This window comes from Phaenicophaeus curvirostris, chromosome 13 (assembly GCF_032191515.1).
Source record: "Phaenicophaeus curvirostris isolate KB17595 chromosome 13, BPBGC_Pcur_1.0, whole genome shotgun sequence".
NCBI classification, from domain to species: domain Eukaryota; kingdom Metazoa; phylum Chordata; class Aves; order Cuculiformes; family Cuculidae; genus Phaenicophaeus; species Phaenicophaeus curvirostris.
In genome coordinates, this window is record NC_091404.1 from 11,469,696 (window position 1) to 11,541,784 (window position 72,089).

At 40.0% G+C, this 72,089-nt stretch overlaps 2 long non-coding RNA genes across 2 annotated transcripts; both read left to right on the plus strand.

The window, feature by feature from the left end:
- The first annotated feature begins 22,052 nt into the window (after positions 1 to 22,052).
- Positions 22,053 to 34,064, plus strand: LOC138726316 (uncharacterized). Its single transcript, XR_011338414.1, has 3 exons — positions 22,053 to 22,121; positions 30,199 to 30,341; positions 33,943 to 34,064. It is a non-coding gene; the product is annotated as an uncharacterized lncRNA (long non-coding RNA).
- Positions 34,065 to 34,640: 576 nt separating this feature from the next.
- Positions 34,641 to 41,801, plus strand: LOC138726217 (uncharacterized). The gene is made up of 3 exons (XR_011338394.1): positions 34,641 to 34,770; positions 36,935 to 37,054; positions 41,687 to 41,801. It is a non-coding gene; the product is annotated as an uncharacterized lncRNA (long non-coding RNA).
- The last annotated feature ends 30,288 nt before the right edge of the window (positions 41,802 to 72,089 follow it).

Below are 72,089 nucleotides of genomic sequence, written 5' to 3' on the forward strand. Positions count from 1 at the left end.
TGCTGAGATGATATGGAACTTAATGCAAGGCAGCAAACAGTCAACAGTAATAAATAATTATGTAAGGACTGTTAAATCTTAATTTAGTATTCATACAGCCCCATTGGCAAACATTTTTTTTTTGATATATAATTGGACAATGTTCTGTGACTGTGAGGGAAAAATGATGGTCCAAACTCATACCTGTTCTGATAAATGGAGATATCATTAGCAATACGAAGTAGGTGATCACGACTTCTCTCTTTTTCATAAATTACACTAAATAACCATAATGCTGCAATTTAGCGGTCCAAAGTTCATCCTATTCAGCAGGCCATCCATAGTCAACAGTTTAAAGAAAGGGGACCTGCTGAGAAAATGGTGGTCTAATCAGATGCCATAAAATCTGGCTGATCAGATGAGTCCCATTTTCTTTTTTTGTAAGGAGATCCTAATGAAGCAGTGCATTGAGGGGATTCACAACTTTTGTTCCTCCGTTTGATTATTCAGGTTGGCTGCACCAAGTTCTAAACTAAGCAAGTGGAGTCTAATCCTCTGGGCTGTTTGCATACACGCTGTGTTTTACAGGAGACTTATTAAATCCCACTTTGCCAGCTACCAAATTGTGTGCGTCTTATCTTCAGTCGAAATGACCTAAACACTAAAAGATGCATCAAATCAAATCCAGTCATCAAATAGGATTTTACTATTATTGTCTACTCCCTGCTTGCTGGCTAATTTACCAAGCAAGGCAAAAATGAAAAGTACTTCACGCTACATGCTTCATGAATATCTAAACTGGTGCAACGCAGATAGGATGCTGTATGCACGTTTAGCCAAATGTTAAACTTGCAGACTTTTGAGCTGTTCTTAGTTATAACTAAATATTGTAGTATCATTTGAAGCAATAAAAGCCTAGCAGTCCACTCATTTCTGTCCATTTGGGCATGCTGGGTTTGATTTGGCCACTTGAAAAAAAGCATACTCTTCCTTTAGGAAAAGGTTTGGTACATTTACTTAGTCTTGCACTTAAATGGGACAGTTTTTGTTTCACTTTAGTTGAGTTTTCAGTTTTCTTTTCCTTTTAACTACTGTCTTAAAATTCTCCATATCTTCACATCCTTCTTTTGTGCTACCCACTGAGACTGCTGCACACAGCTGGGCATTGCTCCCTCACATAACATGTCTAAATGACAGCAGCCTGATCGAAAGCCCATTGAAGTCAATATTGTTTAAGTATGAGCCTGCCTAAGGTCTGCCTTTGTAAAGTGATGAGATCCTGCACTCCCTTAGTAGTGGAAACTGAAGTATCTGGCCCCCACTTGCTATCTCAGTGAATCAGCAAATAGGAAAATTGCTGAAACCCCCCAACATCACAAACAATTTGGTTCTTCATCCTTTTTCTCAGAGTGTTGCAGCAAGGAGCTTCTCAGCAAGGGCTGAGAAGTTCTCAAAAGTGATGAACACAAACAAGTCCTTACTTTGTTTTGTAACTGGGGAAAACAGTGCACCAACGTAAATAGACAAATATGCATAGGGGAGCCATCACCCGTATAGAGTTTTTTCTCTGATTACAGGTACAGTGGGTTCCCTTTGCAGCAGTAGAAATGACAGGAAACCTGCTCTCATGATGCAAGAACCCAAAATTTACTGTTGGGCTAAACAGAAAAATAACATGCTGCTGTGACGCCTTGTGCTCCAAATACATCCTTACAATGACGATAACTGTCTAAGAAAAGTTGAAGTAGATATTTTGGTGGCAAGTGCCTTGATTTGGTTTCTCCCATCAAGCAAATTTCTTTCTGTATGGGAATGTTATGGGTGCTTTACTTTGGAGACTACAGAACAAAACCTCACCATGCTTATTGCTGCCTCCTGATGCCTTTAAGGACTTTGGCATATATGCACATTATTTCACATTGAGATCACTGTGTTGGGCATAAGCATATCCTTCATAGGAACACAGTATTTTTTTTTTTTTCATTTTCTTCAGCTTTTCTTTTAATTCCAAGCTCCTGGTGAGCAGTTTCTGTTAGTACTTTCATCTTGAAACATGCATTGCTTTGATTTTCTGCATTTATTATTAGGAAGTCAAAATTATGTGTTAAGTTTGCCTTCCGTAAACACTGCCTTAATGACTTTCATCATCAGAGACCTTTCCATATCCTCCCCTGAAAGCAGTTGACCCCCTACCTTTTATCACTCTCTGTAAGTTCAACTTATCCCAATTATCTGCTATTGTCTTTCAGACAAGTCTTTATGTATGCAATGCCCCCTCCCCGTGCCAAGTTTTAGAATCATTTTGGTGGTTAGTTCCTTATAGCCACTTGTCCCAGACTGATGGCTCTAAAATTGCTGGCAGAAAATGGTCTGAGAGATAAGCAATTGGCATCTCTGATGTTTATCCTCCTCATGTATGTCTTGGTTTTCAATCCATCCAGCCCCAAATCACCTGGCTCTGTAGGTATGTGCTTGTGTTTTAGGGAAACCTACCCACATATCTCTATGGCTTTAATTAGGGTTCAAATGCGTGTGTCTCTCTCTAGGTTCAGCTGTGCTGATACTAGATGCTACCAGGTCATTATAACTTTCCAGATGTTACCACTGCTGAGATTCACCAGCCAAGCTGACTACAAGAGCACCTGGGGTTAGTTTTAAGCTAAGCAAACCTGAATAATTTTAAACTGTTCATGTTAACCAGGCTTGCTCTGATTGAAGCATCTTTGCAAGCAAATGTGACTATTGCTGCTAGGGCTGAGGAGGTGATGACCTTTGGCAGATGGTGTTGCAGAGATGCTTGGGGGCAGACCGATGAGCAGTAATCTTTTTCATATAGTTGCCTGTAGAATGCTTGTTTGTCTCATTTTACTAGTATCATTTCTTATGTGGATATGATTATACCAGAACAAGAACACTTCTTTTTTTTTTATTTTCCAGTTTAGTTTGCCACTCTTACATAAGTGAGTGTATATGCATTATATAAATCAGTATCATTCCCGTGGTAAAATTCTATTCCTAAAATTCCATCTTGAAAAATTAACCAGGCTCTTGAGATGGAAGCTATTTCCTACTCTGTAAACTGACTGGATTAGTAAACTTTTTGAAATCTATAGGTATCAATGTAATAAAAATAGCTAATAATGCTGGCTAATCAACTCTCTAGACTATCATCAACAAAAATATCCTGGAAAAAATACTTAATAACTGGGCTGTGTGCATTTGACAAAAAGTGAAACTCTTGTTTCTCTAAATTTCAGTAGTGTGATTTTTTTTTTTTCAGGGGGAAGGATAGTCAAAGGGAAATGATCAATGACTGTGTTCTGAGGGGCAAAAGAGAGCTTTGATCTCTACTGTTAATTTTTTAGATCTCTAACATACCTGGGAATTGTTAGCTCACACAGAATTTGCTTGAAATGTGCTCGGGAAAGTACTTTGTGTGCGTCTGATTTCCAAAGCCCTGAGACTAGTGGCCTGATAATCCCAGTAACACCACCCTTACACCAGTATCGAGTATTTTGGGAGAATCACATCCTTTGTGACCCTTTTTCATTTAAAAAAACCCATGAAACTGACTATTTGCAAGCAACTGAGTTGCTGCTCTTTCTCCTCTGTGCAGTTAAACTCACTGAAAGATAATGCTCAGAGGTAGTTTTAGCCCTATTTCTTTGCAATAATTGTAGTCACTTGAAATAGTTTCAAATTCCAGGGTATCACACATTGTTTTATCAGTAATCAGGACCTCAAGGGCACAGAGATTTTTCAGCCGTTTGATTTATTTTAGTCAAATGCAGCTGTTTAATGATATTAAAATATTCCTAAGTTTTATCAAGTCAAATTGCACACGCTGTGATGGGAAGGTCTGTATCATCTTCTGTTTGTTCAACACTGCTTCCCTTGAGTAAATAAAATATCCTAACAGTTCCCAGTGTCAAATGAACTTCTGATTAATGTCTTTCAGTTTGTAGTTACACTGGAAAGTGCTAAATTATCTGATTTCTCTCCCACTTCTGCTGTGTGCATGTTCAGCCCGTTAGCGTATGTATGTTGGGTATATAATTTGGGATAACCAAACACAGAGCTGTGTGAGATAGGTCAGCTAAACTGCTCATCATCTGGAGGCTAAAGATAATGTGAATGTGAGTCTGTCACAGTGCTAGCTGTCAGTGCTAAATATTCCCTAGGCTTCCTATTTCCCCTTTTGTCATAACTTAAGTGTATTAAACCAAGAAACTTAACTGACATGTAATTGCCTGCCAGTAGCACGTGGTAATGTAACGAGTCATTGAGAGAGTAAACAACAGTGATTTTTCATTTTTGTTTTTCTCTTTAGGTCAGGTGCTCCTGGGCTTGTAAATAAGCAAGTTGGTAAGACTGCTTCAAAGATTTCTATTGTGGGTTCTGCTGTTGACAAGTTGGAAAGAGGAGCTGAAGCATGAGTCTGCTTTCAAGGTAAAATGATTACCCTCCTCTGATGTTTCGTACTCAGCGTTTTGCTTCTTTTCTCTTCTTAAAAAAAAAACAAACTGCACAAAAACCACACAACAAAACAGATACGCACACATGTTCAGAATTCTGTAGGCTGAGACTGAGGTTTTACTTGAAATAACACTTTTTAGATGTTTGGGATTCCCCAATTTCCAAGGAAGAAAAGCTGATTATCTTTGGAAACAGCCTTATACAGAACAGCAGACCCCCACCAGCCTTCCGCTCCAGACTGGATCAATGCAGAGAAGTGCTCTTTGATGGACTTTCAGGCCCTGTGATCTCCCAGCCCTGGGGGTTTAAAGGATGAGCATATCAATCCAGGACCGCTGAACTGCATTTCCATTGCATGAGAGCTCCTCCTCCTGGCTTTGTCCGGACAAACTCGACTCCTCCTACTTTTGTCACTATTCTTTCATGCTTTGTTTAGCAAACACAAAAAAAGCTTTGTTTGTTGCTGGATCTTTTTTAAGCTTTGCATAAAACAATTTAAAGTGCCGTAATGCTGTATACCTGTGATCACCTTCAGGGTCAAAATCAGTTTACAACAGATTAAACTATTTATCTTTCCCCCCCCTCCTGTTTTATAATTTGCACAAATACAGATTGTTGTTCTGATGAGGATAGTCCTCCTACTTTATTCTGAATTCTGGCTTCGCAAGAATCGCTAACTGTGGATTACCCTGGGAACAGTCTTCTAGAAGGCAGCGCATATGTGCCTGCTTTTTTTTTTACTGCTGTAGTCCTGCTGTGTTTCCCCATACTGAGCAAGAAGAAACTAGCCATGTGTAATTTGTAGAAGTTTTGGTAACACTGGTGCAATTATTTTGCTTACCCTAATAGTTGGCATTAAAAATGTGTGTGTTTGGGCTTACATTTTTATTTCAGCCGTAAACCTTGTTAAAACTACAGTGTTATAGACCCTCTATTTTTGGCATTCATTTTCTTCTAAAAGAAGAAAAAAAACCCATTCTCCGTGATAGTATCCCTTCTGCCTACTGCTTTAGGGTAGATCACACCTAAGTCTTGAAGTGAGAAATGCTCATCAAATATTGTGTTTCTTTAGTAGTGAAGATGAATGAAATAACTCACCCAGAACTATAACAGTTTCTTCATTATCAGCGTTCTTTAAAACCATTTCCCATGGAAATGGTCTGAGTCCATGGGAGAGCAGAATTGTAGTTATGTGTGTTAAACTGGAAACAGCAGTATAGGCAATATTGTTCACACGCTGCCCTCCAAACCATTGTGTGCATGCATCTTAAATATCCATGGATTGAATGGCTCCCCAAAAGGCCAAGGAAGTGTAGCCCTAAGGGGAAGGTGCATTGTCAGGTGCTCTCTTGCCATATCACACCCAAAGTCACCAGAGAGTCTCATGAAAACCACATTAGATTAAATGGTGGAGTAATCCATAACCTTGGGAGACTGGAGATGATTATTTCCTATCGGGCTCATTTCTTAAGTATTCATAGGTTTCCCATAGGCTGAGTTTTCAAAATGTCAGTGTGATTGAGGATATCATAGCTGGAATCCTCATGATGAAGTCAAACCATTCCTTTTCCTGTTCCCAGAAAAAAAAATATAAAATAAAATGTTGACTCCCTTGCTCCAGAAACCGCATATATACTTCCTTTACTACAAAGGACAGAAGAATTACAGCTCTCTGCTGCTCTTTGAATATTCTTGGATTATGTTCTGCTGAAGGACACTGATCCTAAAGTATTGCCACATCCTGGTAGCAAGGGCTAAAAACTGGTGCTCTGAAGAGGCGGCCTTGGAAACTTCTGCCAAGAGCTGTATTTTCTGAAAAAGCCAGTCAAGAGCTGGGGTGGATGCCACAGATCTGTCTCAGCCAGCCCTCAGGCTACAACCAGGCATGGAAAGAGCTCTGGTAGTCCTGATGGATGGGCTGATCCTAATGGATTCACGGTAGCATTTGACTATTATTGATCCTTATGCATGTTCGTCTGTCCTATTTCCCAGAGCTGTACGAGCACAAAGGAAATATTCTGAAGTGGGTCAGTCTTTATTTCTTGGACTGAGTGAAGGAAGACCCTCTGAGCTCAAACAGCTACCTGGTGATTAGAGCTCCTGCCCTGGTCTTTGTCAGAGCTCAGGTACAGTTAAAACTCTCAGCCCTGCAGTAAGGGTAGGTCTTGATCCTTATACCCTTTTCTCCTCCTCACAGCTCTGTAGACTTGTAATTTACTGACCCAGTGAAGGTTGCTTTTGGTAGAAAAGTAACCTGCCAAAAAAAATAGTAGTTTTCTCTTGGTGTAGTGAACCAAACGGGTTTCTGAACGTGAGCATTATAACAAGCAGAGGTGATGGGAGGGTAGCTATGTGACAGAGAATGGGAACAGAGACGTTGGGACTACAGTACAGTAGGTCTGTAGGTTGGCTCAGACATCTTCTGTGTCTGTCTTCTGCAAAACTGCATTTCTCTGAAGTGTGAAGAGAGTGGGACAATTGGTGAAAAAAATTAGGACAAAGAGCCAGCAAATAATGAACAAGATCAGTTTGCTGCCTCCTCTATGTCACAGCATGATTTCTTGGCTGACCTGATGCTAAACCTAATTTGGCAGGAACGAGGTTGTATTAAGTCAAGACATCCCTTTGCTGCATACATGAAGGAGAGGTAAATGTTTAGTTTAAGGTATGGAAGCATGTGATTGGACTGTATGCAGCCTTGTGCTCCTTTTGAACTATTTGGTGCTACAGATGCCTACAACCATGACAGCAAATTTTCCCTTTCCATCTGCCATAAGAGGTGTCCCATTCAATTGGTCCTGGGTCTGACCAGGATGACCTATGCATTCCTGACCTCCCGACCATTCAGCGAGGCCACACATCCTGAAAACTTCAGTACAAAAGACAGCTATCAGCTCCCTTTGCTTAGCAACAATCATTACCGTGAGCACATCAGCCTGATGCTCTGCACTGAGGACTGACTCTTTATGCAGAGAGCAGTTCAAGGTCTCTGCCTCAACTCTCGAAGTCCTTTGCAGCATTGGCTTGATCATTCCCCCAGGACACCTCTGTTGCAAAGAGGCAGTGGTAAAATGTATGGTGGTAGGAAAACCTCTGTGAGGATTTCAGGTCTGGGGAAGCAAGACAGGTTGGGCTCCAGTCATATGTAAATTGCTCTTCCTGAGTATTTCTTCTTGGGTTCTTTCTTTTGCTCCTGTATGTATACACGCAACAAAAAAAAGCTTAAAATCTGCCTCAGATATTCCTCGTGTGAAAGGAAAAATGGCAACTGTTTCGGTTTATAGGCGTTTTTAAAGCATTTGAATGCAACTGTGATAGGGCAGTGAAAGCACCTAGGGAGATCTCAAGAGAAGCTGAGGTTAAAAGTACTGAACCTGCTAGCCTTTGAGTCAGTGAATGATGTTGCATCCATAAATCAAAATGCTCTAACCAGTCCCTTTGGAAGGAAACCATTCTATAAAGCAAAACTCAAACCTGTAGGCTGTGACAAAGCAATAAATTCAATCCTGAAGTGTTTGCTTTCAGAAGCCCCGTTGTATCTACTGTCTTGTTAATGAGTAAATCTCTAAGACTCTTAGTAATATCTAGGTAAGAAAAGACTCTTGCTTTTAATATGGTATAACTTGACAAGACTTCTATGTTCACACAGGAAGCAGGAGCTGGAGATATTCTGGACATGCAGAGGATAACTGGAATCCCCTTTGCATCCCATGTATTAATAGATAATTGTGCCTTTCAAGAAGAATAATCTGTTTAATTTGAATATAACAGATTTCTGTAATGGAATTAAAGGAAAGAAAAACTCAATCCCTTAGAAAATTAATGGAAGTGGTTCTGTAGAGACCCATCTTCCATTTCCAGCTATTCCAGATTTAGGATGTTATCCTCCCTTCTTTTCTCAACCTGCATAGTGTTTGGTAGGCCTTTCCGATCAATACTTGTATGAATATTTATTGTTATAGTCTAAGTAAGCTGAATTAACTTAAGTAATGAAATAACAGGGTTTTTTTTTTTTTTGCTGACTGATGTTATTTTCACTGAACAAGTTCAGTTAGAGGAGGCCACATGGCCTGAAATAGTTCACTCTGTGGCTTCTCGTACCATTTTCTGGGGCAGAAGTGAGTCAGCATTGTCATGTGAGAGGCACAGTGGCCCAAAGCTGATCCCCTGCTCTTTCTCTTCACTTGGTGCTAAATCCATTAGTACTGAGGCCTGACCTGCACCATCATTCATAGTAGGCAATGGCATCATTTAATACTCCTGCAAGATAAACATTTCTTCAATAACTATCTGCTAATTAGCAGGCACATCATAAAACTCCTTCCACATAGAGTCAGTGTTTGAAGAGTGGAACTTCTCCCTTGTAAATCAAAAGAGTCATACCATGGATTACCCCTGGTACGTAGTCTGCTAACTGCCAGGTAGCTCCCAACAGAACGTACTTGTCATGTGTGTGACACAGGCTGTGATTTTCTTACACAATTAAGTCTATGGATTTAGGTTTGTAATTCATTAAGGTTGTTTCCTACTCATTTTGCAGCAAGAGGAGATCCTGAAGAGCTGAGGTCCCTATTTGTGTTCCAATGTCTGGGAATTCTCACCCTTCTAGCTCTCCTCTGTCTGGTGCTGGAAACTTTTTACTCTGTATAAGGAGCTTTGGCTTTTGTGCAATACTACCATTGACTTCAGAAAATGCTACCTCAATCTGTGGCTAGCTAGGCAAAGGCAGCTTCCAGGATCATGAATACTGCTTATGGGAATACAACAACGAGTACAATTTTGAGGACAGTGTGAATTTTCCCAAAGAGAGCTGTTGTCTCAAAGGTGGGATTCATCACCCAGCTTGCAAATAGCCAATCTTACATGTCAAGTCAAAACATTTTATTTCACAGTTGCACAAGTCTGGGCTCTTGTTTCCACAAATCAAGAACACCCAACTGGAGCCTCTGTGCTCAGTTTGTCGCAAAAGTTACGGAGCACATACATGCCAAGTGCTCCCTTTGCAAATGATTGGTCAGTGACTTACATATCATTGTAATACAGTTTCATGTGATTTCATCATTCAGGTTTTCTACTGCACATATTCAGTGAGTAGGGGTCTGCTCCTGGTGGTGGGTAGCTTTCAACTTGGAGGTATGTTTTTGTATGTTTATGAACATATAATGATGTAGTTCATCTAAGGACACTTTCCTCCCATTTTTCTCTACCAAACTGGGAATCTTGACGTCAAGGGCTGATTTAATACATCCTTCTTCAGTCCAGACATCCAAGATGTTCTTTACATCAAATTATAGGTCCTTTGACTACTATTGTCCTTTGTTCTACTATTCTATTTAATATAAACAAATGTTATTCCTTTGTTATCAAGGTGCTCAGAGCAGTGCATGGTCTCTAGCAACAGAGCCACCAACATCATTATTACTGATGTTGTTGTTGCTGTTATTGTTGCAAACAGGGAATCTGTAACAATAAGCTTAGAATGCATTTCAGCATGCGCTGGTTTTGCAACATTAACAGACCGATGATGTCTTTTGCAATTTAGATGATGTCCTCAAATCAAGAGTGCAGAGGGGGTCTCTGCATGGAAGGGAAAGTGTCTTGGTTATCCATTAAAGTGAAGACAGTACCTTGCCAGAACCAAGCACTATGCAGGTGAAATTCTATATATAGAATATATATACACACTATATCTATTAAACAATTGCACAGATAGAAGCTAATTTTATTAAACAATATTTGACCATTTTATAGCACTCTTGTCACTGACTTCAAAATCATTGAGGAAAGAAACACTGTTTTAGTTTTTGCTCTTTTTTGTAAGTAGCCAACAGGGACTTGTTTACTTCTCAGGGCTGATGGGTGCTGTGTTCATACAAAGAAGAAATAATTGGGACAGATACCCAGATCAAAGGAATCATCTTAGTGTGATCTGAGTTCACTCAATCAAGTTGAAGTGCAGAACTCAGCCCTCTGCATTTCAAGTCTTGTCATTTCTTCCTCTGGGAAAAAAAAAAAAAAGGGATATATTCCTGGTATTCACCAATGTATTATTTAAATTACTCAGGCAGATGAATACAGGTTTGGGACTTTTTCCAGATCCAACTTCTGATGCTTTCTGATACCTTTCTATTTAGGATTGTATTTTAGTTTTGTAACAATTATTGGAAGTTCTGCTGCAAATCATCTCCATTGGATTAAAGGCTGGGCTTAATTGTTCATTTTTGAAAGGGCGGTTCACCACAGCTTCTTTGCACACCTTCCTGAACTGGAGCAACTTGCCTATACCAACAAAATAGGACCAGGTAATTAATCTGAGACACCCTAAACTTTCAGGCTGCTTTCCCAGTTTCTGTTATCTGGGGCTACATGTGAAGAGGGTGGATGGGAATGTGAGTTTGTGGCAGAAAGGTAAATCTTACCTTAGTGGGAACAACAGAATAATCAGACTTATCTGAGCACACTCACACATTGAGAGTTGGACACTACAGTAAACAAAAGATTAGGTCCATTTTAGACTGCTGTGTTCTAGGGAAAGAAAAATATAAAGAAAAGGAGAGAGGAGATGACAAGTAATACCTGTAATTACTCTAGTAACCTGACTCCAGTGTCGCACTCTCAGGGAGGAGAGACTGGCAGACAGTACTCATGGGTTGCTCTGTCTACCACAGAAAATGCAGACATCTCTAGGGAAAACTGGAGAATACCAGCTGATATTTAATACAGACAGCAGACCATTAGATCTGGTTTTGGCAGCTATTCAGAAAAACGATGAAAAATCCTGCCTCCAGACTAAAACTATATTCTTGGGCAATATTGTGCACTTTGGAGAGAAACATCCTTTCTGATCATATTCTTAGCCACAAACACCACTTTGATACCACCTTAATCGTAGTATTCTTCATCAGAGTACACAATATCCTTCTCCAAAAAGATAAAAATAAAGCTTTGTGTAAAGTTTTTCTTATTCTTCTGGGGTTGGATGAGAGGGGAGAAATAAAAGTGCATTTCAGTTGCATTGAGATATTATTCTGAACCGTGGTGTGATGGGGAGGTAGGAAGTGCCAGCTCAGTGCAGTCATTTGCTCCATCAGTTGAACAGTTGTCCCAAATGATGGCTAATCAGAGATAAAGCAGGCACCAGCAGTGCAGTTTCAGTATTGCAGCTCCAGCAGATTTGCAAGGGAAATTCAGACCGACAGGTGGTCCTTACCTTTGGCAGAAGGTCAAAAGAACATCACAGCTTTCTTATCTCCCTGATTTATCTGCCAAAGGTGGAGGGAACTCAGGAAAATATCTGAATTTTTGTAGTGTTAACCCATTATAAATAGAGATATGCATTTAGGGAATTTTGATGTTTCCAGGACTTTAAAGACTGAAAAATTAATATTTTTTTTTTAATGAAACAAAATTGCCGTTTAGAAGCTTGTTCTCCAAAACTCCATGACAAAGCTGAATATCTATTAAGAAGTTATTGTGGAAGTATTTTTGACATCTTATTTTGCAGAAGGAAAAGAGTTTTTGTTCTGTAACTTGTGTTGATGCTCATCTTCTGTATAAATTTTCCCTTGCTCAAGTCCTACAAAAATGCTTGTTCAGCTGAAATGAGGATTGATCAATACAACCCTCAATGTCAGGTTATTCAGCAGTTTTACTGGTTGCCAAGGTTAGGATTCAGATCCAGATTTCCCACATGCCTGCTTGGAAGTGTTGAGGCTTGGAGCATTAAAGCAGTCTGTTAGGAAGATCCCTGAATTAGATCAGATCAACTGTAGATTTTTCCAGTCTGAATGAATTGTACCAAGCTGCCTTTGGTGATGATACCCTGGTGTCATTCCCTGGTGATCTGTGAGAACCAGGGAGAAGTTTTGACCCTGCAGGCTGGGTACAGTTAGTGTTGTTAGACTTTCTGTCCTGAAAAATTTGCTGAAATTTTATCACTGGTGAAAAAGCGTGAGCGTGTACTTCTTCCCAGAGAACAGTCACATCTAGTCAGGTGTCTGATGTTTTTCTCTGCTGGAGATTGTCTCTGAAACAGGTTGACAGTTGGTACAGAAATTCCCAGCTGTTTGGTCTGCCATCTTCTGATATCGGTGATAAAGTGGTTGCAAGGACTCTTAAAAGTAGTTTATTTAAATGTAGGCAAAGGGAAAATAATTAGATTATTCCCAAGTGATGAGCCAGAACCCTTCTTTATAGAAATGAGAACTAAATGTAACAGAACTAAATAAAAACTATAAATGTTTCTTTTTTCTTTATAACTGCAATTCTGGCTCATTTGTAGCACTCCTGCACAGATGGACCAGGGGGACGCAAAAAGTAAAGGTAAATAATTAACAGAAGAAAAAGAAATAGGGGGCCAGGAGAGGCATACTGATGTGAAAGACAGGATAATTTGTACTATCTGTGGTGCCTAATTGTAATAAGTGTTACAGTTAAATTTGTTGTTAGAAAACACCTGTCCCATTTTTCTACCAGACTGCACAACTAACATTGGGGCTTAGCTGAACTCCAGCTATAGCTGCTACAGGAAAACATCCCCTTGGAACAGAAAAAGTTTTTGGCTCCTGCTGCTTTGCCTGTGCAGGATTACAGTCCAGGCCCCGGTTTAACTTAGGCTGTAACTTCTAATATTTGTAGTAAGGTGTCAGAGCTTGAAGCTGTCATGAAGATGCACTTTGTATATTTATTAAGATACAAAGTCATTGGGTGCAGATGAACAGTGATTTTCCAACATCTTGCTGAAGAATTGCTAAGTTACTTGCATTTGGTTGTGGGAGAATCCTAGACCTGCAATTGGGATGTGTCTGTAGACACGTACATCCCACAGAGTGGGATGATTTTGTTGTATTGATGGTGATGTCATGCTAACTGGCACCTTGTCACCCAAGATAGTTGTGCATCGGAGATCAACATCTAGAGTGGTTGTAGCTAACCATGGATTTTTTTGAGCTGAAGGTTAATACAGAGCCAGATCAAGGCTTTTCAGAATTATTTCATTTTTGTGCATGCATAAGAATAATGCAGTCTGCTGTGCAGGTACAGATCTTCAATAACACCATCCCTTCCTTGCTGCTCCCAGTGCACCCCACAGAGTCAGACCCAGCGTCCTTCCTTGTGCTCTTTTTCCCTTTCTTCTCCATCCAGGGCTATCCCGAGGCCAGAAGGCAACAGAGTCAAGCAACTGAATGATGATTTCTGCTGCTATGCTCTGCCTCCCAGCCAGGCCCTGTTGCTCTGCTTCTGCAGCTGAAGCACATTGATGCTCTTTCTCACCTCCTGCCCAGTAACCAAGGAAGAAGGTCACAGGCTAAGCACTTGGCAGGACAGAGTGATGAAGTAGCAAGGCCACATCTGTCCATCCATGGTGTTACATTATGCCCTGCAGGATGTCATCCTCTGCTTATGCTCAGGAAGGCAAGAGGGGCTGTGCACCCATTGTGGTGGGTGGTAAATTGGGAAGCAGGGAAGTAGCTGCACTTCTCTGACTTCGTTCCCTTAGCTTCTTGCACTGTCATGATGGCACTAGCCCCTGAGTAAATAGATTTGGGGGTTGAACACCAGGATCTATGTGCAGGTTGTGGTGGAGTTGGTCTTCAGAGGAATTGGCAAATCCTTTCAGGTGCAGGATAAAGGCTTGTATTAGGTCTTTTTAAATGCTGAGCATCTCCTGCTCCTGTGAATTTCAGAGGCTGAATTCTTGGCTGCCACCTGTACTGTATGAGCTTCAGTCTGATTTTAAATGTCATGTCCAGGTGATATTGTGGTTTCACTTGGGGAATTTTTAATAAATCCAGGTATCTTTACAAACATTTTTAGAGATAATTCTTCTTTGAAGAGCAATGTGACTTTCAAACTGCTGTTTAAAAGCAACAAGAAAGTTTATTCTAAGTGATCAATTCTGGGTGAATTTTCTTAGCTGAAGTGAAATAGCTTTTTGAGCAGATCTGCACGTGGGATCTATAAGTGGACAAGATATGCTTGAGTTCCAGTTTATCAAGTCAGAGCATAGCAGGTAAATCTTCAGTCCATATCTCTCATTCTTTTTTTCCCCCCTTTTTTAAGGAAACCTAATCAAGGTAATTGGCGTTTAACAATCAGGGTTTAGGATCTTGACAGTTCTGCAATGTGGTTTCTGTCACTGCTCTGGGAAAGCAAGACTGAGGAGGAAATGGGAGCTATCATGTCATGTGGATGAGTAACTGACTCAGACAGAGCTTCCTTTGTATCAAGGCTTGAAGCCACACTGCTGTCTTATTACAGCCTGTGGCTATTGCAGTAAAAAAGCAGGTGCAGAAGAGAAATAGGGGAAATGGGAATTTTTTTAAAAGTAGCTGATTGTAGTATGTTAACATTCATTTTTTTAAACTAGCTATAAGTCTTGGAATATATTCGAGTTCTTCAAATCTTACGACAGAACTGACAAATTAGATTTTGGTTGTAGCATGATTTTCTGTATCAGCAGTCTCAGCATGAAGTAGATTTTTAGCAGTCACTGTCAGCTCTTTGTATCACTCTTAATCACACACTGGTAAATGTTTAGCTCTTAAGAAAATGACTCACCTGTCTCAGGTGTTTTTCGCTAGATATTTGTGCCCTTTTAACTGAATAAAAATATACAATACCCAATTTAAATACTTGTCATACTTTAAAACATATTTTACTTTTTGAAGAACAGTATAAAAACTAAGCACAGAAATGAACACAGACATATATCCACCATTTCTCCTTACTATCAATTTGGTAAAGTAAAAATTATCAGGCTAGTGGCTTCATGTGTTTTTCTTCTCATTCTGTTCTTGTTTGCTGTTTGTTTTATTTAAGCTTCTTCATTTCTTTGATGGGAAAAATTCAGCATAATAACACTGGGAATTAATTACAGGTTGAGGACTGGTGTCCCTTGGATGTCTCCACAGTTTTTCAGGCACCAGAGAAGTACAAAAGATCCTTCTGCAAAGTCTGTCCTATGTTGATGTGTGTTACGGTACAGAATTCCTGGTTTTCAGGTAGTTGTGTAAGTTGCTATTTAGAGTCTCTAATTGCAGGTTGACTGATATTTTTTGGAAAATGATTTGGGAGCAGCAGCCCTTGGATGTTCACAGACAGCAATGCTAATTTCAGAGCTCTGAATAGATTTGGGTAGTTTTGTTACAATAGGTGACTGTTTAACACTAAAGCCTGTTAGTCTGCTTTAGATAGCTGATTACCAGGGTCATCTCCTCTATATTTTCTTAGTAACTCAGTGCAGCAGGCAGTGTGAACTAAAGAGGTAGTGATAATTCTGCTGTATTGTCTTCTGACACTGGTAAACATAATTCAGCTTCTCATCATTGGTCCTAAAAAGGATTAAAATGTTTTCATATGCAAACTCTTCAGTAATGGTGACTTCTGGAAGTGTAACTTAGCTGATGTGGGTTATTACTCAAACTTAACATAACCAGATTTGTAGACAATTATTGGGATGTTATCACTGAGATAACTCAAGCTACAGAGAAATACTTGTGCATGGTTTTGGCAAAGCCTCTTGTATTTCCATGTCTTAAGTTTCCACCTGTGAAACAGGTGTAAGCAACACCATCCTCTGCATTACTGGAGGGTTGGTATTGTACTTTGAAAACACTTAGCAGATGTAGTAGTGATTCTTTCACCTCTGCCTCTGAATGCCAGGATATCAGGTCTCAGTATCATTTGGAAGAGAAAAGAAAGCACTTTTTAATTATTTGCTTTCCTCCATTAATATATGAATAAGCTTAAAATTAATTAAATAATGATAAAAAAATGCAGAATTGTCTGTGCCTATAAACTGTCTCAGCTAAGCTCATGTGAAAAAAATGTCTCTGGTTCTAACACAATAAACTGAAAAATCATGAGTTCACTTGCCTTCCCTGTGGAGTATTTAAAAGTGTTTCATGCTGGCTTATACAGATAAGAAAGGTAGACAGCAGCATATTTGAAATGACTGTACTCACAGCAACTGTGTTATCTCTCCTATGTTTTCTATACACTATATAATACAAACCTTAGTTTTATTTAGAAAATGTTATTATTTTTATGTTACAAAACCTCTAGGAAATGTGTTCAGTTGCAGGAAGTTTGTTAGAGAAAAACTTGTCATCTTCTTTGTCTCTGGCATTGGTTTGAAAAATAGTACTAATAAACGCTTATTGACCGAGTTGTTAGTAATATGTACTTTGACATTAGTCTCTATGAACATGCTTTAATGGTCCCAGGTTGTCCTTCTCTAATATGAAAACTTTTTAGGTTCGTTATATCCATACCATCTCATTTACATGCCTGACATTCTTGAAATAATAGAAAGAACCCACGCAAGGAAAAAAACCTCTAAGTAAGCTCCATTTACTTGTGCTTAAATATGTCTCACAGTCTTGAAAAAGTTATTTTTGTCTCTTGGTAGGTGTGAAAATTAGAGGCATATTGCTAGTAGGTTAAGTCATGGCATGGAGTGAAGATCACTGATTTTAGTGTTTAAATATTCTCCAGTAATGCTTGGGAATAGCTGCTATATATCAATTACACACTGAGTAGGAAGTTTTAAGACAACTGGTACTGCTAGAAATTCTGCCTGTCAAATTTGTCATAGTTTATTTAATTACACATATGAAGAAGAAACAACCTAGTAGCTTTTCACAGTCTCTCCCCCCTAGGGCAGATGGGTATTAAAGCCAATTCAGTCTGTTTCCTGATTGCTTCAGGCTACAGAAAATTGTTCCCCAGGGAAGAGAAGTAAATCAGTTATGATCTTTAGACTCTCAGAGGGAGATTAGAGCCACCACACTGGTGAAACAGCAGTAGGCTTCCTCTGTGTAACTGATTTCACCTTTAATCCTACCATTGATTGAATATTGCTAAGAACGCTGTCATGCATTTTAAGGTCAAACCGATGATGAACACCCCAGGCAAAGGAAGTTATTTACACAAAAAAGGTAAAGACAAGCCTTTAGCTTTACTATTTCGAAAAAGCAGTAAAACATCTACTTTGGAAAAAAAAAATTATTCCAATTTCAGCCATCAAACTTTCCCAAGTTTTTGTAAGGCTCCTTATCACAGTGGTATCTGAGCATCTTCCAAGTAATATGGAATAGTGAAATCTTTCATGGTCTTCATTAACTCTCTCTCTCTCTTCCTTCTTTTCCAGGTGGAGGTTCTCCTTGATGTGAGGCTTTCATTCTTTATCTGTTGGTGTTAATTTCCTTTTACTATTGAGATAGGATAAAAAGTAGTATTAAAGTTGCGAGAGTAATTTTATTGCAGAAAGGGGGGTTATAGGAAAGGAAAATAGGATTCAGCTACTGCTGAATCTCCTGTCTCAGTCCGTCTTTTTGCTTTTCATACCACACCATGTGTTTTCATTAGGTTATTCTTTTTTTAATCAGTAAAAGAGAATTCTTCTGTTTCTGCTGGATTGGAAAGTTCCAGATTTGCTTTACAGGACACCTTTGTGTAGTTTTATGAAAATCTGTATCTATTACAGCTGTTGAGAATTGCTATGTCTAGCACTGTGGTAGGCCATGAAAAACAGAATGCCTTGATATAACTGCAGGTAAAGTCTGGCACAAAAATATTTGTTTTTTTAATTTTATATCACTGCTTATAATCTGTTCTGATTATTGACAGTCTTGTTTGTCTTTTAATATGGATGCGCCAACCCCTGGATAGACAGTGAGGGAAATTTCTTCTGTGTTGGGTATTTATATAAGGTATGTAGAGCCATTTACTTGACATCTTGGCAAGATCTGAAGACCTTAGTCTGCAGAGAATCTGTAAGTCTACCTGGCAAGGATAAATTTCACCTTTTTTCACTCTTTCAGGATTTCATACGTCCAGCTATGGTACGATCTGTTTCCAGACCTTCAAACTGGAAATGGACTTCCCTGCTTTTGCATCATAGAGGTTTTGCTCTGCAGTGAGGAGTTGAATGCAAATCCTGTAATTACATGTTCCTTTCTACAGAATGCAGGAGATCTGATCTGTTGTGTGATTTTGGGCAAACCATAAGACTCCTGTTTCTCTTCCCAAATGTTGTGTATGCTTCATGCTTATACTGAAAGCTGTTGGGGCACAAACTTGGAGCTAGACCTTAAAAGGACTTCAATACATCTGAGAAATATGCTAATGATATATTAAATATAATATAAACCAGAATGAGACCTAGAGAGACTTGCAGGATAAATACCTGGATTGCTTGGAGAGAAATGATTGGACTCATCCAAAGGTGAGAAATTGTGGTAAATGAGAGGCAGCTTTGTTTTAAAACAGTTTTGTTATTGCTTACTAGGTGGCATAACATCATGCCTTCTTCACGTGATTGCAATATTTCTCAGGAGACCTTTGGCTGACTTAGGTATCCCATCTGTCTGTACCTTAACACACCCTCCTGGTTTGTCTCTCTCTTCATAGGGCATATCTCACATGATACTGCTTGATGCCAAATATCTTTTATCTGTGGGGTATATCTGAGTCCTTTGTTGTCTCTTAGTCCTACCATTGTTGCTCATCACGTTGTGGGAATCCTGTCAGCTACTTCTGTGTGTGGGAACACGGTTGCATTAATATCAACAGAGCCAGCACTGGCGCAAACTTAGCTTTGGCTGCACCTCACTGCTGGCTGTCCTGATCAGGGCTTGTTCCTGAACTAGTCAGCAAGATGATGTTGAACGAGTTAACATCACCCTGGCCATAACTGCAGTTGAGCAGCTGACTTGCAGGTCTGGGACCACTTAGGATCTGCTACCCACACTTGAGTTTTTACAGGAGAATCTAGAGAGATGAGGACCAAATGCATTAGTGTGTCCCCTGAAACAGTCGTCAACAGGCATTCCAGGTCTCTCCAATACGTTCCAAAACCAACTTTTCAGAGCAGTTACATCGCAGCCCATGGCAGCAGGTACTGTAATGCCTCTAAAAAGAGATGCAGAAGGGGCTGCCATGAAGGTCAGTGTTTTTGCTGACCAGTGCTGACCAGAAACCAGTCCCTGGGTTCAAGCTGAATTTCTTTTCTGCAGAGTCAAAGGCTTTATCTGTTATACACTTTGTCAGTGTTAGACTCACAGGATAACATATAAAGCCTGGGTCCTTTCTTCCCTTTACACACTGGATTATTTGGATTTGCCAGTTCACTTTGCCTAGTGTAAGCCTCGGGCTTCTTCCTTCTTGTCTTGTCTTCTGTTGGGCCAAGTCCCCTGCTTGCATCCCTGTGCTCTGCGAAGGACTAGGGGCATGGGGGAAGGTGATCTTGGTGCCCGTGGCAAGTAGGGTTTGTGCAGTGCCTTGCTAAGGAGATGCCTAGAAAGCTTTATATTGTTGTACTGGTTTTTTGCAGCAGTCACTATGGGAGGAGGTATATGCTCTTCATATTATAACCTTTTCTTGATATTTTCCTGGGTTACTTCATGCTTGTTCCTATTCCCAAGCATTTCTCTGCTTTAGCCACAAGGTGCCATCAGTAGACACTTCTATAACAGAATTACATCTGTGGGAAACAGAAAGCCAGGCCAAAAGTCCCTGATGTTATGTAGAGGGAAAGGCTAATTAACGAAAACTATAAGCAGAAGGAGATAAAAACACAACACAAAACACTGACAAAAGGTGGCTTGAACCCGTGTGTTCCTTGCATGTTCTGTGCTGCTTCAATGACAACAAAATCAGCTCCGATTTTTTTTTAAACTGATTTTAATAACTTAGTGCCCCTAATGACAATGTCATCAAACAGTCTCCGTGAAGCCTTGTGCCTTATTATGTTTGCTACTGTAAGAGGACAAATCGGAAGGCGTGGTCTCTGCCTCCAAATGTTTCCCATCCGATCTGAGGGTGGAAGCACATCAAGGGGAAATAATTGGAAAATGGAGAGTGAGAATACACGTTAGAGGAAAAGTAGATTTTCTGGAGCATTTTTGTGATTCTGGGAGAGTATTCCCTGCTGACCTTTTGTCTGCCCTGCATCAGATGGCTATTTCACGTAGGCAGATCTGGAGGAGAGATCTGACAAAGGAGGTAACAGTGAATTTACAGAACAATTCTGGAAGGAGTCATGGTTGAAGAACAGCAAACAGGAAAAGAGGCCCAGGACAAACTTGTAAGACCAGCAGCAGGTCTAGTGGAGACAGGTGTTGTTTACAGAGCATTGCAAGACCAAAGTATTTTCAAGTATGCGATGCATCTGCGGAGCGAACAATTACTTTCTTACAGGATAAACTTTGCAAATAAGGATCTAGGTCCTTGAAAAGCAGTTTAAACTTACTGGGAAAGCAGAGGACACTAACAGATTTTCCCAGCAAGCAGCATTATATTTTTGCTATGTGGCAACATGGGTGGTAGGAGCTGATTCCCACTGGCCAAGATGTAAGTATGTAACAGTGCGTGTGGAAGAAGTTAGGAGAGTAATGATGATTTTGGAGGAGCTGCCAGTCACAAAAGCAGAACACCAGAGCAATGAAGTGAATGGGAAATCTTGGGAGGCATGTGGGGCTATGACTGGAAGTGAGGCATGTTTTACCTTCTTGGATGTGAGGAACTTCTTCCTAATTGCATTTCTGACTGCCTCTGATACAGCACAGTTTGTTTGCTGAGTTTCCTTTTTGGCTCCTTACAAATTGACCCATTTGCTTTACTTTGTCTGTTTTTAATTTTCCTCTGCAAAATAGCTGCACTTTGGGCTCATTTGGTAAATTAATATCAGTGTTTCAATAAGGCTATCAGTCCTTATTTTACACTAAATCTTTCCTACAGGTTTTTCTTTTTCCCTCCTCCTCTCTTTGACTAATAGATATAATTTCAACAGTTTGACTAACTGCCGTGTTACAGAAAAGGCAGTAATTTATACTGATGTAATGGCTGTGATAAAAATCATTTGTGTGCTGATTTTATAAATTAGGTAGGAAATGTGAGTGCCTCTGAAAAATGAAGTGCTACCACATGAATTCCAGTGTTGTTAATGCTTCATACCTTTCTGCTTCATTAAACCAATTTCACGGGGAGATGAGTTAGAGGAGGAAGCTGTGCTGCTTAAGAGACGCAACAATGGTTTATTGAAAGAAATGGGGATAAGATTAAATTAAGTGCTACTTGAGAAATATGGAAATACAAAAATATTCAAGCTCATAGATGGTGAATTCAAAAATATGATAAGTTTCCTCTTTCATACCCAAAGAACTGTCTCATCATAATTGCATAGGCTGAATTCACAGGATACTAATTAATATTGAAGAGTTTCTTGAACCACTCTTATAAATGAGCCAGAGTGCCCTAGAACTAATTTATAACTGTTTCCTTTTGGAAATCAAGCCAACTTAAAATGCTGCTTTCAGTACATTCCTATCTTGGCTGCTAAATCCTTTGAAATTATTTCTGCCATATACTTTTAAATTTATTTATTATTTCACATATTTCATTTATCAGCCAATTTAAAGGGAGGAAAAAAACCCACATAAGATTAAGAAGCCTTCAGGTCTGGTAAGACCCTTCTAATTTAGGGTAATGATCCACAGCAGCCTAAAATAACTTTTCTGATCACATTTGATCTGAATTCAGCTGCATTGAAACCAATATGTTTCAGTCACAATTTTATAACATTTTTTTTTTCTGATTGAAGCTGTGGAGTATGTAACTTAAGAAAGAATACACTTGTGCTGACAGAATGCCTTGAAGATCAGGTAAGATCTGAAACTTAGAAGCTAATTGAATTTTTTTATCATTTCCATAAAATAGCCGAAACTATTTTTTTTTGCCAATTTTTGTCCTTTTTCTCCCTTGAGGACTAGAAGTTTTCATTCTCAAACGACTAAACCCTATTTGTTCTGTGGATGGTGGAACATGTAAATACAAAGGGAGTCATTCATTAAATAAGAGGCTTATGCATACACAAGTTTTAAAAAATGCATAGTTTCAAAGCACAACTGAGAGGCTGCCATTTTACCCCTGATTCACAATGCGAACTCTGTGTACAAGTGACCCAAGTACTGGGATTTGGTCCAGCTCTCAGATTAGCACAGAAAACACGTAGAGACATGGACATCTCCCATCCCCCTCCCACTAATGATAATAGGAGCTCATAAATATGCTCATCGGGAATGCATGTGGGATTGTATTGACAGAAGCATATGCATCGCTATCTTCTGCTTGGAGAGGCCACATTTCTTCTCATGAATGATGTGTGCATCACCTAATATTAGTACTATTGCACTATTGACACTTGCTATCCATATGCTTTCACTTAAAATAAATCACTCTATGAAACAGGATAATGAGCCAGGCAGCTTTAAGGCTGGATCTTGCCAAGTGCTCTCAATTTCCGATGAGAGGTAATCAGAGCTGAGGACACTTAGCCCTTCTCTGGATCAGTTCTGGTAGCAAGTCTGTAATATTACAATGCAGCTCATTTCAATGCTGGCAAGGATCTCCCTAACAAAGTGCTGGGTACTGTCCAGTCCCAGTGCTGCTGGGTGACTTTGGTGGGATTTGGCACCTTGTGAGATTGGTCTGTAAGATGTAATTAGCAATTCAATTTGTCGTTGAGTGCAGTGCATAGCATTTATATCTTTATTTCTTCCTTATTTAAAAAATCTTGGGTTTTTTTTTTTAAGGAACGGAGGAGGAAAGAGAGTAGGAATAAGAATGAAATTTCTGCTGGGGGAGAAGTTCTGAGAGTCCAAAGCCTTTGTCACCACATATAACAAAAATTGAAAATCTTGGAATTTGGAATTGTGAGAGTTTCTAGAACTAAGTATTTGTGTGTGCCTTATAGAAACAACACATTTTCAACAATTTTCCAGAAACACAAAAGCAACCTACACATCCTTGTTATGATTTTTACCATAGATGTATCAATTTTCAAGGGAAAAATATGCTTTGAACTAGCCATAGTTTCACAGAACCCATACGGCTCACCCTTACAATTTGTCACTCTGTGATTTCTCTCTCCTAACTGTACCAGAATGTTTTTCATTGTATTGCAGAGATATCTGGATGTTTTCTGTGCAGTCTGGCGAGTTTTCAGAGGTTTGAGAATATCTGTGTAAGTTTGTGCATAACTGTTTGGCAGACGATCGCTCCTTTCTTGTTCCCTGCTCACGTGTTCAGTATGGAGCTGAGACTTGCACTGGACTTGGTGTGAATTACTGCCTTCTCATGCTGTTACTGGTGATGTTTGCAGTCACCCAGGTTGGCAGTGGTCAGACCTACCTTTTTGCTACCATTGAACTTCTAGTAGCAGTGAGGAGCTCTGTTCCTGGGACAAATCAGTATGTTACAGGTCTGAGTTTATTTTTAAGATTTTATTTCCTTCTCTCGTCAACCATGTATTCTATTTTAGCCTTCTTTATCTTCTGATTTGTTTTTGGATTTTTTTCCTTTTTTTTTGGTCTCTTATTCTTGTCCCTTCCTTACTCTTTCACTTCCTGTTTACTTTTTAATCTCTGATACTCCGTCTTTTATCCCACGCTGTCTCAAGTAAGCGTAGCTTGTTTTGAGTTCAGGAATATAAATGCTTGCCGCTTTCCCTTTGCTCTGCTCCAAGTGTGTGTAAAGCAGCAGATAGATGTTGACAAGATTTTGTCTTTGTACATGTTGGGCTCACTGCAAGCACTGAGCACAAACTGCAGAATAAATTCACTTGCTGAATACTGGAGAAGAATCACATCAAAGGTCTAATAATGGGTAACTGAAGCTGCCCACAGTTAAAAAGCATTTAGCTTAGAGAGACACTTATAAAAAGTAAACATATCTATGAAAAAGAACTGTATAGTTTGTCTGCATGGAGTCTTGGACTTGAAATGTAGAGTTTGTTTTACTTCGGCCACAAAAATTTGGTACATGATACAAGATACCTCACTCTTTTAAAACCTGAGTTAGTTGTGCAAGGAAGACAGTCTCACTTCCTAATGTTTTTCCTACCCCCAGATATATTATTACCCTGATTGGTTTAATTTGGAGGCTTTCTGGAGAGCAAATTCTGTATAGAAGAATTGCACAGCCGCTGTTGTTAGCAACTACACACAGGTCTGTGAACCAGCTTTGCCCTGGAAATGTAATTAGTTTATGTTATAAACGTTTTGGGGTAGCTTCTATATTTTAGATAATCTGTATTAGTATTAGAGTGTATGTGGTGGTGTACAACTAGATTCATATGTAAAACTTTGTAAAGAAGTATGACATTTTCAGGATTTGAGGCTCTTACAGAGTGAAAATGAGATGTTTGTAAATCTTAAAGGTGTATTGACAGAAAAATGCCATAGTAAAATTGAACATTAGCCTTATTTTAGAGGTAGACTTTGAGAAAATGAGCATGTCCTGAGTGACACAGGTAAACACACAATGTCCAAGTGTTCCAGACTATGTCTGTGTTACTAGATCTGGCATCATAGCAGCCTCGTTGGAGGAACTGTGGGCTTCAGCTGCACACACCTGGTCAGGCTGCCATACGGCTTCCTGCTTATGCTCCCAGGCTTCATTCCTGTTGAAACCACACTTGGTAAGGGAATGGGCTGGAATATCCTTTATCTTGCTCTGACTTGGTTCTTTTCCCTCCTTACCAATTGGTCTCAGCTCTGCCAAGTGAGTAGTTTGTACAGAGATTCGTGATACTCTTACTCTCTGCCACGCAGGTAGCAACTGACCACTATCATATTCAATTTCCTATCCTCAAAACTATGAATGCTAAGCAGGAGGAATTGGTTTGTTTTTCACAGAGAAAATATGAGGTTTTAGTATGTTCAGACTGTGGAAAATTTGGACAAAATGAAGCACCTCATCTTTAGGTGACTCTCATGTGCATCTCTTGCAGAGTTACGAAATAAAACTCTCCAGAGTGTAAAACAAAAGTTTGAATAGTTATGTGGCACTGCTCATTGTCTGGCAAAAAAAAAAATAAAAAATCATCTGCTTGTGGAAGCTGGATGTTTCATGCTGTATACTGCACTTTCTGGAATGTTTTATTCACTCACTGAGCATTTGAGCTTTGGAAGTGACTCATGAACACAAATCCCAGTACATTTAGCCTTTTTCACTTTAGAATCCATGTTTCCGATATTAAACACGTGTTGGATTTTTCCTGTCAGAATAGCAGTCTCTAAAGGTATAGATTCAGTGCCAGCAACAGAACAGATTGGTAAAAAAATCCCCTGTCTGCTATTGGAATGGTGCAAATTCCTTTATTTTATTAGTCCTCACTGCGATGCAAGTTCAGACTTTTGAAAGCAGCATCTAAAGTTTTACACTTTGTTTGTCATGACAGCCAAGACACTAGACAGAAACTGTGGAGCTATTAGTGCAACTTTTCCTCATTAATGAAATTGAGCTGAGTTTGTCTGCAACAAGCTTTAGTCACTCACTGCCCATTTGCTTAGTTGGCTGATGATGATGCTGGAGAAGTAGATATAATGTTCACTTCACCAAAATCTTACCCAGTTTTGATCATTTTAAAACACTACTGATAATACTTGACTGGCAGAAATGTTGAATAGTGGGTGAAATATTCAGAACAAGGAGCTATCACGATATCACTAGTAGAAAAAAAGGAAAACCATGAATACAGAAGGGGGCAATGGTCAACACCATTTGAAGGCGATGCCTCCCATTAACTCCTGCAACAACAAGCTTGGGTTTTTCCACTCTTTTGTGCTGTTGACATCAGTGTTTATTCTATATTATCATTCTGCAAGATGTCAATAACGGGCAAGTTAAAAATGCTGCTGTCATGAATGTGTATGACTCCAGCAAAGTGAGAGGAAGTTTAGGCTAAAAACTCAACGGTGCAGTAGAATAATTTAACTGGTGAGTGAGCAGAACTGGCCCTGATAAATAGACCTAGTTAATACCATAAAAAGCAATGCCTCTGTGCAGGATGTTTTGCAAGATATCGCTGCTTTTCAGTTGTAGAAGTGACACTCCTCACTTTTTCTGAAAGTAGTAGTCTTACTACTTTCATGATGTGCAACAGTGGTGCCTTGTCCTGCCTTTATTCCTGTGTTCCCTTTCTTGTAGAACTGTAAGGAGAAATATTGCACTTGAATGTCATGTGAGTTTATGACTTCATACTGTTGGGCATCTTTTTGGCATGACTGAATATGTTCTAATGCCAGGAATACATTTGCATAGAATAATGGATTTGGGATCCTCTGCTGAAACATTCAGAGAAAGTGCTTTGAGTTATTTTTAACATCTGTTGTGGAGTTATAAATCTCCTTCCCTCCCTAAGATTTTCTAAATCAAGTTGTAGCCTATGTAGTCTGTTATATAGATCTTCATAAATGAAGCACTCACATGGGAAATAGTGCCAAAATATGACATCAGGAAGGTGATGCTAGAATTAATGATTTTGCTAAGAAAGAAGGGAAAGTTTTCTTATTTTTTTTCTTCATTTTATGGATAAGGAATATAATAATATGTTACCTCATGATAGCATGATTTCAATGCAAATGGCAGAGACTGGTGGCTTATTAATAGGCCTCGCCTGTAGCAAGGCTTCTTTCCCCGCTTCAGTTTGAAATTGATTATTTTAATACAGAATTCCTGAATGAAAGAGGTTCTTGGCCTTTTCCTGGGCTGTTGAATAATGTATGTGGGAGAAAGCAAATAGAAGCAGAGGGTCTCAGCTGCTGGAACAATGGGCTCCGCACAGAGCTGAGGGGGCACATTAGTTTATCATTGCCTTGTCAATCCTCATAGGCTGGGAATCGTGGGATAGCCTGGAAAGAAGCAGCTGCTGAACGTGTGGTAAACTGACCGGGGCACTTTAGAGAGACGACTACATTTACACATCTGAAATCAAGATATTGATTTTCTCTACAAAGCTGAAGAAAAATAGTCATCCTGAAAATATATCTAGACCATGGCTTAGTTGCGAAACCACCGTTCTTTCTGGCCGTTCTGAGAGCCAGGAGCCTCCTCGTGACAGGGCTTGCAAATCTAAAAATAGTCTGCATAAACTTTGCTTTTCCTCTTCATTGATTGACTGCCTTCCTAATCCTTTCGGTGACTCATTACAAGTAAAATGTAAATGCAAGTAAGCTGGATTTGTAAATGTTGACAAAAACATTTTCCCTAGACTAGTAGATTTTTTAAAGGTAAAAATACTTTTAAAGTTAAATATTCCCTTTCTAGGGGCCAGATTGGTCTTGAAGATACATTTCTGTGATAGCTCTAGGCTCTGCCCTTTCTAACAGGAGTAGAATTCACTTCTGAATGCCAATTCTTGTTTTACCTTTTCAGGCAGATTTTCCTTATAGCTGTTGGAGATGTTAAAACTAAGAAAGTGAAGCAATACGTGATATGAACAATACAATATAATTAAATATGTTAAATTATGAAAGATTTAATGCAGAAATGAGCACACATTTCCAGGTATAGTGATTCCTGTTTCAGTGAGATGCTGATGTCTTGTTCCAGGCTAGGTTATTAAGTTGCTGTTATGCAGCTGTTATCAGAATTTGTGACTAGTATTTTAGCTCTCAGAAATCCTATTTATGACTAAGGATCTCCTCTACTGGAAGCATATAAGACCACATGCACAATTACAACATATTGAGAATTTCCAACTGAAATAATGTACGTTGTCAGAAAGGAAATATTTTTATCTATGTAGTCTAACTGCAGATCCAAATTCCCTGTAGATGTAGTAGGTCAGTTTGTTATCCTTATTCATGCAGCTTGGATAATGATTACAAGCATGAAGTCACTTGGCTTCATGAGCTGCTTTCTTGGTTCTGTCTGTTGAAAACCAGGAGCCTTGTATCTTACTCGCAGGCAAAATCCTTGCACCATAGCATACACTATGTAGGTCTTACAAGGGCTACACTTTGTAAAAGAACTTTATATTTTGATACCAAATATAATCAGCAGTAGTGAAAAGCCCTTCCAAAACCAGGACAAAATGAATGCATTAATTTGGCTGGGGTATTTTCAGACTAGTATAGTGTTTTCCATCTGGATAGATGGAAATTAGGCTCCTTATTGCTTCCCAGTCTGACTTTGTGATGAGAGCAATCTAGAAATAGAACAGAATAAAACAATTTTGCCATATCCTTTTAAAGTCAGGGAAAGTATGAAAACTTAATTGTGATTTGATTTAAAAATCAGTGAGCTGTATTCCAAGGTATTACAAAATATAATAATTTAAAATCAAATTTCTAAGTCCAGATCTGGGAAAATTAATAAATGCTCAGGTTTTCTAATGTCCAGAGAAGCCAGAGTTCAGTGATTTTAAAAGTTGTTTCATTCATTCATAGTTGGACTTGAGGCTCTAGGTTTAAGAAACTATTATCTTAATTAATTATTTCAGATTAACGGATCGAGGTAGATTTTGCTCTCAAAATATGACAAACGTAAATCTCACCAAAAAAGTATCCTCTTAGGAATTTGCAGGTTTCCCATAGAAAGTCAGAGGTTTCTCAAAACACAGGATTTGTGTTGTGTGGTTTCCTGACATCTCTGTACTCTGGTTTAAACTGGTCATTATGAATAGTGTCTTTAGGAATAACCACAGCTGTGAAAATGTTAGGTGAGACACTTAAAGTCTGTGGTTAGAGAATTCTGACTGAACAACAAGAAGAAAACCACTGAATGACATCAGCCAAAGAGGAAGTTTATCGCTTACTGGAACTCTATATTGTATTTGCTTCAGAGATTTTTTTTTTAACAATAGCAAGCTCAAAGGGCTCTATCTTGCGTTCCTTATCCAGTGATTTCAGTGGGAGTTTTGTGTGGGTTGAGCCAGAAAGGATCCTCTTAAATTACGTCATGAAATACAGGAAGGCTATTTGTTTCTCCACGTAGTTATGCATTATAATATTACTATAAGATTTACTTGAATTAATTGCATAGGCAGCAAGCAGTGATGGGACAAGATGGAAGTCCTGACCAAAAAGACACTGTTAAAGTATCCTTTTTCCCTTGTGAAATATACGCCAAGAATTTATAGGCAAAGGAAGCACTGGTGTAGTTGTACTGAACACTTTGAAGACTAGCCACAAACTCTAGAATCATTAAAATTCATGACCTGTAGAATTATATGGCTGTCAGATGTACTCAGTTTTCGTTCTGGAGGCACATTCTATCGTGCCACATGTCAATGGGATAATCTTCTAGGCAACTTGTCCCAGGTTATATGTTTCTCCCCTTTCTTTAAATTCAAAGCAACAGCTATCTCAGAAGAGAATATAATGAGGGAATACACCCAAATATAGGCAAGGATGCTCTATCTATAGATACAACAAGGGTTGCAGATCTGCTAATAACTGCACAATATGCATATATTAATGGACTGTCTTTGAACAGGCAAGTTCTTAGAATACTGAGAAACAGGAATATCTAGGGAACCTGGTGCCATTAGTTAGAGGATGTTTGTGGCTTACAACGCAGGCAAGATTGTTCTTATGTGTAGGAATACTAAAATACATAATTGCAGTACAAATAAAGTATTGATTACAAGGAATTGATTTCTAGATGAGATGGTGGATCACATAAATGCAGCAGTTGTGAATAAAATATTTCTGATGGTTTAGATGTTTTACTTGTGTGCAGCAGCAGACATCAAAATGCTGCTTTGGGTCAGGCAAAGCATTCCTAGCTTTATGCTGCTAGCTCCTCTATCTGGCAAATGAAAAGTTATTTGACTTAACGCAATCTCAGACATTTTTTCCCCCACAGACTGGGGAAAACAGTGAAGATGAGTTACAGCATCCTCAGATAATAATTGCTGAATGACTTGTAGCTGCCACCTGACTCTTCTCTTAGCTGGTCAAGCCCTTCACTTGTCTCCTGCCCTTCCTCATTGAGCAGTTCAAAAAGCCTGCTGTTCAGGGTGTCCTGCTTCACTGCTGCCACAGAAGAATATCGGAAGTCTCCTTTCCCCACTGTCTATTGGAAGTGAGAAGCAGGTAAGAGATGCATGCCTCATACTCCTGCTGGAGCTGACCTTGGATTGCCAAGCTCCTGCAGTATCGCTCACTCATGACTGTCCTTGGCACTGCTGAGGCTACACCTCGAATACTATGTTCAGTTTTGGGCCCCTCACTATAAGAAAGACATTGAGGTCCAAGAGCATGTCCAGAGAAGGGCAACAAAACTGGTGAAGGGGCTGGAAAACAAGCCTTATGAGGAGCGACTGAGGGAACTGGGATTGTTTAGCCTTGAGAAGAGGAGGCTGAGGGGAGACCTTATTGTTCTCTACGACTACTCATGCCGAGGCGTGAGTGTTGGTCTCTTCTTTCAAGTGATAGGAGAAGAGGGAATGTTATCAGGCTGTGTCGGGGAAGTCTAGATTGGACATTAGGAAAAAGCTCTTCGCAGAAAGGGTTGTCAAGTACTGGAACAGGCTGAACAGGGAGGTGGTTGAGTCACCATCCCTAGAGGTGTTTAAAAAGTAGGTAGATGAGGTGCCTGGGGACATGATTTAGTAGTAGAAAGGTACAGTTGGAGTTGATGATCTTTAAGGTCTTTTCCAACTTAATGATTCTATGATTATATAACTGTTCAATTAAAGAGGTTCAATACACCAGCAACTTTCTCTATGACCAGTAATAACATTTCCTTATTTTGGTTCTCATTTCCATTCTCCCAGTTTACAAAGCATACCACAAAGTTAAATGTCAATCTACCTTCACCTTTCAGCCTCAATAATGTGTTACTGTGCTCTGAGTCCTGCCTTAGTAACAAGGACTCTATTACAAGTATAATATCCATATTAAAGTAATTTTCTCAGGACATTTCCTTTTGTGAATGTGTGGTGTGGGGGAGAAGCAGGAAGTAATACCTGCATTTTCTTTAAGAGTAAATGTTCCTTAAATAACTCATTCTGCAGAGCATCTAAATGCATGTCATGTTCCCTTAATATTTCCTGTTAAAGTATATTCTGATATGTACGTATTCGCACATTTAGGAAGATTTTTGGAATATAAAAAAAGATGTAATACAGGATAGTTACAGTCTGGCTTTGTTTCCACTGATGTTATAGAAACATTTAGACATTTTCCTAAACCCATGATCCTTCACAGAATGCAGTTTTATGAAAGGCAATCTGTGTTTTGTTTTAGAGGACAGAAACAGTGATTACTCAGAGCTATCTCTGTAGCAAAAAAATAGTTAAATTTTGACTTCAAGTAGTGAGAGAATACAGAAAATCCTATGAAGTACTCATTCTTTCTTGCCCTCACTGTATTGCACTGGCTGGAGTGTTTCATGTCAGGTTTTCTGTACACTTCTGGCACAAACCAGATAGGTGGTCTTTGAAAGTGTTGGTGAAATTGTAAGGAATAGAGCATTTGATTGAGAATCTGAGTAGATTATCCTTTTCTTTTAGTAAAAAGTTTGTTCCAAATTTGTTGCTTCTATGTCTCTACTGCTGTCTTAATCCAGAGAAAAACATGACATCTCTTTTTGCTCCTCCTGTCCATGCTACTTGTCTTTAAAGTTAGTGATCTCCTTAATCTGGTTCCCTCTTATCTACTAGCAGATAAGGCTTAATGGTTTAGTTAGTTAAACACTTCTCTTCCAACTGGCTTATTGTGATTTATTGACTTGTTATTGTTCGGAGGAAATGTCCAAGCTGGATGCAATGCCAAAAAGCAGTCATTTGCTACCAGAGTTTCTGTTGGTTTTGTAGTCGTTAGTACACAGCATTTCACAGAATCACAGAATAACCAGGTTGGAAGAGACCCACCGGATCATCGAGTCCAACCGTTCCTACCAAACACTAAACCATATCCCTCAGCACCTCGTCCACCCGTGCCTTAAACACCTCCAGGGAAGGTGACTCAACCACCTCCCTGGGCAGCCTGTTCCAGTGCCCAATGACCCTTTCTGTAAAGAATTTTTTCCTAACGTCTAGCCTAAACCTCCCCTGTCGGAGCTTGAGGCCATTCCCTCTTGTCCTGTCCCCTGTCACTTGGGAGAAGAGGCCAGCACCCTCCTCTCTACAACCTCCTTTCAGGTAGTTGTAGAGAGCAATGAGGTCACCCCTCAGCCTCCTCTTCTCCAGGCTAAACAACCCCAGCTCTCTCAGCTGCTCCTCATAAGGCCTGTTCTCCAGCCCTTTCACCAGCTTTGTTGCTCTTCTCTGGACTCTCTCCAGAGCCTCAACATCCTTCTTGTGGTGAGGGGCCCAGAACTGAACACAGTATTCGAGGAGCAGTCTCACCAGTGCCGAGTACAGAGGGAGGATAACCTCCCTGGACCTGCTGGTCACGCCGTTTCTGATACAAGCCAAGATGCCATTGGCCTTCTTGGCCACCTGGGCACACTGCTGGCTCATATTCAGTCGGCTGTCAACCAACACCCCCAGGTCCCTCTCCTCCAGGCAGCTTTCTAGACAGACTTCTCCCAGTCTGTAGCACTGCATAGGGTTGTTGTGCACCAAGTGAAGGACTCGGCATTTGGCCTTGTTAAACCTCATGCCATTGGACTCTGCCCAGCGGTCCAGCCTGTTCAGATCCCTTTGCAGAGCCTCCCGACCCTCCAGCAGATCGACACTTCCACCCAGCTTAGTGTCGTCCGCAAACTTGCTAAGGGTGCATTCGATGCCTTCATCCAGGTCATTGATGAAGACATTGAACAGGGCTGGACCCAGCACTGAGCCCTGGGGAACCCCACTTGTCACTGGCCTCCAGCTGGATTTCACACCATTTACCACCACTCTCTGGGCCCGGCCAGCCAACCAGTTTTCCACCCAGGAGAGTGTGCGCCTGTCCAGCCCAGAGGCTGACAGTTTCTCAAGCAGAACGCTGTGAGAAACTGTGTCAAAGGCTTTGCTGAAGTCCAGGAAGACCACATCCACAGCCATTTTCTTACCGTTCCACTTCTTTTCACATCCACCCTTGTCAAACCTGAAGAGCTGAACAGAGCAATATGCAGTGTCTGCCCTCTAGGCTCACAGTAGGGCCATGAGTAAGTAGCATTACGATGGGATGCAAACCAGCCAGGCCAGAAGATCAGAGTGGTGGCTCCTGCTAACAGTGAGAAAGTAGCTAAGTCATGCTGGTAGACACATTATAGCTGCTTGTGTGTAAGACTCTGGTCCTCCCATTTTAATGTTGCACCATTTAGGAGTGATGTCCAGGACCAGAAGCAGCAATTGTGACTTGTGATAGGTTGATCCGAGTTCATTTACAAGCAGATGAGCTCCACCCCAGCTGTTTTTCATGGAGAAATTATTTCTTTCCCTTACTAGCAGTTGCTGCACGCTGGCTGTAGAAACAGAACTGTCTTCCATTCTCAGAAGAGTTACTTCTTATAGACAGGATGAGGTGGGGAATTTGCTAGGACTGTCCCTTTGGATTTAGGGTAGAAAATCTTTTACTTTTCCCCTGGACTGACAAGGAAGCTGGTGAAGTGTAATTCTAGTTTGATGCCATCTAATGGAGCAGTATCTGTATTTCTGTGGGATATCTGCAGGAGCATATTGTTGTCACACCTGAGGGCAGGTCTTCAGACTTCATCTCAGCAAAGCATTTATCAAAAGTTCACCCGTTCTTTTCATCCAAGATCAGGTATCTCCAGATGCAGCCAAGAAGTGAATATAGATGCTCTCTGCAGCCAGACAGGCCCACGGGGAAGCGGCTTATTGACCTCACTAGTGGTGTGGAAATTAAATACAGAACATTTTCAGGTAAACTGTAAATACCTCTGTTACATTATATATTCTTTTGCTAATGATTGTCCTATATGACTCAAGCTGAAACCAAAGGCAACTTAAGCGGGAGGTAATCAAAGTTAACTTTCTGTCAAATCTTTCTCTAACACTGTTTCACTACATGCACCAGAAATTACACTGCTTTCCTAAAACCCAGTATAGTTACACAAACATTTCACAGTAAGCATTCACCACAGCTTTTCCTCTATAGGTAGGGCAAAAAATTAGTCTTACATATAAACATTCTTTACTTAGGTTCTCATGCAAGAGATCATATCAGATCATGTTTAATTAGATGACATCCTCAACAAAAATGGTATATACTGCTGCAACAGCTGTGTGTGGAAAAGGTCTCTGTGTTAATTTGTCCAGTGAAAATGTATTAATGTCATCTGTCTTCAGATCAATTTGGGACATCAGTAGGGAAAGAACATTGTGTTTTTCCATTCTCCAAATACTGAGAGAGTTTTTAAGGTCTATTTGATTTGGCTTGGTTTGATGTTATAATGAAAAGTGACTTTTTTACTTCCATCAGTTAGGAAACTTGGGCCTCTCCTGGCAAATACAGATCTAAATTAGTGATTTCAAGCTCCTCTTGATTTAATCTGGATGCTTAGTGCTTCTTAGACTTGCATGCCTGGCTTCAGACAGCATCAATCTGGTGCTGATTCCACTCAAAGGTGGGTACCACCTGCAGAAAAGGAAGACATTCAAGACAGCTCATTCATAATTTTTTTTCTGCACAGTCCAGGGCACAACCATTTCAGACGTCCCTGGAGCAGGTCAGCATTCTACCTTTGCTCCTCCAAAAATTAGATCTGCTCTGCTATGCTCTGCAGTATGGTCAATGTCAGGCCCTGGAATGGGCTGTCCAGGGAGGTGGTTGAGTCATGATTCCATCAAGTATTTCATAGAATCATAGAATAACCAGGTTGGAAGAGACCCACCGGATCATCGAGTCCAACCATTCCTATCAAACACTAAACCGTGTCCCTCAGTACCTCATCCACCCGTGCCTTAAACCCCTCCAGGGAAGGTGACTCAACCCCCTCCCTGGGCAGCCTCTGCCAGTGCCCAATGACCCTTTCTGTGAAAAACTTTTTCCTAATGTCCAGCCTAAACCTCCCCTGGTGGAGCTTGAGGCCATTCCCTCTCGTCCTGTCCCCTGTCACTTGGGAGAAGAGCCCAGCTCCCTCCTCTCCACAACCTCCTTTCAGGTAGTTGTAGAGAGCAATGAGGTCTCCCCTCATGGATAGATGAAGTGCTCAGGGATATGATTTAGTAGTGGAGAGGTATGGTTGGATTCAATCTCAAAGGTCTTTTCCAACCTAGCAATTCTATGATTATATGTGTGAAGCCAAGTAACGAATTGAAACTATAGGGATGTGCTCTGACCTAGAAGAGTATTTAATGCATTTCAGATTGTTCTGGTCAAAAAAGTACAGTCTAATATGGAAGTTTAAAAGAAAAGCTAAAGGTAAAAATTCCTCAGCCTTCCATAGGGCAAGGAATTTATATCAAGAAGGCAAAGGAAATCCCATAAATATGTTTCATATAGCTTATTATTTCATTGATTCCTAAACTATGGAAAGAAAATTCTGATTTGTTAGAGGTTGTTTTCTGTTTCACCAGTTAACCTTCAGCTTATCAAAAAATGCTAACATTTTCTGTTTAATCTTTGAAATATAAACAAAGTAAAAATACTTAATAAAAGGAAAAACAAAGTTTAAAGGTAATTTTGGGAAACTCCTATGTACGCTAAGGATCTCTGAGCAGAAGAGCAACTCTTTATCTCTTGTCTCCTTACATTTTTTAAACTCACAGCCTAAAGCATATTTTCTTTCCCCAACACTGCTAGAATTCAAGATGCATCTTTAATTGGTTTAATGGAACCACAAGGCATTACATTAGACAGCTTTTTCCTAGTTCACAGAGGTCATATTGACATGTAACTCATGGTATTTCCTTGTTTTCAAGATAAGATAAAACAAAGGGGAAGTGTTCAGTTCCAGGTGAGTGGGAGAGGGCACAAGAAATGGGAAGAAGATAAGAGTGTTTGATGCAGGTGGGAATTTATCATGCAGTGTCTTTTTGCACTCAGGCTACAAGTGCATAGGAGTCTGCCTGCTTACAGCATCTCAGTCTTCCTATTACTAGTTTAAGAATTAAAGCAAATACAAGAGTGATATAGTGGAGTAATGAACAGCTGAATCAATCAATGTCTCATTTAAAATATCATAAGGCTACGGGAGGTTTTACTAATACAGATGGCATGAGGCTAACTTAACTCCCAGTCACTTACCGTGTCATAATAGCAGAATAATTGCAAGTAAAAGTTACTAGTGGATGATTTTCAATCCTGTCCTCCCAGCAGAGCCAAATAAATTTGGCAGTTGTAAAAAAATAGGATTGAATTTTAATAACCCAATACAATACAACCTCTTTTCAGCACATAGATTTATTAATCTTCTCTCTTCAGTGAAATGTCATATTTTCTGGTGTCTTCTACACCAGTGCACACAGCAACATTGACAAGTAGAGATAGGCACTAGTCCATCAGTATTTTCTGCTGTCCCAGCTGAGTGCAGCTAATCAATAGTGCAAGGTTCATAATATTCCTTTGTTTCAGTATCCCCCTTCCCACTGGGAACAATTGTTGTTGAGCCTTTTGTGCAGAGTACATAGAAGTGAAAATGTTCTGCCAGTCTTAGGATTTTTTAGCCAATTTATTGCTGTATAGGACAAACCAGAGTTTACAGTCAATAGCATGCACACTGAAGATGGTTCTTAGAGAGGTTCCTAATGGCCACCTATCTTGAATGTGAGCCTTATTTTTTCTTCCAGAGTTAAACTCTAATCTGCAGCTGGTGTCATGGATTTCAAGGTCAATAGGGATGACTGTGTCATCTAACTTAACTTCCTGAATAACCCAAGCAATGGGACTCACCTATGAATTGTTGCAAGGTCAGTACTTGTGCTTCAACTAGAGTGTCATCCTTACAGAACTATCCATGCACAATAAAGAGAAAAAAAAAAAAGAGAATATCTGCACTTACTCTGTTCTACCAGCTCAGCTTTGGAGTGATATCTGAACTTTGCAGTTAATGTGAATTTATTGTTTCAAAATCCAGCTGCTGCATCTTCTGTCTACAATACATCAGCTGTCAGTTTTCTCTTCCTTTTGTACTGTGTAGAGGCTATGATCAAGTTAGACTGTCTTTTTTAAAAGCAGTTAAATAGATTGAGCTCTTGAAATCTGTTTAGTAGGTGTTGTGTTGTTTGACTCTCCTGGGGAGAGAGCTCTTAGCAAGCAAGAGGTTCAACTACCCAGAGTTCACAGAAAGGTCCAAAGTGGGAGATGGATGGTGTCCATGGCTCACCATGAGCTCTAAGGCAAAGTACAGTTCCTTTGTTGCTGCTCCAGTATTTCTTTCTTGTTTGTTTGGACACCACATGGTTTAATAATTCCAAATATAGCTAACAAAATTCTCAAAATAATATCATTACAGCCTCTTCCATTTTCTTTACTGGTGGATTATTTTTAAATAGATAAAGTAGCTGAAATGAAGATTGTGCAGATAAAGTGACATTTTTTTGAGATCTAATCATCATGTATTGCAAGAAAGTAATATGACTTTATGATATGGTAAGATCTAATGTTGAAATGCGTTACTGTCTACAGGTAAAACACCTGTATTACTGTAATGCAACACAATTATTGCTGTGTTGTTAGATTATATCTAACTAGATATCTGGACTAGCTTTTGATAAAAAAGCAGAAATCTGTGATGAATAACACTATGTGTATATTGCTTTGTAAGTCTGTTTTCCTGGATAAATAGTAGTAAATTACTGTCAAAAACTCATGAAAAAAATGTTTCTCCTTTAAAAAAAAAAAGAAATAAAAAAAAGAAACAAACAAAAATAGCAGAGCACCTCTGTGTTATCACTGAGTTTAAATAAAAGGGGGAACTAACCATTGATGGCAATTAATGTGATCTCCCCACAGACTGTTTTCATAATTCAATTAATATTTTATTAAAACATCTCTTTTAGGTACATAAAATTGCTATGGTAAAACATGATGCTTATAAATTGTTACTCTGAACTGTCTACTGTTGTTTCAGTTATAGAATGCTTCCATATTTGCAGATATCTAGGTCCATTGCTAGTAATTCTTCACTGTAGAGATGTGATGTATGACCTGTTTATATGATTTCGCAAACTGGAAGGCTGGATAAATGATACAAAGAAATTAACTGTCCTATTTATTCCATGTGAATCTTGAGCAAGGAATTGTAGATTTATCAAAAATTAAGCACTTTACTGAAAGCAGTTATTATAAAGGGTATTGACTCACTGTCTGGTACTTTAATATCAAGTTAAAAACTCACTAGTGTGTTCTTTGAACCTTTTACTAAATCAGTTCATTTTCTGAAAAGCCACAGTTCTTGTCACCTTTAAGTGAATGGTCACCCTCTATCATATCAGTGTGATGGAAGCGTGCTAGTGGAATTTGACTCTGAGCATTAAGGGTTAAGCTTTTTGAAAAGTGCATTGTTTTAAGTTTCCCAGAGGGTGATTCATCTTGCAGTGCATTGCATCGAGGTGCATCAGTCATGTAGCTTTATGTCTTGGAGTCATGAAGTCACCTAATCAGATGTGACTGACACTATTTGACATGACAAGTCACCCAGGAAAGTGCAAGAAAACAAAAAAATCATGTTTTTCTGAAAATTCTGGTTGAAGCTGCTGTCTTTTCCCATGTTTTGCTTTAAATTGCACTGAATAACGTATGTTTTATAATGGGTAGGGGGAGGGAAAATACATGAAAAGATTTTCTGATGTAGAAAAAATACAAGCTATTGTCATATGGACACTGTAAAACTTAGACAAAACATGCTCCTGCAGTCTTCTCACAGCGAAAGCATTTGGGAACATTATTTCTATTTGGATCTGAGATGTTGAAGAGGCACAAGTCTCGTCAAACAAAGCACAAGTGCTTTTGTGATGTAGGTACAAACACTCACGCACACAGATGCATAAGGGCTTTTCACAAGGTCCACAAAAGAAATTGGACACCTATGTAACTTTATATGGCAGCACATCTTACATGCTGAAGATTTCTTCTACTTGAAAGCACTCACACAAGACAGTTCTAGCACAAGAACAGTGAAAAATATAAAACTGGAAGTTTCAATGACCGAAGGAGAAAGGCTCTTCTTACACTAGAGTTGTTTGCTTTACTTCTGGCTCAGTAGCAGGCTCAGAGTACGATACACAAAATTTTCACAAGGCTTCTAAAGTTATTCTCAGGATGAAATTCAACCTTCTCTCACTGCTTCTTTGCCTTTCTGCACATCTATGTGTGTCTATGCACAGAGGCTGTTGCATCAAAAATACTGTAAATCCTTGTACATGTGCTTATACTGAGTGCTTTTGAGTACTCCTGAACTGCTGCATGATTGGAAATGTACAAGTTTATGCTAAGAAAAGTTCAGCTGCAGCTTGTTTTTGCAACAGTATTGTCTTTTTAAATGATATTTGATATCCTTATTTAAAAACTGTTTTATAAGAGTTCTATAGTTTTGACAGTATGACAGTCATGTAAGATAAATTCTTGAAAGGGGTCTATAAGAATTCAAACACCATAAGATATAATAGTAAAAATTATCCGAAGAGTTTAGGAAGATTGGATCTTGATTATTTCAATGCTCATGTAAATTAATAATAAAATATTGAAGAGTCTTATAGTAGGAATTTTCAGGTCCTAAGAAAATGATATCAAAATTAGGTGCTCAGGTTCTAAGTATCTGTTTTTCTATTTAGCCATTTCATTCCTTTTAGCCTTTCCCCAATGCTTCTATTCTCTCTCAGTGGAGTTAAGCAGGCTACAGCTTCTAAGTGGGAAAATGCAGCAGTATTATGTATAGATATACAGGTATAAAACTCAGGTTTCAACAGCCAGGCAATGAGAAATCAACATTCAAAAAATCAAGTTATTTGGTTTTGTTGCATAAATATGGATTTAGGAGCTCAGTTTTAAGTCCTGAGTTGATCCTTCGTGCCATGCAATGGTAAGAATCATGCTGTGATAAAGCAGTTTCTCAAGAAGAAAGAAACTGAGCCTAGCTGAGGTATCAGCGTTCAAGATGTTGGCTTTTATTTTGATTCTGCAGTACTTATCCCCTAAGCCTTCTGTTGAGCATAGGAAGAGAGACAGCTGTTAAAATTAGAGCAGTACACATGTCAACAAGTAACTGTACATCCACTAGCAGGACCATGGGAATATACTGAAAAATAACAGTCTTCTAAGACTTCTTTAGAAACATTGGAAGTTGCTGATGTCTGAGAGTTTAGATTTCTAGATGTTACAGGTTATCCATGCAAGACTTTTTGACTGCCTGCTCACAGGCATATTTCCTAGCTCCATACCTGGTGCAGAAGTAACCTGCCAGATACTAAAGCTGGGCAAACAGGGAATAAGCAAAGCTGCCAAGTGCCTGTTTTTTCATGTGTGATGTGGGGATTCCTACCTGGATGAACAAAGCTAACTTGCAGAAGTATTTCTGAATAGTTGAATCCCAGCTTAACATGTTGAAGAAGCAACCTTAATTTTTTGAAAAGCATGCAACTGCAATTATTTTTATTCTCAAAAAAATAATAGAACTTTCCGAATTAGTTTGTGTATATCCCCATTTTCAGAGTAGATTGTTTAATTCCTGTTTACAAGTGTTTAGCTTTTGTTACTATGGTTTGGTGTAAGTTCTCTCCGCCTTTTTTTCTTTTCCCATTAGAAAGCTGTGCTGCAACGTATTTGTTTAAACAATTATGTTTTCCCTCAATAAATCATCAGAAGAGCTATTGGCTTCATAATCTTTACTTAAAAACAAAAATATCCACATGGGTGCACAGCATTTGGCTAATTAATTTCTGACAATTTGCAGTGTTAACAGCCAGCTGCCAGGGGATCGTGTAACTGTTAATCTGTGAAAGAAGCCAGGGTGAAATGATTGCAGATCTGCTCCTGCTGGTTGCCAGATAAATTCTTCTTATGACAATGTCGCTAGGTTAATTAATTCAATTAATGACTCCCAGTGCGATGTTTTTCTTTGTCTTTTTCATTTGCCACAGGCTACTGAACAGGTATTCCTATGGACATATTCTGAAGTTGTGTCACAGATAAGGAATAATGTACTATTTTCATATCTAGTTCTGAAGTGTCTTAATTTTTTAATGAGGTTTTGTAGCTGTTAGTCTATTAGAAATTAGTTTCTTATCCATATTTCTTAAAGGTAAGCATTCAAATATCCATCACTTCATTGTTTTCAGAAACACTCATGATTTTAGGTAACTTTAATATCAGATCATTTTTACATTCCCTTAAAGTAGGAAACTTGGTGTGGAACTTTGCTCTTCAGATGACACAAACTGGATACTTGCTTTTATCCTCGAAAAGAGGAACTGTCAAGCCAGATCAGACCTCAGGTGTGTCTAGCTTATCATCCTATTTCCAATAACAGCAAATGCTGTCTGTTTCAAAGTTCAAGAAACAGAAAAATGCATCTTATGTCTAACTTATTTTTCTTATTACAGAAAAAGTGAAAGGAAAAATACTCCCAAAAGGGACATGTGGAAGCTGGAACACCTCTCATATAAGGACAGGCTAAGAGAATTGGGGTTGTTCAGCCTGGGGAAGAGAAGGCTCCAAGGAGACCTTATAGTGACCTTCCAGTACCTGAAGGGGGCCTACAAGAAAGCTGGGGAGGGACTATTCATAAAGGCATATAGTGATAGGATGAGGGGGAGTGGCTTTAAATTAGAGAGGGGCAGATTTAGACTAGACATAAGGAGGAAATTCTTCACAATGAGGGTGGTGAGCCACTGAAACAGGTTGCCCAGGGAAGTTGTGGCTGCCCTCTCCCTTGAGGTGTTCAAGGCCAGGTTGAATGGGACCTTGGGCAGCCTGATCTAGTGGGAAGTGTCCCTGCCCATGGCAGTGGGAGTTGGAATTAGATGATCTTTAAGGTCTCTTCCGACCTAAAACATTCTATGATTCTATGAAGAATCTCAGAGCTACCTATTCTCTGTCTTGAATGCCACCTCACTTTTCTGAGCAGAACTAGGAGAATTTGGAGACAGTACTTTAACAAGCATAGCGATCACTTTTTAGATTAGCTCATATAAAAATGTAAGTAAAGCACAGAACAAACAACAAAATGGGAATAAAATTAAATTTTTCTTCTTGATCCTTACCTACAGAGCAAACCTGGGGAGAAGCATAATGACAGTCATCCAGATTATGCAGTCAGCCTCCTCTTCACAGGTAAACTGATGGTAAGGTCTTCACTGCATGGTCTGAGAGATGTCTACTCTTCCTAAACCAGCCACACGCCCTTGAACAGCCAGTTCAGGGAGGGATGGGAGGACACGGCCAGTTGACTGCTGAGCTCTGTGCAGTGCTACGCCTTAACAAAGCCTGCCATGAAGTTTATGGCATCGTTTGACACTTGTTATCTAATGAAAAGACTATTATCTCCCTAAGGGGGAAATTACCATATGCTTTTCTTTAAATTCAATCCAAACATATACTTTTTAAATAGAAACACTCTGGTGTTTCATGTCGGGGTCCTTTAGCATAAGCAGCTGCCCAGGCAAGCCATATGTGAGAAGCATAATTTGAGCTGTCATTTCCCTGCAGTAAATGCTTTCCTTTGTCTCTAGGAGCTGAATGATAGAAATCAGGATATGTAAATTTGGGCAATGGATCTTAATTATGAGCAGCAGGTGTCTGTGCAAGAGTGCTCAGGTGAGGGGGGGGTGGTAGTACAGCTACTGTCTACTGTGACTTGCTTGTTGTCAGTGTACAAAGGGAGGGCTGCAAAGCTCCAATTAATTATCCACATTAATGAGCCCAGCTACATGAGTGAAAGGACAGTGTGTTGTTTGCTGCTCCAGTTTAGTCTTCAGACAGTGGTTTAGGAACCAGTTAAGCAGCTCAGCATCTGAAGAGTAGCAGCAGCAGGGATTAAATTACTATCATAAACCCTGAGAAATTGATTTGTGGGAGTTTAGTCTAAGATGAATAATCCTGCTGGAGAAACTAATTGAGGAACACTTCCTTAAGATGCCTTGACCAGAGGAGCATCTTCCCAGTGGATGGTGACCATCTATGGAAAGGCAACACAGTTTACCTCTTACTGAATTAAAAATAGCTAATTATTATGCTTTTCTTTGGTCAACACACTACTAATTACTCTGAAAACATTAAGGTCATGTCAGCTGTGGGGTATAATTCAAGCCTAATGTAGCACAGAGATTACTATTGCATTGTAGTGTCCCTGTCTTGTGTCAGGTAAGGGAAGACAAGACAGGAATGGCGTCTCCAGACCAGATCAGTCCACACTTTCTTCAGTCTGACTCATAATCTCAGTAGGTAATTCAGTTTCTATGCCCATTCAACCATGGGTTTTATACCAAGGGTGTTAATATTATAATTTTTATTGAAAAATGAAGCATTATTGATCTTTTTTTCCTGAAGTTACCAGTCTGCTTTTTGTACAGATAATAAAGGTGAAGCTATACATTTTGGGTTGAGCTGATTTAAGGTTTTGCTGCTGTGTGAAAGAGTAGGTTGTGGGATCCTGCCATTGTGCTGGCTCTGACATACATGAGGCTCTGTACTCAGTCAGTTCAACTTGCTGACCAAAAGAAAATCTAACGCATTAAAAAAATAGCAGATGGCTGAGATCTTTCTTCCTCATCCTTTGGTGTTAGACCATCCTCTCACCCTCACCAGAGGCATCATGATTCTCTCGTAAGTAGTAATAGGCAGGGCCACCTCCATGTGGACAGTAGGGACCAATCTGTCACCTGGATGATATATTTTAATCAAGTGGGTTTTCCCTTGTAACTTGCTTCCTGTTCTCTGCACTGACAGTTTGAGACCTTGAGCCATTCCCAGGATAACCCAATGTTATTACATAACTCCTGGGTCGGAGCAGATTGCTGTTTGTACCCCTTCGGTCACTCATTTTCCTGACCGTTTTTTTTTCCTTCTTTTTGCCCCCTCCAACTGTGGCAATATCTAAGCAGACATATGGTCCCTTGTTACGCATTGTTCTACACCTTGTGTGGCCACTGAGGTTGGTGCAAAGTGGGTGTTAAACAGCATCGTTCTTATATGGCAGCGTTTCACACCCCTTTGGTAAATGATCACATTTCCAGAGAAATAAACTGTCAGCCCCAATACACCACCGTGCAGTTTTACTGCTAATGTGGGGCACTGTAGTTTGAAGAAACCAGTCTTTCCTCCTTTGAAAAAGAAGGTCAAAACCAAAAGAAACAAAATCTGTAACAATTGAGAAGGGAGGGCGTTTAGCCAGATTATAGCAGAATAACTTAACGGGTGACCTCACATGTCAAACAGTATGTATAGACAAATAATTATTAAACAAAACCACTTTGCTTCTATAGCTCTACTGCTTCTTGCAAAGCAATAGCCTCTGATTTGTTTTTCAGTAGAAAACTTAGGTATATGAGTACAAGTTAAAATTGTAACACCATATCCGTTTGTAAATCTTTCCAGAACCAGGAATATTTCTGAGTAAGAACTGAAGCATCTCTACTTATTTAGAGGAAATATTGTTATACAATGCAGGACAAACCAGTCAAGCCACTTTAAACAGGACAAATGAATGAAAGCTTCAAGGTAGGATCAACTGTTTATTTACATCCATTGTCTCCTTGTTTCCCACACAAATATATTCTGTGTTTAAAATTTATAAAGCTGGGCAAGCCCTTCTCACGCTGTTCTCAGTAAAATATTGCTTGCTGCATCTCTCTGAGGGGCTACTGACAAATAGGCTCTTGTTGTCTAACTTTCTCTCTGCTGAGGTTAATGATTAAGTGGTTCAGAAGGTTAATTCCTGGAGATAGTGTTGTCTTTGGCTTGAACAGATGTTGGTAGTGCTTTAATGTGGTTATCAAACTCTGCTGCCCTTCATTCTTTGCTCTGTGCAGTCCTGGGTATTGTTCATCAATGCATTCCAAGCCCACTCTATGGAGATCCAGCAGAGCTGAACATACCATCGCATTACGGCTGCAGAGCATCGGCTTTCCTGAGGTCACATTTGATAATGCTAATATATAGCACAGAAACTGATAACGACAGTCTTGATCTTTAAAAGATCTGTAAATATTTGTATATGCATAAAGATACAGAATAGCTTTTGAGGCTCTCACTGAACGATCTGTAAAGCCACTCACAGTCTTTATATCATCAAATCTCTCAATAGCCCCTATAGAGCAGTGCATCACTGTGTAAACCCTGCCCCTCCTCCCCTCAGCGCCTCATATCTTGTTAGTTGATATGAACCTCAAGGGTGTCTGAAGTAATCTGTTGTGTAATCAGCACCTCTAACAGCCGGTTTAAAACACGGGGTCTTGGACCAATATTTACAATGCTTGAAGCTATGTAATTATGGGAGCTGCTGGATATGTGCAGAAGTCTTTTATTCCCACATCCACTGTGTAATAACCATCCATCAGTATCTTGTGTTGGGTGGTAGGAAGAGCAGTGTCAGAAATGAATTTATTAGGCAGCCTTGCAAACACCTCCTGCCCTTTTCCTATACACAACTCTAGACCTGCTAGCAGAAAAGCTGTTGGAGTTAAAAGCATCTAACCTTGCTCTGTCTGGATATGAAAATGTGATCGTTTCAATTATTGCGTTGATTTCCTCATTATGTGTTTTTAGCATCACTAGCTTACAAACTGTATCCAGATTCAACACAGTACAAAGCACTGTGTTTTAATTTGGGGAAGAATTATTGTTAACTTGTTGGAGTTAGATGGTTTGTGAAATCAGGGCATTTTCCAGGAACCTTGTGTGGAGATTCTTTTAAAGCAATTCACAGTTGCAAAGAGAACCTGTGTCTTATGACTGAAATACATGCTTGTATTTTAAATATTAAGATGCAAAAAAGAATACCAACTTTATCATTTCTATAAGCAATCCTCAGAAGAATTAATTTTCAGCCAGCCTCATGGTATTTGAATATCAGTACTGACACTACCATAAGTGAGTCATCATCTTGGACTTAACCTGTTTGCTATTATTTATGAAAGTATAAATGAAGGGGAATTGTTTTGTGCTTTTCTTTCATTACAAGTGGATATTAAACTTGAAGCTGGTGCTACCTTTGTCCCTACCAGCAATGCTTTTTGAGAAGCTCTGCCCTTGTGGTGTTGTGCACTTCTGAATTCCCCGTGGTCACGAATGCTGAGTGTCACCATACCCTTCTTTTCAGTTCCCTGGTGCAATCCGTAGTTTTAAACCTGCTGGAAAACATTGGTGTTTTCATGCAATCACAGGTAACGTGAACACATTGGCCACTTATGGCCACAGCTTCCACCACTAATGCAATACCTGAGTTTGACTGGTCTTCATCCTGGCAGATTTCAAATATAATTGTGCCCAGAGGCTGTTCTGGATAAGGCTCTTCAGTATCTCAACTGAAGCTCTGCCATGGGGCAGAAAGGAGAAAACAAAAAAAGAGAAATAACTTATTATTACAGTAATGAGGTTGCTTCTCTGGGGACTAAGTGCTAGGTCCTACACCCCAAGACTCTTCAAAAGCAGTTAATTTGGTTTGGTGTTGCATTGTCTTTCAGCTTTTATTTTTGTCCACAAATGTCTCATTAAAAAACAGTTTGTACCCCAACTCAGTTGTGATCTGCAGGAAGTTCTTTTAATCTCCTTGCATAAACCTTTTTTTATTATCATTATTTCTTTGCACTTGATTTAGTTTGGATCCCACTTTCCTATAAAGAACTGGCTATGATTGTATCTGCTGAGGTCGCAGTGGTGTCCTGTGTGGTAGTATCAGTCCCTTCCTACAGCCTCTCCAGCTCGGTCCCCAGCTCACCTTCACCTTTTTTTGTAGCTGCATCACTTCAGTCAATCTTTGTTGGCCTATGATTGATTAGAAATTCCCTCCCACCCTGCCTTTCCCTTTCTCTGTCACTTCCAAGTGATGAATTTGCTACTTCTGCTTTTGCTCCTTGCTTAAGGCTTGCTGTATTTGCTGGTGGTGCTACAAAAGACACTGCTCAGATTTAAAAGCACAGTTTGCTAAGGGCTGGAGGGGCCTCCGAGGAGTTTCCAGTGTCAGGAATAAGCCAGAGTGGGGATAAAGCAGCAAGGTTAAGACTGGGTAAGTCCATCAATCAGACTTCACTGGACAAAGTATTTCCAAAGGGCTCTTCCTCTTCACCTTGCTGAAGGTGGAGATGTGATTCCCATAGATTTCCATGACAATGTTGTTTAAAACCTCCTTTCTGTGTCAACAGCTTACATTTAGCCAACTATCTTGGTTAAGCTAAAGCTCTCTGTGCTGCTTGTGTTTGTATTCAAACCAGGGACTTGTGCGTATGCACTTGATTTGATATGAAATTTCTAGTGATTTTATCAAATCCCAATCGAGCAAATATTTCTCAACAGAACCACAACTACCGAAACATGAGAGAGCCGGAGAGATGTGCTGGCAAACCCATGTACTGAAGGTTGAGAAAATAGTAGCTCATGCAGGACAGAAGCAACACTCTGTGCTTGCTTTTCTGCTGTGGGCACAGCAGAGGGAGCGCAAGGCAGGGCACCCGAGCAGTGCTGCTTGTGGAAGTGCTGCTTGATTAGGAAGAGGAAAGGGGATGGATGGTAGGCAAAATCAGAAAATAATACAAGTTTTATGTACTTTAAGAAAAACACCCAACAGATGGAGAGAAATATAGTTTAGCCAGACAGAGCTGAGGGCTGTATAATAAAGAGAACGTTGTGTTTCGAACTTACTGAAAATTGCTGTGCCACAGAATCAAATCCCTTCCAAGTTACCCCTACCTATTTGCACAAGTCTGGTTTCATTGGTAATGTATTGAAAATCATACTGACACTGTCCTAGGGATATTTTGAACATAAGCAGGAGTATGCTGCAATGAATGGATTTTAATTTCTTTAGAGTGTATTTCTTCCAGTGAGCTGTTACGCATTGTACCAGCATATTAGCTAACATTGCTAGATGTCTGCCTGTAATGCCAGTAAGTCCACAGGCTGGGAGTAATTTGATTTGTATGTGTACGAATTTCAAATTGCTAGCAATATTCCTGTGATGTATCTGTTGTAACAGGTGTTGGCAGCGTCTGAAAGCAGATGAAGGCTATGGTAAGTGTGGTTACCTCTGAGGATGCCTGGCTTTCCACTGATCCTTCATGAGGTGAGTGCTCCACAGAGATTCAGTAGTGAATTTTGCAGAAAAACAACCCCTTGTCCCTTCTGCTGATTTCCCCCTCTCCTCTGGCTGCAGTGCTTGTAAAATGCATGATCATCTGAGACTGGCTGAAAAGTAGCCAGCTTGGTCCATCACAGAACTGAACAGATGCCTCCACTATCATAGCACAAGCACATACATGAAGGGGGAACAAAAATTACAGGATAGAGAGGGAGACATGGCTATTAGCACTGGTTTAAATGCACAGCAAGCCCTGGACCAAGTGCCTTTTATGAAGCTTGTGTTGAGCAGACCTTGTTCTGAAATAGAATTTGATCTAAAAATATTATCCTTGTAAATATAAACTCCATGTTCATCGGTTTCCACGGTGGGAGAGAAATGTAGTTTAGAAATAAATATTTTTGCTTTGAAATCTTCCAAACTGAGCCCAGACCTCCATCTCACAGGAATGGGGTACGTGACTACCTAACCAGAGCTGCCCGACTGAGGCCAGACCTCTTGCACCACGGGAGCCTGGAAAACCTGGGAAGAGAGTTAATTAACCATCTAGCACAGAGGAATGATCTTGGTGCTAAAAAAAGAAAAGCTGCTAAATAAAGGGAGCTGGTCAAGAGGAATTAGGCTTGTCAGTGAAGCAGGTCAGGCAGTTCTGCAGTGGAAAAGCATTGTGGTCTGAGAGGCACAAGGAGGAAAGCATTTTCTCGAGGTCCTTGTTAAGAGGCAGGCAGTGGAGCTGGGTGAAGGTGCCCTAGGAGGTGGGACATGCTGCCAACATCCTGCTGAGTGCCAGATGATAGGAAGCAGTGACACTGAGCTAAGGGCTTGCTATAGATGAATGAAGAAATTCAAGTCATATTCTTAAAGAATTGTACAGAAGTCAGTGAAAAGGAGAAAACCGAAGTACAATAAAGCAATTCCGTGGAGTTTCAGAATGGAGAAAAGTAATTCCTCTTTAGCTGAAGTGCTATAATGGAGCAGAAAGTCTGAAAGATGAAGTTTTTCACAAGTCTCAAAGAGGAAGAAAAAGTCCAGGTTCCTTTACTGTTTCCTTGGTTACAACTGTGAATTTTTAAGTCACATAAGAAAGTGTGGTATACAGATTATATTAAGATTAAAAAACAACTAAATATTTACTGGCATCATCAGATTCCTTTAGAAGGCCTTGCAGGCTGCCGAACCTATTGTGTCTGTACTTGCCCATAATGAGCTATTTAGCAGTGCAATAAAATAAGCCACACTGTGTGTGTCACCCAGGCAGACCAATATTTGAAGCTGGTGTTATGAACATCTGTCCCTTATAGGCATGGGTAGCAGTCAGGAGGCTGAATTGTATGTTTAGAGAAGTTGGTCTGTGTGAGATGTGCACAAATAAAACAAGGATTTGAAAAATGTGGAATTATTTCCTGGTACAGTACATGGGAACCCCCAGGTCCTGTGAAAATCCTTTTCAGATTATCATTCCTTGGAAATTCCAAGAGTGAGATCAGTATGATGTCCCCCTTATTTCAATGCCTGTTGCTCTCTAGAGGATGAAAATATTTATGGCACTAGGACATGTAACGGATCCTCTTTTCTTTGCCCACATTCCTGGGCACAGTATCTTTGCATTTTGAAACTATGAAAGTTCACAACTGAAATGTTCAATTAACTGTTAAACACTCTCATCAATTCAGGGATCGTTTCCAAATCTGATGGATGAGTTCAAACTATTCAATTCATTCTAACCATCAAGCGGAAAAACAGTTGAACTCCTGAGGAGAAAAGAGCAGATAAATGCTGAAATGATCTTGCATATCTTTAAGAGGAATGGTGCACTGGAGACATTGAATTATGAACACGAAAACTTCCCAAGTATGTACTGTAAGCAGAATAATAATGGGCAATATCTCAAGTTAAGTGTTTTCTTTCTATGACTTCATTTTGATCCAAGTATAAAAGGCATGGCATTTGTGTTTATATAAACATGGAGTGTCTCATACCCTGCACAATTCAATTATTTCCGAAGACTGTAAATTAAAAAAGGAAAATACTATTAAAAATTGAAAGTTAAAAAGTATGAAAATATTGAAGTCCAGGAGGAAAAACTCAAAGAGGAGTGGGAGAAAGGAGAACACTGGGTTCTCCTCACTTTCTCTCGCTGTGTATTTTTGAGCTACTGCAAAGATCTGATAATGCTGTGTGAGTTTGTATTGTTTGTATCAACACCATAATCCCAGGTCAGCAGAGGTTTGAGCATTGAAAAGGGATCCTGCCCTCCTTTCTACCACCACTACCCTCCTTGTTCTGGTCTGTTAGAGCCTGGCACGCTTCCAGCATGGCTGCTTGGATTTCACTCTTAGATCCATATACTACATCAACAGTGACACTCAGACTGGGTTTCTACTTACCAGCTAGGTGTTCTGTACAATAAGTAAATTGTGGGTACATTGAATTAACGGAAGTTGGCAGAAAATGTCATTTGTGTGGTATAAATGTGTCACTTCCTACCAATTGTCAGCTCTATAAAATAACAAACTTCATTAGTCGACCCGAATATAAGTACTAAAAATAAACACATCGGCAACACTTTGCTTGGTCTTTACAGAATAAAAATCTCCTGTTATTTACAAAGACCGATTTTTCCATTTCCCTTAACACTCTAACCTTTCTTTTCTGGCCCGCTTATTGGTAACACTTACTTTTCAGAGATTGTAGTGTTGCTGAAAGTACAAAAAATACAATTCTGCTAACCATTAATCCTTGTCTTGATGCTACCTCAGTAGTACAATGCCTCTCTCTTTCACCCCTGGCTTTTCTTTCTCTTCTCTCTCTCTCTTCTTTTTTTTTTTATCCCCTGTGTTTACCCCAATGCAGCCACTCAACGAGGTAATTCCTTTTGTGGCCAGCTTGCTGCAAACTCGCTTTATTTACGCTGGCTGCAATTTTCAATTAAAGACAAGAACTTAACTTTAGCAGAGGGTCCTATAGAAGCCGCAGAGTCCAGCATTTGGGACTTAGATTTGCTTTCCCAGCTTCAGACTTTGAAGTTGGGAAGCATGAGAGAGTGCCTGGTTGAGGTGGTAAAGTGTTTTTCAGATAAGAGCTTTAAAGCAGAGAACATGTAACCCAAAGGCTCTGAGGTCAGAGAAAAACAAAAGGTAGGAAAACAAATCTCATGCAGAAATAATGTATAGGCCTGGTACTCAGAACATGATTTAAGCCAAACAAGTTGCTGAATTACCCTTTGTACAGTAGAACAATGTCAGCAACAGAAAAACTGGACTTTTCTTAAAGAATATCTCTAAGGTGTCCGGTCTAAACCAATTAGGTTTTAAGCAAAAGACTGTGAAATGCCACTTAACGTGCTGGTTTTAAGCTTATAAAAAACATCTGCAGTGAGAAAGAACTGTAAGCTTTTTGCTTTGCTAAATAAGCAAGGCACACAAGAAATTAAAATCAGGCACTGAGGAGAGCTTCTGTGTATAAAACAATTCCCCTTACAATTTCACTTTTAACTCTATGTATATTGGAATAGTTTACTGGGCTACAATTTTTTTATTTATTTATTTTAAAAGTGGCATATAAACATGCCATTTATTTTGTGTGAACCTATATGTCATAAAAATACCAACCACAATATTCTGGCTGCATGAAGTAATATATCTTATAGTCGACAGGAAACACTCCTGAGTATTTCTGAGCCTGTCAGCACCCTCGTTACAGATATGCACAGCCGTAGAACAGCCACATCTAAACCAATCTTTTTTCAATTTCTCTGTCAGCTAATCAAACTTAAAACCCCTACATGTTGTCTGCTAATGAGAATTCAATAATGTAGTAACCAGGGGATAAAAATATTAGTGATACACAAATGCAATGTCCTATCTGTTTAACAATTTTTATTATTAATTTGAAGCATCCAAGAAAAATGGGGTCAGAAAAGACTTAAATTTGAATTAGCTTAACTACTTTTGACAAGTTTACACATGAGAGACATCGAGACTGTGTCCTACTTGCTACTTTAAGTTTCCTTCTGGCTTTCAGTTTGAAAGATTCCAGCCAAAGTTAAATCAATCCACCCTTTGCTGATTTCCAAAATTAGACATGTCCCCAACTTTTTTCTTTAACCTTGCTTTCAGACTGACTTTCCCCCAATTGAAATTCAGTCCCTGAATGGTTGGTTTTTTCCTTGCTTCTAAAAGTTGATAAAAAAGGATTTTCTTCACTCCCTCAATGTGATGTGACAGGGCCCTGACATGAATAATGGACGTGTTTCTTTCACAGGCAAATCAACTTAATTTAGCATGCTTTTATACTTTCAATAGCAAAGCCACAAGCCTGTAAATTCCATGAGATCCTTTAGGTTTGCAGAAATCTTTAGAATTAGCAGAAAACGTATAAAGTAAACAGCACTTATTTTGTCAAAATACTTGAATAACTTTTATGCAGGAGTTAGAGATGAATATATCACTTCCTAATCAGATTGTGATTTACATGCAGTTGAGAATGGGCTGCGGAGGCTCAGCCTGCTCTTTTGCTACAGGAGAAAAGAAGGGTAGGAGGAACAAATCATCACAAACAGTAAATAGAACTAAAATCCCAAACTCTCTTCTGAAGCTGAAGGAGAGAAGTGATATTAGAAGAAGAGGTTTATATAATAGATGCTATATTAGGGGAACCCCATTCTGTGTCAGTCCCCCTGGACAATCACACTTGAAGCAGTTGCTGCTTTGCACAGGATTCTGCTGCCCAAGCAATGAGGAGAAAAAGAAGTATGATTTATTACCTACACAGGAGGGTGAGTGACCAGCTTTAGAAAATAACCTGCCTATGTGTGTCCATGTGCACTGGTAGGTATTGTTTTAGAGAGGTCAAATTTAGTCCCTGTTTAGCTATGATGTCATTGTTTTAAGAGTAGTAGCTCTATCTCTCTCTACATGATGCTGGAAGAGGTGCATTAATGAGATGCTATAGGATTTGCTTTATGTTGAACAAGCAGCAAATGTTCTCTTTGAAGCTCTAGAGATAAACTTTGAATTTCTCATTGGTTATGCGGTTTCAGGATGTACCAGAACAGATTGGTACCTCCCTTTTGACCTACTATAAATCTTATGTGAAGCCAACCACTGCAAGGGTGAGCTCTGCTCTTTCCTCCCCGACAACTCCAAGAAGAGGAAATTAGGATAACTTTCTCAGCTTGCCTTTTTCACTATTAAGACCCATCTCCCAGGACTGTTGCTGGTAGAAAGCAGCCTGGTAACACTATCAAGGGAAAATAGAGGTTAATTTAATTCTATTGTCATTACTTATTATTTTAAAGTCAGGCAGCTCTAACAGCTCATTCATTAAAATATTCTGATAGCATTGGTAGTGTATCAGTGAACAGTAAATATTTTAGTTGGAGAGGTACAAACTCTGTTGCTAAAATTCGTTGCTTGCATGACAAACTATTAAAAAAAAGCTTTCCCTTTCTTTGCAGTATTAAATAAAATAGAAAGTATTTTAAAAATAATCTTCTCAAATGAAATGCTACTTGACTCTAAGCCATCAGCCTGGGTAGGAGAAAAACAGCCCTTCCAGATTCTCTGCTGCACTCAGCCTTGCTTTGCTAGATGAAATCAAGCTCCATGGCTAACAGGATCCCACATGCCTCCAGGTCTGCCTTTAATAAGTAGTTAATCAGCCAATTAGGGGAACCAACAATTACAAATTGGGAAGAAGAGGAAAAGGAAAGAAGAAGGGGGAATGAGTCAAGGTAGGCTGTAATCCTTTTGAAAAGGTTCCTAACATTAACTCCTAAAGAATTACGTTCTACCATACCTTGACTGATTTGTTTTCCCCCTTACTCCCCCTTTCCCTTTTCCTACTCATTGGGTCAGTTAATTGGCTGATTAACTAGCAATTACCTCTGGGACCAGCTCTATATAGGGTCTCTTTTAATCTAGAATTTTATTGACAAAGGCACCAGAGCAAATTCATCTCTGGTGTAAGCTTGTTGGAGTAAATGGGCTGGGCTGACACCCAGGACAAAGTTGATCCATTGTATCACAGGCACTGTGTTTTTAAAGCATTTTATTAACTTGAGACTTTTAAAATTACCTTCCTTTTCTGCAAAATCTGTTCATTTTGGTTAGAAGAAGGAATAAGAGCTTGCGAGGAAAGTCTGTCAGGTGGCTAATAACTCTCTGGAGCAGCAATGTGTCTGTGTGATGATGTAACAGCGAAACAGGGTGACACCTCCCTTCTCTCTCTGGCTGGCATTATTGTGGTCTTGCTGGCGTGGACTTTTACTTAGCGTTGTCTATAATAATTGATTGGCCTAAATTCTAATTCTTATCCAAGCAGCAATCCCAGGGGGTAGGGAACATCTCTTATCTTTGGCCGCTAAGCCAGGTGCGTAAAGTTGACTTCACCAGCTAGAGGAAGGTGAGCCTAACAGTAATTGGTGACACAGTATAGTGCAGCTCAGCTGTACCTGGACCCTTCCCGGTCTCTCTTTGGGCTGTCTTTTACGTGACTTTCCCTTTCCTTGTTCCTGGTGCTTTTGCTTGTTTCCTGCAGCCTTTTGACGGGTATTTTGTGCTGTGGGAATCAAACCCAGTGCATTTACTGCAGCGCTCTAAGCACCAGAAGACTTAAATGTGACTCTAAATAGAAATCCTTTGTTCTTGCATATGCCTATGTTGTCTGGAGGGTGGAGGGACAGCTGGTCCTGGTGTTTCCTCAGGCTCCTTTGCCGGGGAAGGAAATGCTAAAGGAGATGGACCTTACACACAGTTACCAGGCAGGTAACGATACAGGAGAGGATGGAGATCCTGTTTTAGGAAAACTCAGACCAAAGAGACAACTCTGAATATTGGAGCCAAGAAGGCAGAGGATCAGATTATTGAGGGATCTGGCAAATCCCCTAGAACACTGGGACCTGGCAGGAACACATCCCTCCCCGCATGAAAGGGACTCTGTATTTTACAGTTTCAAACAGTGCATGGATTAAAAATAGGCCAGCCTGGGAAGTGAATGACTTAAAGACAAGTAATATGGTTTATCTTTGAGGGTGGGGAGTGAGAGAAAGTGTATTTTTATACAAGGACATAAAATCCTGCTGCTGGGTGTTATTTTCCAGGCAGGCTCACGGAACAGTAACAGTTTTAGTAGCACACCTGTAGCTGCCATCCTGTTTGTGGTGCTACAAATGCTGCAAGGAACAGCACAGATGTGGCAAAGTAGTTTGCAAACATAGATGCAAAAGTGAGAGATTAAAATGACAACAGATATTTTATAGAGGCGGAGGAACAGAAGTGGGAGATAGGATTGCATCCTGCACATCTGCAGCTATGCAGCTGTCCAGAATAAGTATGCAGTAATGGCATCTTCTGGAACCAGATCTGCCAGCTGGAAGTGCCAGCATTTTTACCTGGAGGTTACCTCTGCATGGAAGTTCACTCTAAGTCTTGTGGTGAGGTCATAATATGAGTGTTTTCTTGCTTCAGATAAAATTTCACAGGCTCACCCAAGCTGTCTTGTTAAAAAAGTTTACATTAAACTATCCATTTTTTTTTTTTCTGAAGCAGTCTGAAGGCACTCAGAGAAGACAGACCATAAATCAAGCAAGCAGCTGGACAGCGGTGACTTCTGGATTGTGGCAACACCTGCCTGTGGAGTGGACCATCTGCCTGTATCTTCAAGGTATATTAAAAGGACAGGGGGTGGTAGCTGCTTCAGAGCAGTGTAAGTTCAGGTAAAGCTTCTAGAGGACATTGTTAATAACTGGGATTTCATGTTTCTAGCCAAATCAGCATGGCTCTTTTGTAGATAACTTGAGTTTGAAGGACTGTCATCTCTTACAGACTGAAAAGTGTCTGTGGTAGAAATGGTAATGGAGATGCCTGTGCCTGGGAGCTGGTGAGTATGGCACTGCTGGGTAAATGGTATCTGTCCTGCTTCTTTATAAAACTATTCTGAGTAGGCAATTGGGCTATAAAGTTTGCTGGCATTTTTGAAAAAGCCTAGTGCTTTCTCTTTCAAACTTCTGCACTGTTGTATACTTGAAATTAGAGGTGATTTGGGCTTGGAAAAGCAAAGAAAAAGGGGAATATCACTTTTTTTTTCATAATGAACAGCTGAAAAAAATTAGTAGGAGAACAGTCATATAATAATAATTGGCTTCCTTGCAAGAGAGACTTGCTTTGCTGAAAAAAAACCCTCCCTTACAGTAATAAGAAACTTGTCATAGAAGTACTGGGATCTGAGGGATGCCGGTATCGGAGGGTGATACTAGCTTTGAGTATCATTGGATACAAAATATTTTTAAGCCTGAAGAAATACCTGATACCAAATTGACATGTTTATTAGAGAATAATGTATCTGTAGTATCATAAAAGTGATAAAACATATTCCCCAGATCTGGACAAAGCCAGCACAGACTTGTCAATTTGGTGGTCACAATTCTGGATACCCTGGAACTCAGCTTACCCTAAACCTAGTCAGTTAGCAGTGTTGTGAAGTGGCTTAGTGGCGAACTTACCCAGAAATCAAGTGAATTACTAAAAAACATTCCTGTCTTTGCAGCTCTGAATAGTCCTTAATGCTAAAGGTATCAGAAGCCTCAGATTAAAGGTAGGTATTCCTCAGATGCCAAGTTTTACTTTATATGGTGTATGGGCTGCATTGAGACACAAGGTCAGAGAAAATAATCTTTATAATCAGTTTAAAGCAATGTATATTGGTTAATATCCTAATTTACAGATAGGAGCAGTAATACTATGACTGAGCATGAATGGAGAAAGTAAGTGCATGCAGTAAGAGAATCAGGACTGAAGTAATGTCTCTGATCCATTTTATCAGTGAATGTATTCTTAGAATCAAGTCCTCCAGGAATAACTTAGATGAGCAATGTCTCTATTCAAAGTCTATGCTTAAGTAGGAGCAAGTTGTTCTTCATTCTATCTTATTCCACAAACCATTAACAGAGGTTTTCAGCCATGGCAGGAAGTATGGAGACGCTGAATGGCAGGTCCAGGACTTGATAAAATGGACAGCTTTTCCTATAGTCTAGAAAAGTGCTTTTCATCCTGAGACTGTTGAGGTCTATAAGGAAAGAGGTTGATGCCACGCTGAGCTATGCACTTAAAGATCACAAACCTTCTGTCCTTGTAAAGGGAATGAGGGAAATGGGGGTTTGTGTCAATTGCTTAGTAGAAGACAACCTGAAGAAGGGACTGTTAGTGCAGTCTCTCTGTAGCAAAGAAGGATACTGGTTAAGGACTTTCTATGCCTCGGAAAATGCACAACATGTTAGAACTGATAAATAGAAAGTTATTTATTACAGCTTTTGGAACTCTTCTTTGTCATAAACTAGGCAACTGTAGCCATAATTACGGTGAAAACATATGGTTGGTGTGGTTTTGAGGTTTGCTTTAGAAAGAAGGATGTTTGCAGTACGTAAAACTAAAAGGAGAATTTTTGTTTATCCTATTGTAATTTCCAACTCGTTAGATGTCTCTCAATGCTGTGCTGCCTGTGCTGCCTCCAATAGTCTCTTGTATGATGAGGGAGAGGCAGGGGAGCTGTCAATGAGTGCTAGTCTCCTATACCTGTGTGGTGTCAGCAGCTAGGTGCTTGGGTGAAAGTGGCTTGATTTCAGAGGTGTGAAGTGGCAGTTTCTCTTCCAGTTCTTTCTGTTTACTGCTAACTATGTATTAGAGCTGTAAACAGCAACAGCTTAAACAGTCGGCCCATCATAACAGAAGTGAAAACATTACAAAACAGGACAATAGGAAAAGAACTGACTGCTTTTCAGTTAATTAATCAATCAGTTCACCCTTTGGGCTGTGCACTGTGCTTCTGCCCTGCACCCCTTCTCACCAGGATGCATTCCTCTCTTACAGATACCAAAGGTGACCGCAATAACACAGACAAGTTCAGAGAAATTATAAACTGTCACCTTTAAAAAAATTAAAAATACAAAAATCTCATTCTGTTTTCCTTCTCATGCCCCCATGCATCATTGTACAGGCTATGAAGAGACAAGCACACTATTACAATGTTGTCAGGGCCCTGCTAGTTTTCTAGTTCAAATCCTTGTTCATGCTGTTTGCTAAGTACTTGTTCACTGTGACAGCTTTCAGCAAAACAGAACACACTGAATGCTTCTTTCCAAACAGCTCTGTCCTGCTGGGCTTCAAGTGAAACAAGCCCTTCAGACTCCGTCATGTGAACTTTTCATAAGGAACAATCTCTTTAGACAATTCCTTTCAGAGATACTATCCGTGAAACTGGGACTTGAGGATGAGGTGACATCACAGACTTCTTCCTCTGGCCAGGGTCATGGCCACCAAAGTTGTATTTGTCAGGAGGCTTCCACATGGCATGGTGCATGATTCCCCTAATTACCTAATGTTTCCCCATTTAAAAAAAATACATCTGCAACAACTTTAATTGTATTTTAGTACACTTTCCACTGAAAGATAAACAAATGCTTCTGTGCAGTCTAATCCTGAAATGTAAAAAATCAGAACTGAGTACTGAAAAGATAACTCACATGCAGTCAAATCCTAAAGACAGATGTGCAAGAGCTGGTGGGCCAAAATGAGATAGGTCTTTGCTTTTTCCCTTGCTGGGGTCTGTACATTGTACCATTCCCCTCTGCCTCACCTACCTGTACTCTTCTTGATAGCAATCATGCATAGAAATAAATAGGAGCTTTGATGAACAAGACAAGGTGTACATGCTCTTACCACTGAGTTAGCAAGTAAGTGGGGCAATAAGGGCTGGGTTAGAGTCTGAGAGCATGGTGGCAAGAACTTAGCCCCCTGGGTCTCCCCCCACCCCATTTCTGAGGAGAGACCTTAGAAAGGTACCACCGCCTTTCCAGGCAGTGGAGGTCAAATTGATGATCTATGAAAGTTGTCCCAACTCACCTGACCACCACCCCAAGCATCTGCTGTGCAGGGGCAGGGGAGAAATAGTAATGTGGTAGTAAAAGCACAAGTCGTGGGGAGAAAACATGGGAAAGAAAGGCTGCAAATGTATGGTGATGCAGGAAATGGTCCTTCTGGTAGTGGTGTGTCCAGCTGATGTTGAATGGAGTATTTACATGGTTTTGTGCTTTTTACTATTCTTGGTGTGGTAAGTTAATATAAAAAAAATATCTCCTGAGTGACTTGGTGTTTTGTACTGATATTTCTATTTTTTTTTTTTTACTTTCATATTGCATTAAACAGCTCTTCTTCTGCACTGCTTTACAAGAAAAGAAGATAATCTCAAAATGGATAATGAAGGCATTAATCTTAACTTAAAACAAAATGGAAGACAAAGGTAAAAAAAAAAATGTCCTTTAGCCCAAAGTGGTGTCTTATCCTTCATGAAAACACGCAGGTGACAGCTTTGGAGGGTAGTTATATGGACCCACCCATGAGCAGTGCATTTGTGGTTTGACAGTGCAGAGGAGTCCAACTAAGAGCTGTCTGTTGCCAGAAGGATTGCAGTCTTGATGCTGCCCTTGCTCTGCCACCGCCACCCATCTAAAACCAGCAAAACTCCTAGCCAGGCAAAAAGTTGTGGAATGATGCTGAAAAAACACTACAAAACAAGATGCGTTGAAGCATTCTGTTCACAACACTGACCCAGCGAATGTGACCAAAGGATACAGCAACCCAAGACTGCAGAGGATTTGCACAGGCCCACAGGTATCTCTGAAAGTTGTGATCTGAGATGGTGTTTCTTCCCTTTGTGCTTCTATAAATGTTACTTTCTGAGCAAGGTTTTATTTTTCTGGCTGACAGAGTCATTACATGGGCCAGACAAAGTTAAAGGACAAATGTTTTAAATGAAAATTTGGTCTGTAACATGTGTGCTCTTTAAGGTATTTTCTTTATCACCTTTGGATGAAATTCATTGAATGGACTGAAAAGTTTTGCTTTCTTAAGTCCAGAAGCAGAAATATAGATTTTCTATCTGACTTTTTAACAATTTCCATCCCTTTTCAGTCAGATCAGGGAACAGCACTTATCTGTATGAACGTGGCAAACAATTCAGGTTTTTTGAACACTTGCTGTGAAGGGCAAGGATAACTAGCTTGTGACAATGACAGGAGATGAATCTCATGTTTTAGCAATGACATCTCTTTGGGAAAGCCCAGTGTGTAAGCTTATGGATTTTGTGGATACGGGGACAGGCAAACTTTCACTTTCCTACACCACTTCCAAACTGCTCCTTTTACTTCCTTCCCTAATGGATCTGGGCTGCTCCATCTACTCTCTGTACTGGCATCATCTCTTCTCTCCCAGTTCCAGTAGCACAGGTGGAAGTGCTTGTGACTGGGACACAGAGGTTACTGACCAGCATGTCCTCCCCAGTGGCAACATATCCAAGAGTACTGCCAGATGGAATTTTCAATAAAGGTGTCACTAGAAGATTAGAAAAATTAGTAAATGACACAAAACCAGACATCTCTTGTGCACCACTTCTATTTTCTCTTCACCATCAAGGGGGTTCTATTGGTTTGAACTACTTCAGTGCCTTAAAGTTGAAGAAGAAATTGGGATAGTGGCAGCTTCTTTTTAAGATTGTAGAGCTTATCTCTACTACTCATAGCAGTAGCTAAACTAACATTTACTTACAGAGAACACCACCAGTGTTCTAGGGCTCTTTTAACTGTGCATAAATAACTAAGAATGTGTAACACCAAAGCAACAGGTCTTTCATTTTATTCCACATGTTTCTAATGAGAAATATTCATTCAGAAATGCTAGAAGTTATTCACTGGCCTTCTCAAGCATTTTGTCTTTTAAGCAAAATCAAGTTAGAGAAAAATTGGAGCAGGCTTGTTGTAACTTCACAGGTTATTCACACTCCTGTATAAATCTGAGCATGTGAGGAGTTGTCCTATTGATGTTGTTGTGGAAATTTTCTTCTTTCTAGCTGCAACCTACCTTAATAAGAAATCAATCCTATGTACAATTTCACAGGCATTTCCATGCTGCCCCTCAAAGGAAACTTTTAAGCTAAATTATAAAGATACTGAACAGATAAGACCTCTGCTACATTTCAGTTGGAACGGTAATTGCTCAGTACTTGTGATTCCCTCATAGATGTGGAAAAGGGAGACCATCTTCATACTTACGTGTTTATGCCTGTTTCTTTTCATGACTAAGGACCATAATGCTGAGTAATTCCCATTGACATTACTGGGAGTTTTCCCTACACTGTAATCTGAGATACTGAAGTCAGCAACAGTCAGTGACTAATCATTATTCCTGCCAAAGGAAAAAAAACACCAAAACAACAAAAAAACAGCAGAAGGAAATAAACTCTGAAGAGTTCCAGAATATTCACTATAATGTCTGTTTTAAATGTAATCGTATGAAATCAGACTTGACACTAACATTGCTTTAATGTGGTTTGCCTTAAAATGTTCATCATACCCCATGCTGTCTAGCTCACATTCACCTGGAATAGCCAGGGATAGACAACCAGTTTCAGGGTCAGCCAGGTGTGGAAGTTAGTTATACAACTTAGACTGTGTAACCTACAGCTGTATTTTACATGATCTCATAAATAACCACCAGCTTCTGCCTGGTCTTTGTCCTTTAAATTCATATAAGACTTTATGTATACACATGGAGATAAAGAGAGTAAGATGAAGAATGTACTCCAGATGGGAGAAGTTTTGAGCATAGAGATGTCTACAACTGTGTATTGCATTTGCTTATGTAGAGGAACCTAACTTTGTGCTTAAGTATTTTTCTTTAAAAGTGTGTATCACAGATTTTCTGTGTGTATCACAGATTTCAGGCTGTAATAGAAACAAACAAGAGTTGTATTCATTCAGCTGTGGGTTTCTCCTGTTCACTCCTCTGCATTCTCTCATCACTCTCAAAAATGAGAAACACATTTCCAAAGTGGGGTGGAGGGGGTGAGGGGGAAGGAATGAGGAGGCACTGGGTTTGAGCTTTTTCTGTGCAACCCTTACTTTTTCACGATTCATTAAACCCTTTCTCCCTCACATGTAATTGGACCTCTCTCATTTACATGCATGAGGGATGCATAATTCTGAGAGAAGTACTGTGGTCCAAAAAAAAAAAAAAAGAGGAAACTTGGGCCAGGGTGCAGGAGGCACGGGCAAACTTGGCAAAAGCAAACTACATAGCAGTATTGCATGTCAGGAGTTAGTGAGATAGACCCACTGCACAGAGTCGGTGCTGTGTGGAGAAGTGAACTGCTGCTGAGAAATCTTTGGGCTGCTTCAACTGACCCTGGGACTGAGGCTTACTTAAAAACCAATCTGTGCAGTGACCCCAGCTCCCCAGAGAAGTGCTGTTCTGTATCTGAGGCGGCAAACAGCTTGACTGCCTGGGATCCTCTGCATAGTGGCACTAAATTAATTGATTTACTATTACTGATAGAGCATTTGGTGCAACTGTGCAGTCGCCAGGGCTTAAATCCCGGCCACTGAAGCTGAACTGGCAGGTTTGGGGAAGTGGGAGAAAAGATGCTCTGCTTCTCCCTTTTTTTTGCACTATGGAAAATAATTCTTCATATCCAATAGATTTTTCCTTGCAGGACAACATCAGAAGTTTAATAGCCTTGTTCCTCCTCTTTATTGTGGGGGAAAGCCTCTGGCCAGAAGGTGAGATATTTTAGTTGGCTTTTTACTCAGTTAAATTTCTACTTAGAAAACTCCATCTTATGCTTAGTAGAAACTGCTCATCTCTTCCTTTGCACAAGCTCTATTTAGCTCATGTTTACCCAGCTCTAAAGTTGTTGAGCCAATGCTGAGCTCTAATATAGCGTGTCTCCCACTGGTAACTACTGATTCGCCAGTAAGGTTAAAATATAATGAAGCTCGTTATGATCTAGAGACTGAACAACAAAGTTTATTGTTTAAGACTATATATTGTGTAGGCCAGACTGACTGTGAGTCAGACAAAAAAAATTAGGCACTAGTACCTGCCATTCAGGAGAAGAATTGCTGCTTCTCTGGGAATATCGACTCTGTCCTGTGTAGGCAGCTCTGCCAGTGGTTGTGCTTTCCAGTGCTCCCTCAGGGGGAACAAGCAAGAATTATACTCTTCCTGGTATAAAGGACTCTAGTGGCATTTTCTGACTGATACTATGGGCAAAGCATAACTATCTTCACGTTTCGGGTGAATTTGTTGCTAGAGAGTCTGCAGGGCATGAAGCCTAAGTAATTGACTTCTAGAGACAGCCGTTGGCTTTACATGTCTTAAAAGATGATGCTTTATAGCGTAATATTCTGTAATTTTCAAGCCCTTAACAGAAAAAAAGAATGTGATATTACCCTACAGTGTAGCAAATAGGATTGCATCTATTGTTAAATGTCAGAACTTGCTTCAGATATTTTTTAAAATATTATTCTAATTATATTTTATAAACTAATTGAGAATGTTTGATGTAAGTATTTGGCTTAAAGTTGGATATTTAAATGCTCTCGGGGCTAATATTTCTTTGCATGTTGTTGATGGGAAAAGTTTTTTAAAGAACGAAGCAGAAAAGCACACATAAATATATTAATGAGAGTTTCTTCTAAGCTCTTGCTTTTTATGCTCAAGCCCATCTTTTAGCTTAACTTCTATTTAAATGTTGAAAGAAACTAGGAAATCCCTGCAGAGAACAGTCAGACACACTTCTGAATTTCAATGTGTCCTTCTAGAGGAGCGCCTTTGATTTTAAATAGTAACGTTGCTGCTTTAATCAGGAGACAATCTCTATATATTAGTTGTACTGGCCTATAATTGTAAGAGCTAAATGATACACAAAACTGGATACACATCTTTGCAGGCCGATTAATGGGGAGGACTGAAAGCAAAAGTAAACACTAACCTTACAAAATAAAAGAAGTTAAAAGATAAATGTTAAGGACCTTTTTCTTCTTGGAGAATAAAACAAGATTTAGTAGCTTTCCACTTAATTTAAATGAAAAGAATCGCTACCTTACATATTGCACTGATAATGCGGGGGAGAGCGAAAACAAAACCGTCTTTGTAGCAGTGACACCTCCTACAGTTGTTGTGAAGAAACTTTTCCCCTTGGTATCTGCTAACCAATTCTAATTAATGCTGCACATTCCTCCACTGAAATAATTTAATGCACAACAAGGGGGGGTTAAAAAAAAACCAACAAAACCAACACACAACAAACCAGAGAGAGAGAGAGAGAGAAGAAATTCTCAATGCTGATGATTGCCCTGTTCGAATTATGGGAGTGAAAGCCCGGGCCCCCCTAACCTACTGTCTATAAAGCAGAGCTTTGAAAGAGAGCTGTGAGGTACAAAAGCTGTCAATCTCCCCTGCCCCGAAAGCCTGGGTTCACATGGATTCAAGTGACAGCCCTCCTCCCCTGCACACAATACATCAATCTGTCTCTCCCCCGAGCACCCACAGCCCTTTGTGTGAGCCGCAGGTGCCTCATATAGCACCCACGGCCGCCCCCTGCGAACCAGCCCTGAAAAAGGGGCCCGGGCAGATGGGCAGGGTGCTGCCTGTGACACGGTTGCTCCAGGGGTAGCTTTTTCTCAAAGAGTGTCTCCGCTTCAGGCTGGCATCTTCCTCTGGCTTTGGCAAATCTGGTCATCCACCAGCAGCAAGGGCTGGTGTGGGGTGTTTGGTGCTCAGGTTCTGGCACCTTGAAAAGCTGGGTGTTGCAAAATGGATTGCAGAGTTTTCTGAAGTATCGGTAAATACAGACATGGTGGTTGCCACTGCATGGTGCAGTGATCTGTAAAGGGGCCCGAGCTCTTTTCCAATCTTTTTAATGGCAAACAAGCCCTGGCAACATCTCTGTTCCAGTAGCCACGTCTGTTCAGCACAAAGGCAGCGTGAGCACCCAGCTGTCCAGGCACTGAAGGATGGTCCTGGAGGACTGGGATGCTGGTGGCCCTAAAGGAACTGACTATCCATGTGATACTGGGCTTTTGCTGGTGAAGATCTAGCTTGTAATAGCATCCCAGGTTTTCTGTAGACCTTAAGTAAACAGCGTTGTCACTTGAGGTCTCAGTTGTCTCTATGTAAAATGGAGCAAAGGTATTTTTCTCTTCAACCCATTCTTTTCATTGTTGATAGAAACTATAAATTCAGGGAGATGGGAATGTGTGTGTATGATGCCAGCACGGGACATTGCTACCATAAAAAAAAGAAAATTATTGGCAACAGCAGCATAGATGATGAATAATACTTGTACCCTGTGTTACATCCTGCTAATGTGCAATGATAGAAGTGATGCTGTTTCATCTTATGCTGCTTTCCATATCTGAACTGTGTATGTTTTTTTCCACCTCTTTAGATCTGCACTATCGGGTCAAGTTTGGAGAATCCAGATAGCCATGAAGTCAGGAAACTGCACAAGGAAACTGGATCTGGAGAACAGGTATCTCATCCACACACATGCTGTTACAAGTGATGTATAACTTGCTATTAAAGTGGTTTTTTTTTCCCAGCACTTACAGCACAGATGATCTATTCTGATCGCTTTCAATGGAAGTATAGTCTGCTATGTAAACCAAGAAGTCTTGTAATCTCCAAAGATGCTCAATAACTTTCCCTTTAAAATTTGCATGAAATAAGTCTCTTTCAATTCCCTTTATATATATATATATATAAAAACAAGCAAGCAAGCAAGCAAAAAATAACTGCACAAGCTTGATTTCTTCAAGTTCCTTTCCAGATAATTTTGTTCTAAAATGTCCGAGCAAGTCTCTCTTTCTCATTGTCAGTGACACAAATCCTCAGCACAGGAAGGACATGGAGCTGTTAGAGCAAGCCCAGAGGAGGGCCATGAAGTTGTTTTGAGAGCTGGAGCACCTCCCATACAAGGACAGGCAGAGAGAGTTGGGGATCAGCCTAGAGAAGGCTCAAGTGAGACTTTACAGCAGCCTTCCAGTACTTAAAGGAGCCTACAGGAAAGATGGGGAGGGGCTCTTTATCAGGTAGTGCAGTGATAGGGGTAACAGTTTTAAGCTGAAAGAGGGTAGACGTAGATTAAAAATTAGAAAGAAATTTTTTTTACTGTGAGGGTGGTGAGGCATAGGAATAGGTTCCCCAGGGAAGTCATGGATGCCCCATCCTGGACGTGTTCAAGACCAGGCTGGATTAGGCTTTGAGCAAACTGATCCAGTGGAAGGTGTCCTTACCCATGTCAAGGGTGTTGGAACTAGATTGCGTTCCAACACAAACCATTCTATGATTATTTTAGAACTGTACCCTTACCTACAGGCTTTGCTGAATTATGAGGACATCACAGAGTTCAGTAGCATGGCTGTGACTCCTGTAGCACTGAGTTGAGTGCAGGCTAATTGCTGAAGTATTTCCTTTGCTTTTGGTGAGGTTTTGCTTCAGTGATTGCAAATTAAAGTGACACTGCAATTCAAGTCAGCAGAAAGAAATTATGCTCTTGCTGCTTTATCATTGTCCTTAGATAGGTAACTCCTTAAAAATAAAAAGGAACTGCTGATTAATTTGGTAGTAAGCATCAATCGGAGACAAGAAATTGTCAAATTGCAGAGGCTGCTTGTACGTGTGATGATAACATCTGTCAGTGAAGACAGGTAAACATTTTCTGATTCTCCTGCAGCAGCTAAACATGTTCCATTTTGCTAGCTGAAGAGCTACATTTCAACTTTCATTTCAGATGGATGTTTTAAAAACACCAGCCAGAGCTGTGGCTAAGAGGAACAGCGGTACAGCACAGTTAAAGCCAATGAGGTGAGCCTAGTGGCAAAACTGTTTCGAGGAAAAAACCTCACAGATGTAGGATGCCAGCTCTGTTGCAGTGAAGCATGAATCTAAGCAAACTAACAGAAACAGTTTCATCATTGTTAACCTTTTCCTCAGTTTGGATTGACAGGGCACCTTCAGGCATATTTTGAGTCTCCTGCCAAAATATGTGACAAAAGCAAATTCATGCTGGCATTGGCTTATCTCAGCAATTTCTTACAGTACATGAGCAAATGATCATGTTGTCCGATATCTATAGTTTTTTTCACTCACCTTCAAGACTAGATGAGTGGGATATTCAGCATATCAGAACATGAAAAAAACTCTGTTTTTTTTCTAGCTAAGCTTTATCTACAGCAGGGTCCTACTGATGTCATTAGTAAAAGTTCTCTGCCTTCTACTGTAGGACCAAGTAATTAACCTGGAGGCTTACAGCAATTCTCATCTTCACTTCTGGGAATGTTGCTGCCAAGTAGTCTGTTTTTTTTCCTTTTCAGGGCTCAGTCAGCTCCAAAATGCCATACGTATTTTGTATATATTATTGTTGTTACCTATTTTTATTATGACTACTGTATTTTAGTGTTTAATATAGATCATTAAAGACAGGGATACCCAATCTTTGCTGGAGCAGGGCAACAAAATTATCTAGGTAGCATCACACTTCCCTTCTTGACCTCAATCTTAGCTTTTAAATTCTTGTGGCCACAAATGACATGTAAACGTTTCCGTGAAGGCAGCACTTCACCAAAGATTCTAGAGAGAGACACACCCTTTTGCCTTGAGCAAGGGTTCAAACTGGCAAAAAAACTCTCATGTGCCTGACTTCTCTGTCATGGTGATCTGCACAAGAATTCAGGGTCTGGCAGTCCTGGTTAAACAGGGTTCTGAATCAAGCTTTATTTTCCTGAACTTAAAACACCTTAGGAGAAGTTTAAATCTATGCCCGTAGTCTAAATATGGCACCTCTCTTTGAAGGCAGCTGTTATCACTAAACAGTAAATTTTAAAAAATAAACTAGGCTAGCTCTTCCAAAGATATATCTGCTTTTTTTTCTTATATAAGCAACCTCTTGCACACAAGCAAGTTAAAAAGAAAGGCAACAGCCTGGATGTGAAGATGAGCTTAACTCATCTGAAGTATAATTTGCAGTAAAGAAACTGGAACTGAAGTATGGAAGTGATTCATTAGCCATATATTCAGATCCAGCACAATATTGCAGACAGTTACGCTGGGCCTTAATTGCTTCTGTTAACATCATATTCTAGAGCTCATTAGTGATAAACAATATGTATTAATATCATTCAGACAAGAACTAAAGATTAAGGTGGAAATCCATTTGCTGTGATGGCCATTAGTCAATTCAGAGCTGTTGAGTGATGCTTGAGAAGCTAATATGAATTGGGACAGTCAGTATTTCATCAGGCACAGCCTCTCATCTTTCCGTGACAATTTCTTTGTCTAAAAAAAAAGTTACTTAATGAAAAGTACATGCTTGAAAAGAAGACATGCTAAGTACTGCCCTACTGGTATCGTCAACAATTTAAATCATAAAGAGTGGATAAAGCAAATTTTGGCTCTGATAGGAGTACATCCACTTTAGGACAATTGTGATGCTTGTCACAGTGGTAAATTTGGCCCAGTGTTGTCAAGTTTTTTCAAATGTAGAGAGTTCTCAGCTTTAGTTTTATTTTCTGTCAGGTCACTTGCTTTAGTTTTTTTCTTTTAAGTGACTCTATGCTAGGATTTCTCCAAATGTGTCTGAATGAAAGCACAATTTGTAACTCCTTGTTCTTAATTCATAGTAGAGAAATCTCACAAATAGCCTAGCATCAGAGATATGAACATGAAATGTGCTGGTGGCACACATAGTCATCTTCACACTCAGAAGCTGTTGTAGATTAAGTTCACCTTCTCCCTCCTCACTCACCACTTCTTTTTTCCTGTCTTCCTGAGTGCCAACAAAGGCCCATTTCTCTTTATAACTTTGTTTTGAATGTCTTTTTCCTTAGGATGTAGAAGACCCAAGTTGGTGGCAGCCTTTGTGATTTGAGGAACAATCATGGTGCAGGCAATGGAAAACCACAAGCAGCAGCTTCAGTTCTGCAGTGGGGCTCCTGTTCCTGGCTCTGGAGGAGTAAGTCACATCCATCTATCTGGTGTTTCTTCTTCCAAGCAAAGGGATGAAGTAAAGGGAGGGAGAATATCTAGTAAAGATGGGGGAAAATAGGATCCTACATACTTGAGCAGAAGTCCAGTTCTTTTGTACACATTTGTTGCAGGAGTATCTGGAATATTTTGAGAGTTCAAAGGAATCCGAATAAAGGAACTTTAAGTCTTTAAGGTTAAATGTGAGAAACTGCTTGGTTTTAGTTTATTTAAAAAAATTAATAGAGAGCTAGTTGGATTATTGAGTTACTTATAAAACAGGAGACCTGGAAAGGAGGCCTTGAAATGTGTGTTTATAAAAGGCTTAGCAAGATTTAACAGCTAGAAGCAGAAATTTGCTAATTTTAGGGAAGGTGCCATTCATTACCAATAAGGGGATTTTACATCGAAAGGTCTTGCTTGGGTGAGCTCACAGATCGTCATTGTTTGGAATACATCTCCAAGATATAACTTGACTTCTCGTAAAAAAAATTGCAGCCTGTATATGCAGAAGCTCAGACTAGATGACCCTGATGCTGCCCATCACAGCCCTCAGAACACAAACTTCTCTGCAAGCTGGAGAAGTGCTAGAAAGTCAGCTGGATGTATTTGTGCAAAATTGCATGTTTCATGTATGAATTTCCTGTCCCTCAACAAAAGAACTCAATTTCTCCTACACTTTTTTGTTGCTAGCTGTGATGTGGTTAATCTAAAGATATCACTCCTATTTAGGGTGATAATTGCTAATGTCAGTACAATGATCCCATGTTTAGCCTCATTTCTTATTTATTTTCTAGAGCACTAATTCCTTTCTTTTTTCAGCAGAATTAAGAGGTCCTTTCAGTTTACAGGAGACAGCCCAACTGATCCAGGTGGCTGCACTTGTCAAACCCCCAGACTGTCAGAACAGAAAAAATGCCTGAAGTTACCTTTCTCACTTCCCTTTCCACAAGGCTTTAAGTGTCCAATACTCATCACTAATCCTGCCCTTATTTCTCCCAGCTGAGAGCTGGCAAAGACACTTTTTCTCAGTGTTTGGTTTTCAGCTTGCACCCAGGGAGCAGCTGTCGTATTTGTAGACAGGGAGCGCCACCTGCCGCAGGTACCACACTGAGAAAGATGCATTTGAGGCAGGCAGGACCTACCTGTAGTATTTTAACTCCCCCACCAGACTTTTTCAGAGGTCTGATATAGCCCTCCTTAGCTGTCACTGATGTCTAGGTGCTACAGGAGAAGAAGCACTGATGGATTTACTATAGTTTGTCTAGGAGGAAAAGGAATTCATTGCACCTGACTCCTCCTCTGTTTTGAACTTTCAAAGGTAAAGAATTAAAAAAAATATTTTCTATTTTATTTTTTGAGAAGCAGCACACTTTCAGATGCCTATAATACTGAAATCATTCAAAACTGCATGAGCTAAACCGAGTACCAAATATGCAATTCTGATATTGCGTAACCTTAGCTTTAGGCGGATCATTTCAGCAGGTAGAGAGCAGCTAATCACCGCTATTAATCAAGAGAAAATCTTAACTTGCACCAGCTGGGGGTAATTTTATGTTTGAAACGGTGACTGTAAAAACACTGATCTGTTAAAAACTGTCTGTGAGTCAAGACCCTCCCTGCAGCATATGGTCTTGCAGACAATTTGATCAATGACTGTCAGAGCTCTGAGGGCACTAATAGGCCTTAATGGCCCTCAGCAGCCTCACCTGGGGCTTCCCCTCCACACCCTGCCCATGGGCTCAGGAGCCCATTTTAATTTGAGCCCTGGACTTTTGATATCTGCTTGAGCTGTTCTGCAGGAAAGCTGGTCTCTGCCTCAGCCTCAATGTGATCTGACAGGTGAGCTAAAAGATACTAGTTCATAGCTGCTTCGTGTTGCCAAATCTTAGTAGAGACCTGACTGACGTGATTCAGTTTAAATACAAATGCTGATGCCTCTTCATTCTTCTGTAGAACTCATCTCAGACAATTGTGGAGAAGGAGAAGAAACTGCAATTTAACCACTGCTATGATAAGAAGCCAGCAGTTGTGCTGCGAGTCCTGGATTGTCTTCCCTGCCCAGCAAAGCCTGCGGTTTAGGATGTATTGCAGAAATAACATGGCTGTGTGAGGAGAAAAGAAAAGTTGCTGAGGCAACTGCATTGTTGCAGAGCAAAAGTGATGCAGAAGGAAAACTACAAATTACAAAGCTCTGTCCAAGCAAGGAGGTCACGAGGCCACCTCTAAGTGGTCAAACACTGAAGACTTCTAACATCTTGTCTGTGTCCTGGAACTGGTTGGTCCATGGAGTAATTCAGGGTGGAAGGGAGGTCTGGAGGTCAGTTATCTGCCCAAAGCAGGTCTAGTCCTGCGAGGTGGCTCACGATCCTGTGCCACCGAATTTAGAGCTGCCTCACGTTCTGAAATACTGGAGTTCTTTCTTCAGGCCCTTGTGATCAGTGGACTGCATGGGGACTAGTAGGGGTCTTGTGTGATGTTTGGGCTGTGTCATGATTGGACTCAATGATCCAGGAGGTCTTTTCTAATCTGGTGATTCTATGATGTGAGATCTCCTGCATGGAGAAATTAAGCGGTGTCCTTCCTGTGGAAAAGCCATAGAGTAGCTGACAGGTAGCACAGCCCCTCCTGCCCACTTTCTTTTGATCGGGACAGGTTCCTAGTGGGGTCTGGGTTAGCCCATGTAAGAGGTGAGGCACTTTTCACCAGCAGATCCAGAGGTAGGTGCTTTCCCTGTTTGCTGCAGGTATTCCAAAAGCACCTTGCAATGATCTTTGGCTTTTCTGCCACCGTGTGGTAGAAGGACGCAAGGCTGGTTATCTACTGTGCATGGTAAGAGCTTGATTCTCCTAATAGAGG